Raw genomic sequence first — 72,089 nt, 5'->3', positions numbered from 1 at the left:
GGAACGGGCAAAGCTTTGCAAGCGATACAAGCATTTTGGAAGCATTTTATTCAAAAAAATAATTATACAGTACCATAACGATTCAGTAATAATGGAAATTGATTATATGAATGGAGTAATATTTGGGTAATAATGCAATAATGCAGTAATAAAAGTTCAATAGTAGGAGCCTTGTTCAATGTCATGGGCTGGTAGTGCAGTTGGACCACTATGAACCACTTTGATTGTTGGGGCATTATAGGTAGCCATACATTGGCTAATGCATCTGATCGGCAAGATCACTACGTAAATGACAAGCACAAATATGAAAAATCAGAGAAGTCCCTGAATGATAGAAATTCCTGTGCCACCCACCCATCCAGAGAACCATCCCCAAAGAGTGGTGTCAGAGGGTTGGTAAAGTTTTCTACCTTCTTCTTGCATATGTGCTGACAAGCTTTTGATTTCTTCTGAATAACTGGGATGTAGGTGCAACACTCTGCACCAATCAGGGCACAGGTTCCACCTTTTTCAGCTAGCAAATAGTCAAGTGCCATCCGATTCTGTAAAGCCACAGTTCGAATGGCGAGCATCTCGGCTGAAATGCTACTTCGGGCTCGGGCAGTGTCATTGGCTTTTTTCTCTAGGTCTCCGGCCAATTTAATGTATTCTCCGGTCAATACGATGACGCCATAGGCAGGGATGAGAGCAGAAAAGAATTTTGCAGCCCCTGTGATCTTGCGTTTAGACCTCGTGATGATAGTGGTAGGTTGATATTTCTCAAACTGTGGGATGAGAGGTCCATGTTTTGAGTCTGCGTTTATAGCATCGGCGAGGGAAAGGGAAAGGAATGGCGGATGAAGGGGACAATGAATCCTGAATAGCACGCTCCTCTCTAGCTCATTGGGAGCCAAGGTTATGCAGTATTACCGCAGATGTAATAGGTGCCATTATAGGTAGAGTATTGGGCAACCACTTGTGGGGACCAAAGTTCTGTACAATTTGTCCCATCGGTGTGATTAGGTAGCCCTTTAAAGTCGATGGGATTCACTTCATGTCCATAGACCACTACCTTTCTTGTGTCATGAGTGCACGGTGTTCTGGCACTCGCATCCAAATAATATTCACATTTACTGTATCCCGCATTCCATGCTCTATGATTATAGCCGATTAACCATATGGTCCCAGTGTGGTTATGACCAGTTGGGAAGGTTACTTGGGGTGGTTTCTGTTTCTGATCATAGACATGTTGATACCATCGCTTGAAAGTGTTTAATGGGCGGCCTGTAGATCGCCATCTCTTAACCTCATCGTTTATCGTTTCTTTGGTTCTGGTGTCTCCACATTGGGGAAGGGAAGAGTCGCGATTTTGGAAAATGTACCATTCTGTCATTTGGGATAAAGTAACAGGAACAGGTTGTCGTGGGATACCTGCTTGGGAATTGGTAGGGATAGAAGAACACACCCAGCATTTAGAGACGTTAAAGTCTCTAGCATAGGTATAGGACATGTAAAGGAACGTGTTAACATTGAACTCCTGGGTAAGGCCTGCTGGGCCAAACATGTAACTGAAAATCAATATTATGGCAAACATTTTTACAGATTCTGATTTTGGTACGCGCGCTTCACATGTGACGCGTGAATGCATGATTTCTTTCCTTGGAGTTTCACGGCTGACTGGGATGTGAGTAATATCTGGTAGGGGCCTTCCCACTTGGCTCCTAAAGGTTCGCACTGAATCTTTTTTTACGTAAACGGAATCGCCGGGCACCGAGTCGTGGCCCCCCTCAGGAGGAACGCCCCACGCCGCCGACACCTGACAGCATTTGTTAAGTTTTGACAATAACTAAGTAAAACATCACTAATCAGATGACAGTCTACCTTTCTTAAGTCAATAGTTCCTGGCAGTGACTTGAGTCTGCCAGTGATGACCTCAAAAGGGCTTAGGCCTGTGGTTCTGTTTGGGGTTGCTCTGATACTGCACAAACCTAGTGGCAAGGCTTGAATCCAATTCCTGCCTTCTTGGTTGTATTTGGACAATCGTTCTTTTAAAGTCCGGTTCATGCGTTCCACTTGTCCTGATGTTTCTGGATGATAAGGGCAGTGTAGATTCCAATCGATGTTCAGTAACCTGCACACCATCTGGCAAACAGCACCTGTAAAGTGGGTTCCATTGTCTGAGTCAATGCTAGCTGGTACTCCCCATCTGGGAATATAGTCTTTGCATAGGACTTTGGATGTATGGGTGGCTGTAGCCCTCCTGGCTGGAGCAGCCTCTATCCATCTAGAGAACTTATCCACTATTACAAGGAAGTTAGTGTATCTTTGACATGTAGGAAGGGCGATGTAATTGACCTGTATGTTCTGGAATGGTCCTGCAGGGGCAGGAGCTTTTAGCTGAGGCATTGATGTTATAGGTCCAAAGTTGTTCTTTTGACATGTTACACAGTGGTTTGATACCAATTGTGCATGTTTTTTGAATCCTTTGCCACACCAACTTTTCTGGAATCGAGCCATCATCTGTCCTGGGGCTAAACGTCCCCATGAATGGATCTGTTGGGCCAGAAATGGCATCAGTGCCTGTGGTGCAACTGTGTATCAGTCTGAACTTGTCTCCATCTATCATCATCATACAACTGGATACCTGAGTCTAACCATGACCATTTCTCTTCTTGTGTAGAGTCATGTTGCATTTCACGTAGATCTTGTAATAAATCGGTCACTCCCAATTTGTAGATGTGTCTTGGTTCTGCTGAAGAATCCCACTGGGAGGCAGCTTCCTTTGCTACTCGGTCTGCAAGGGTGTTTCCTTGTGCTTCTGTAGTGTTGTCTTGAATACGGACCTTACACTTTAGAATGGATACTTCTTTTGGCAAAGCTATGGCTTCTAGGAGGTCATCATTTCAGTGGTGGGAGTCCAGAACTCACTGTCTGATAGGGTCCTAGAAGCAGAAATCCTGATCTCTTAAAATAAATGTCTTGGATATCCAATTGAAGGACTGGGACATACAGGGCAATCGACTGAGATCTGCAAAATGGTGTTAAGCTGAAAGCTCCACTTCAGCCAGCACTCACACAATGGGCCAAATGGCCTCTATCTGGACCAGAACTTTCAGGTTTTTACTCTGATAGTTGGAGTTTGTTTCTGATGATAATAGCCTCAAAAGGACTGGAGTTTAACATTCTCGATATTGGTGAAATAAATCAGCTGTTTTAAACACGTTGTAGATTTTTGTCTTTCCTGCCTGAGTGTTTAACATCACCTGGCTGGAGCTCAGAAAGCACAATCTCACCTCATAGAATCAGGGAATTTACAGTGCAGGAGGCCATTCGGCCCATTGAGTCTGTGCCAGCCCTTGGAAAGAGCATCCTACTTAAGCCCACACCACCACCCTATCACTGTAACCCCATCTAACCTTTTGGACACAAAGGGCAATTTAGAATAGTCAATCCACCTAACCTGCACATCTTTGGAGTGTGGGAGGAAAGCGGAGCACCCGGAGGAAACCCTCGCAGACACGGGGAAAACGTGCAGACTCCGCACAGACAGTGACCCAAGCCGGGAACCGAACCCGGGTCCTTGGTGCTGTGAATCAACAGTGCTACCCACTGTGCTACCGTGCCACCCTTGCATCCAAGCTCCCGGATTGTCTGTCTTCTCTCCGAGTAAGATTCTGTTTGTCTCTTGTATTTCACTGTGACAGGGCAGAGACCTGTTTGAAGGATTCAAACATGGGAGTTCTGGGAAAAATGGGCAAGGATTTGGGAGGTGGCAACATGTTTAAAGAGTTTGGAGAGGAGAGGGAGGTTGAAGATGGGGCAGTAATTTGTAAGGATGGCAGGGTCAAGGGTTTGTTTTATTGAGGAGGGGGTGGTGATGGCAGATTTGAAGGACAGAAGGACAGTACCTGAAGAGAGAGAAATGTTGACAATATCCAGGGACACAGGGTAGTTGGCTGATGGTCGATGGAGCAGGAGCTGGATCACATGGACAAGATGAGCTCTGAGAGGGCATGAGAGGAGATGGGAGAGAAACAAGATAAAGATGTGGGTTCAGGGCTCGGGAAAGGATGAAATTTAGAGACAGTTTGGTCCGGTGGGCTCGTGGAAGGGAGGGAAGCAGCAGAGGCAGCTGATCGGATTTACTCAATCTCAGTCACAAAGAAGCTCCACAAGCTCCTCCCACTTCTTGTTGGAGGTGAGGATGGAAGAGACAGGGGAGAGCGAGAGTACTTCAAAAGGAACTAACTTGTGTCAGAGATATTAAAACTTTTCAGCACTCTGCGTATTTAACACAAATCTAATTTATTTGACTTTTAGCCAGAATATTAGCCCTTGTAAATGGGCTGGAGTTTGTTACCAGCAGAAAGAGACCCAAATGAGACCTGAATGTGAGGAACAGCAAAATCCAATCACTGTGGTTATTTGTGGCATCGTTGGTGCTGCTGCAGGTTGGATAACTGAGTGAATTCCTTCCCACACTCAGAGCAGGTGAATGGTCTCTCCCCAGTGTGAATTCGCTGGTGTGTCTGCAAGTTGAATAATCGAGTGAATCCCTTCCCACAATTGGCGCAGATGAACGGTCTCTCTCCAGTGTGAACACGCTGGTGCTTTTGCAGAGTGGATGAGTTTGTGAATCCCTTCCCACACTTGGAGCAGGCAAATGGCCTCTCCCCAGTGTGAATTCGCTGATGTGCAGTGAGGTGTGATGATCGTCTGAACCCAGTCCCACACTGAGAGCACCTGAACGGTCTCTCGTTGGTGTGAACACGTTGATGGCACTTCAGATCCCAAGAACTTTTATAGCACTTCCCGCAGTCTGCACATTGGAACGGTCTCTCCCCAGTGTGAAATCGCTGGTGAATCCGCAGGTGGGATGACTGAGTGAATCCCTTCCCACACTCGGAGCAGGTGAATGGTCTCTCCCCAGTGTGAATTAGTTGGTGTGTGGACAGAGTAGATGACTGAGTGAATCCCTTCCCACACTTGGCGCAGGTGAATAGTCTCTCCCCAGTGTGAATTCGCTGATGTAAAGTGAGCTGAGATGATCGTCTGAACCCAGTCCCGCAGTGAGAGCACCTGAACGGTTTCTCGTCAGTGTGAACACGTTGATGGCTCATCAGATCCCAAGAACTTTTAAAGCACTTCCCGCAGTCTGGACATTGGAAAGGTCTCTCATCAGTGTGAACTAGCTGGTGTCTCAGCAGGAGGGATGACTGAGTGAATCCTTTCCCACACTCTGAGCAGGTGAATGGTCTCTCCCCAGTGTGAATTCGCTGGTGCTTCTGCAGAGCGGATGCCTGAGTGAATACCTTCCCACACTTGGCGCAGGCAAATGGCCTCTCCCCACAGTGAATTCGCTGGTGCTTCTGCAGGTTGAATGACTGAGTGAATACCTTGCCACACTTGGCACAGACAAATGGCTTCTCCCCAGTGTGAATTCGGTGATGTGCAGTGAGGTGAGATGAGTTTCTGAACCCAGTCCCGCAGTAAGAGCACCTGAACAGTCTCTCGTCAGTGTGAACTTGCTGGTGTGCCTGCAGGCCGGATGACCGAGTGAATCCCTTCCCACACGTGGAGCAGGTGAATGGTCTCTCACCAGTGTGGCTGCGTTGATGAGTTTCCAGCTGGGATGGGGAAGTGAATCCTTTCCCACAGTCCCCACATTTCCACGGTTTCTCCTCAGTGCGACTGCATTTGTGGCTTGTGAGGCCTGATGACTGACTGAATCCTCGTCCACACAAACAAATCAGGTACGGTTTCTCCCCACTCTGAACGATGCTTTTTCCTTCCATGTTCAAAATCCACTGATATTCAGGATCTGATAAATTGAGGACTCTGTCAGATCCCGATGTGATGCTTGGTTTGATTTTTCGGACTTAGAATCCTCCACTTCGAACACCCTGTGAAACTGATTTAAAAACAGAAAATAGGGAGTGAGAGAGAACCCACAAAAACACACAGTCAGGTTGTGAAATTGAGCTGAATGAATCTGGTGATTTGTGGGGCCGGCACTGGGAAAAAGTGATCATGAAAACTGCTGGATTGTCATAAAAACCCAACTGGCCTCTTTGGGAGGAGAAAGAGGTGAAGAGGGATTTTGTATATCTACAAGACATGTTAAGGGAATAGTTGGCAAAAAAATTTCAATCTTGAGCTTCATAAGCAGAAATATTGATACCAAAACTATGCTTCTGGTGGCACAGTGATTAGCACTGCTGCCTCACAGTGCCAGGGAGCCGGGTTCAATTCCGGCCTTGGTGACTGTCTGTGTGGAGTTTGCACTTTCTCCCCGTGTCTGCGTGGGTTTCCACCCGGTGCTCAGGTTTTCTCCAACAGTCCAAAGAAGGGAAAGTTAGGTGGATTGGCCTTGATAAATTGCCCCTTAGTGTCCAGGGATGGGTAGGTTCAGTGGGGCTACAGGGACAGGGTAGGGGTGTGGGCCTGGCAGGGTGCACTTTCAGAGAATCAGTGCAGACTTGATGGGCCGAATGGCCTCCTTCTGCACTGTAGGAATTCTATGGTTCTAATTCTATTCTATGAATCTTTATAAAGCTCTGGTCACCACTCTCCAGGAAGGATGTGAAGGTTCTTGGAGAAGGTGCAGAGGAGATTTACCAGAATGGTTCCAGCAAAGGAGGTTGAGGGGAGATTTGATTCAGGGACACAAGATTATGCCAAGTTTCGATCAGGTGGACAAAGAAACTTTGTTTCCATTCACTGATCGTACAAGCAGTCGGAAACAGATTTAAAGTTTTGGGTAAAACCTGGATTGAACTATATAAGATGCTGAGGGGTCTTGACAGGGTGGATGTGGAGAGAATGTTTCCTCTTATGGGAGAATCTGGAACAAGGGGGTCACTTGCAAAGTGAGGCGTCACCCATTTCAGATGGGGATAAAGATTTGTTTTTTTCTTGAGGGTTGCAAGACAGGGGTGGCATAGTAGTTAGCACTGCTGCCTCACAGCACCAGGGACCAGAGTTCAATTCCCACCCTGACTGTGTGGAGTTTGCACTTTCTCCCCGTGTCTGTGTGGGTTTCCTCGGGGTGCTCCAGTTTCCTCCTACAGTTCAAAGATATGCAGGTTAGGTTGAATCGGTTAGGATTGTATTCCATAAGACCATAAGACATAGGAGCGGAAGTAAGGCCATTCGACCCATCGAGTCCACTCCACCATTCAATCATGGCTGATTTCAACTCCATTTACCCGCTCTATCTCCATAGCCCTTAATTCCTCAAGAAATCAAGAATTTATCAACTTCTGTCTTAAAGACACTCAACGTCCCGGCCTCCACCGCCCTCTGTGGCAATGAATTCCACAGACCCACCACTCTCTGGCTGAAGAAATTTCTCCTCATCTCTGTTCTCAAGTGACTCCCTTTTATTCTAAGGCTGTGCCCCCGGGTCCTAGTCTCCCCTGCTAATGGAAACAACTTCCCTACATCCACCCTATCTAAGCCATTCATTATCTTGGAAGTTTCTATTAGATCTCCCCTCAACCTCCTAAACTCCAATGAATATAATCCCAGGATCCTCAGACATTCATCGTATGTTAGGCCTACCATTCCTGGGATCATCCGTGTGAATCTCCGCTGGACCCGCTCCAGTGCCAGTATGTCCTTCCTGAGGTGTGGGGCCCAAAGTTGCTCACAGTATTCTAAATGGGGCCTAACTAATGCTTTATAAAGCTTCAGAAGTACATCCCTACTTTTATATTCCAAGCCTCTTGAGATGAATGACAACATTGCATTTGCTTTCTTAATTACGGACTCAACCTGCAAGTTTACCTTTAGAGAATCCTGGACTAGGACTCCCAAGTCCCTTTGCACTTCAGCATTATGAATTTTGTCACCGTTTAGAAAATAGTCCATGCCTCTATTCTTTTTTTCCAAAGTGCAAGACCTCGCACTTGCCCACGTTGAATTTCATCAGCCATTTCTTGGACCACTCTCCTAAACTGTCTAAATCTTTCTGCAGCCTCCCCACCTCCTCCATACTACCTGCCCCTCCACCTATCTTTGTATCATCGGCAAACTTAGCCAGAATGCCCCCAGTCCCGTCATCTAGATCGTTAATATATAAAGAGAACAGCTGTGGCCCCAACACTGAACCCTGCGGGACACCACTCGTCACCGGTTGCCATTCCGAAAAAGAACCTTTTATCCCAACTCTCTGCCTTCTGCCTGACAGCCAATCGTCAATCCATGTTAGTACCTTGCCTCGAATACCATGGGCCCTTATTTTACTCAGCAGTCTCCCGTGAGGCACCTTATCAAAGGCCTTTTGGAAGTCAAGATAGATAACATCCATTGGCTCTCCTTGGTCTAACCTATTTGTTATCTCTTCAAAGAACTCTAACAGGTTTGTCAGGCACGACCTCCCCTTACTAAATCCATGCTGACTTGTCCTAATCTGACCCTGCACTTCCAAGAATTTAGAAATCTCATCCTTAACAATGGATTCTAGAATCTTGCCAACAACCGAGGTTAGGCTAATTGGCCTATAATTTTCCATCTTTTTCCTTGTTCCCTTCTTGAACAGAGGGGTTACAACAGCGATTTTCCAATCCTCTGGTACTTTCCCGGACTCCAGTGACTTTTGAAAGATCATAACTAACGCCTCCACTATTTCTTCAGCTATCTCCTTTAGAACTCTAGGATGTAGTCCATCTGGGCCCGGAGATTTATCAATTTTTAGACCTCTTAGTTTCTCTAGCACTTTCTCCTTTGTGATGGCTACCATATTCAACTCTGCCCCCTGACTCTCCGGAATTGGTGGGATATTACTCATGTCTTCTACTGTGAAGACTGACGCAAAGTACTTATTTAGTTCCTCAGCTATTTCCTTGTCTCCCATCACAAAATTACCAGCGTCATTTTGGAGCGGCCCAATGTCAACTTTTGCCTCCCGTTTGTTTTTAATGTATTTAAAGAAACTTTTACTATCATTCCTAATGTTACTGTCTAGCCTACCTTCATATTTGATCCTCTCTTTCCTTATTTCTCTCTTTGTTATCCTCTGTTTGTTTTTGTAGCCTTCCCAATCTTCTGACTTCCCACTACTCTTTGCCACATTATAGGCTTTCTCTTTTGCTTTGATGCATTCCCCAACTTCCTTTGTCAGCCATGGCTGCCTAATCACCCCTCTGATAACCTTTCTTTTCTTTGGGATGAACCTCTGCACTGTGTCCTCAATTACTCCCAGAAACTCCTGCCATTGCTGTTCTACTGTCTTTCCCACTAGGCTCTGCTCCCAGTCGATTTTCGTCAGTTCCTCCCTCATGCCCCTGTAGTTACCTTTATTTAACTGTAACACCTTTACATCTGATTCTACCATCTTTCTTTCAAATTGGAGATTGAATTCTACCATATTATGATCACTCCCTCCTAAGTGCTCCCTTACTTTAAGATCTTTAATCAAGTCTGGCTCATTACATAACACTCAGTCCAGAATGGCCTGTTCCCTCGTGGGCTCCATCACAAGCTGTTCCAAAAAGCCCTCCTGTAAACATTCAATGAATTCCCTTTCCTTGGGTCCACTGGCAGCATTATTTACCCAGTCCACCTGCATATTGAAGTCCCCCATGATCACTGTGACCTTGCCTTTCTGACATGCACTTTCTATTTCGTGGTGCATTTTGTGCCCCTGGTCCTGACCACTGTTAGGAGGCCTGTACATAACTCCCATTATGTTTTTTTGCCTTTGTGGTTCCTCAACTCTACCCACACAGACTCCACATCATCTGACCCTATGTCATTTAGTGCTATTGATTTAATTTCATTCCTAATTAACATGGCAACCCCGCCCCCTCTGCCCACCTCCCTGTCTTTTCGATAGGTTGTGAATCCCTGGATGTTTAAATGCCAGTCCTGAACCCCCTGCAACCATGTCTCTGTGATGCCTACCACATCATACCTGCCAGTCACAATCTGGGCCACAAGCTCATCTACCTTGTTCCGTACACTGCACGCATTTAAATATAGCACCTTTAATTCTCTATTGACCGTCCCTTTTTGTTTTCTTAGTGTGGTGGACCTTGGTTTACTGAGCCTTTCATAGAACATAGAACAATACAGCGCAGTACAGGCCCTTCGGCCCACGATGTTGCACCGAAACAAAAGCCATCTAACCTACACTATGCCATTATCATCCACATGTTTATCCAATAAACTTTTAAATGCCCTCAATGTTGGCGAGTTCACTACTGTAGCAGGTAGGGCATTCCACGGCCTCACTACTCTTTGCGTAAAGAACCTACCTCTGACCTCTGTCCTATATCTATTACCCCTCAGTTTAAAGTTATGTCCCCTCGTGCCAGCCATATCCATCCGCGGGAGAAGGCTCTCACTGTCCACCCTATCCAACCCCCTTTCCATACACTGTGTCATATTTTGTGGGATGGGGACTATCGTAACCTCTCCTGAGTTTTGTCTTTTTGTGCTTTTTTGTATTCCTAAGCAGCTACGCTTCCCACTGATTACTTCACCTCTTGGTTCCCTGACTTTCCCTTCCCCCCCAATCTTTAGTTTAAAGTCCTATTGACCACCCTATTTATTCTTTTCGCCAGAACACTGGTCCCAGCTCGGTTCAGGTGGAGACCATCCCAACGGTATAGGTCCCCCCTGTCCCAAAACTGATGCCAGTGTCCCATGAAAAGGAACCCCTCTTTCCCACACCACTCTTTCAGCCACGTGTTAACTTCCCTTATTCTTGCCTCCCTATGCCAATTTGCACGTGCTCGTGCAGTAATCCGGAGATCATGACCCTTGAGGACCTGTTTTTTTATTTGAATCCTAGCTCTTTATAATCTCTAAACAGGTCCTCTTTCCTAGACTTGCCTATGTTGTTGGTACCGACATGGACCACAACAACTGGATCCTCCCCCTCCCTCTCCCGTATCCTATCAAGCCGGTCAGAGATGACCCGCACCCTCGCACCGGGCAGGCAAAATACCATGCAGGACTCTTTATCCGGCTCACAAAGGATACTATCTATCCCCCTGATAATAGAATCCCCTACAACTACAACTTGCCTATTTACTCCCTCCCCTTGAATGGCCTGCTGAACCATGGTGCCTTGGTCAGCTGACTCATCCTTCCTGCAGCCCTGTTCGCCATCCACAAAGGGAGCAAGTGCCTCATACCTGTTGGACAGAGTCAAGGGCTGAGTCTCCTGAGTTCCTGACTGCTGGTTCCCTTTACCTGCCTGACTTGCAGTCACACCCTGCTGTCCCTGGCCACTGGCAGGATTTAAACTACTTACTCTGACTGGTGTGACTGCCTCCTGAAACACAGTGTACAGGTAAGTCTCCCCCTCCCGGATGTGCCTCAGTGTTTGAAGCTCAGACTCCAGCTCATCAACTCTGAGCCGGAGCTCTTCGAGCAGCCAACACTTACTGCAGATGTGGTCGCTGAAGCTCGCAATGGGATCTGCCAGCTCCCACATCAAGCAGCTCAAGCACATCACCTGACCAGCCATCACTAATTAATTAATTAGTTTAATTTAAGTTTATGGGTTTAGCTGTGTTTTTTAAAAAATTTGGGGCAGATTTGCTATCAACCACTCAGATCACAGCTTCCCTCTGACGTCACTTTTGGGGAAAAAACTGGAAAACAGGAAGTTTCCGTTAGGATTTTATACTCACAGAGACTGCTCCTCCTCCTCCGAACGGCTCCCGAAATTAGGCCCGAAGAAAGAGAGAGAACAAAACAGTAGGGAAAAAGCACCTTCTCCCACTCTTCACCGAATTACCTCACTGCACCAAATTCTCACTCGGTCTGTATCTCTCTCACTCAGGCTGTGTGTCCTTGACCTGCGCAATGTATTCCAGTATTCGCTGGAACATAGAACATACAGTGCAGAAGGAGGCAATTTGGCCCATCGCGTCTGCAGCGACCCACTTAAGCCCTCACTTCCCCCTCATCCCCGTAACCCAATAACCTCTCCCAACCTTTTTGGTTACTAAGGGCAATTTAGCATGGCCAATCCACCTAACCTGCGCATCTTTGGACTGTGGGAGGAAACCGCAGCTCTCGGAGGAAACCCACGCAGACACGGGGAAAATGTGCAGACTCCGCACAGACAGCGGGGAATCGAACCTGGGACCCTGGCGCTGTGAAGCCACAGTGCGACCGTGCTGCCCCAAGTTCAAAAGAATGAGGGCGGATCTCATAGAAACCTAGAAACAGTGGGTGGCTCAGTGGTTAGCACTGCTGCCTCATGTCGCCAAGGACCCGAGTTCGATTCCGGCCCCGGGTCATTGTGTGTGTGGAGTTTGCATATTCTCTCTGTGTTTGTGTGGGTCTCACCCCCACAAATCCAAAGATGTGCAGGGTAGGTAGATTGGCCACTCTAAAATTGCCCTTAATTGCAAAAAAAGAATGGGGCACTCTAAATTTATGTTAAAAAAAAAACAGGGCGAGACAGAGTAGATTCAGGACGGATGTTCCTGATAGTGGGTGTGTCCAGAAATAGGGGTCACAGTCTGAGGATACGGGGTCGACCATTTAGGACAGAGATGAGGAGAAATTTCTTCACCCACAGAGTGGTGAGCCTGTGGAATGTTTTCAAGAAGTAGTTCGATACAGCACTTAGGGCGAAGGGGATCAAAGGATATGGGGGAAAGCGGGATTAGGCTATTGAGCCGAATCAGCTCTGATCATGATGAATGGTGGAGCAGGCTCGAAGGGCCAAATGGTCTCCTCCTGCTCCTATTTTCTACGTTGCTCCATATCTATGCATGTAAATGGTCCAGTAGGTATGAGGAAGAATGTTTTTACCCAGCCAGTGTCAATGCTGAAACTTGCTGCCTCTGATGGAGTTTGGAAATAGCCACAATAAATGATGTTTTGAAAAATTGGATCGAAACCCGAGAGAAATAAAGCTGTGAGGATACAGAGCAGGAGAATGACTCTGACTGGATTGCTCCAGATAATAATAATCCTTATTAGTGTCACAAGTAGGCTTACATTAACACTGCAATGAAGTTACTGTGAAAATTCCCTAGTCTCCATACTCAGGCTCCTATTCGGGTACAATTTAGTTCGGCAATTTATGACCTTCCAGACACATTCATTTCAGTAATTTCAGATTATAATCATCACTCCGATATTTTTAGACAGTTGGTGCTGGTAACGGTTCTGCTGTTGCCATTTATACCTCACCTGGACCTGTCTTTTATTTCTTCTCGTGTCCTATTAGTTTATTTACTTCTCTCATTGTCACCCAGTTTTGTCTTGCACCATTATCCCCCTTGTCATTTAATCACTTCAGCCTCACATCCTCCCAAACTGCCCCCTCTGAAATGGCCCAGCAAGCCACTCAGTTCAAGGGCAATTAGGGATGGGCAGCAAATGCCGGCTCAGCCAGCGACACCCACATCCCAAGGACAAATAAAGGAAAGTCGGCAGTTAGAAAGGCAAATGCAATGTTCGCATTCATTTCAAGAGAGCTACAATACAAGATGAATGGGGATGGGAAACATATCAGCCATGATCGAATGGCAGAGCAAACTCGAAAATTCAATGGGCTGAATGGCCTAATTCTGCTTCTCTATCATTTTTTTTATGAGGGGATCTCATAGAAACATTTGTAAAAAGATTGTTGTAATCCATCCCAGACCTGGATACAGATCAACTGATTCTTGGAGGAGACTTCAATTGTGTTCTGGATCCTAAATGGACTGGTCCAAGCTGATTCAACCACAACAAAAACATGAAAAAGGAATGAAACCAGACGGACCACCCGGCATCGACCCAGGCACCAGAAATTACAACGGCAAACCCAGCAAAAGATTTTTTTAAACTATTCCCATCAGTAGATTGTAAAAGGATTACAGGACACAGATTTAAGATTGTGAATAAGATCTACAGGGGAGATAGGAGGTAGTCATTTTATACAGTGAGTGATAATGATCTGGAACACCATCCTTCCACACAAAGGTCGATAATCTCCAGATCCAGATCGTCCCACTCATTGAAACATCGCCTGACAAAGATGACAAACGCGCATGCGCCCTGATGCACATCCAATAAAGATGGCGGCCGTTAACCCGAGCCGAACATGAGGAGCTGCAGCTCCGCTCGGTACAAATGGGGTCCCGGAAACTCTTTTCCAAGGATTGCAGCACCGAATGGTGCTGACAGAATTTGATGTGAGGATTGGTTGTGAGTTTCCTGTCTGCGAATCCCTTTCTCAGCCCCTGTGAAAGAAGTTTACAAAGCCATCACTGTCAGTCCAGAAATGAAATTCAGGAAAGATAAATATTTCTCCTGGTTTGAGTTTGCGTTGTGTAAATCCTCCCCTACTAATCCCCTGTAAAAGAAGTTTCCAAAATTAATCACTATCAGTCCAGGATAGAAATCCACAACATTCTCCCCTCCTGCTTCCTGGTCCATGATGACCCCTCATGCCCCCCCTGCACACTGACCCTCTTGTCATCAGCAGTCCCCTGATTTGAGGGTGACATCTACTCAGGGTTGTGAATTTCTTCCCTGGGTCTTCATGTGGCTGAACAGAGCCGCAGAGCTTTGGACACATGGGACAGAATGTCTAATAAGACAGTGAAATCCGGAGAGCAGGATTGGCTTCCTTTTCTTTCCATCTCTGCCACCGCTTTGCATCATCAATAAGATACCGGGACTCAAAGACTAATCCAGTTTGATGGACAAGTTGTCTCCATTCTGAACAATGGGGAACAAGCTCCTCCCACTCATTGAATCATCGCCCCGACAAAGACGACAAACGCGCATGCGCGCTGATGCACATCCAACAAAGATGGCGGCCATTAACCCGAGCCGAACATGAGGAGCTGCAGCTCCGCTCGGTACAAACTGGGTCCCGGAAACTCTTTTCCGAGGATTGCAGCTCACAACAGCTTTTCACAACGTTTCCGCCCATCCCCGCGATCTCTCGCTCCCTCCATATTGTTAAACGCCTCTTACCAATGTCAGAATTTATGAAGAGCGGAGAATTTGGCACTCATCCAGAACTCCATTCGCGGGAGCGATGTGAACGGAGAATTACGGCCGTTGTTTCTGTCAGGATATTGCTGGGGTAAAAGAAAATAAATTATTTGAATTGTATTTTTGTGTTTGTATTGAGATCTTTCCAACCTTCTTTCTCCAGTGTAATATAGTGAAGTTTTCTTTGCCCGACTCCCGGCTCCATTCCTCCCTCAGCCCCACTGCTGGAAACAGCCGCTCCAACACGCCCAGACCTCCGAGCAAAGTGATACTGCGCATGCTCGATACACCGAACAATGCGTCTGCGCACTGGGGTCCTGTGGAGTGCGCAGACGCAGAGTGGGCACATTCACAGGCGCAGTGAATATTGGGTAATAGCCGCACCATTGACACCACAAGCAGTAAATACAAAATAACTTCGTTACCAATTGATAAAAATAATCAAACAAATTATTGTCAATAGGTAATCTATTTTCCATTTCTCAAGATGATTAAATGCTGCTCTCCTGTGGAACAATGCAGAACTTAAGGTTTTTTTTTCCCCCAATGGGTCCTTCCTCTCTCCTCCCCAAAAGATGCAAACTCTTGCTGGATTCAATCCCAGAATCAGTAATTCCTCTATCTTCTTCCCTCGTGCTCGTGATACTGAATGTTCAGTGTTTTCTAGAATGATCCAGCACAGCTGTCACTCGGCACACCATGTCTATACTGACCCTGTACAAGAGCTGCCACTTTTCCTGGTTAAATTCCATTTGCTACTGTTCTGCCCATATAACCAGCCCATCTGTATCATGCTGTAATTTAAGGCTTTTCTCCTCGCTAGTTACCACACCAACAATTTTCCATCTGCAAACTTATCCATCATACCGTCACATATTTCAAGACCTCGATTTGATATATAATTACGCTTGGTGACTGAGGATGCAACAGGATCTCCATCAGCACCTGGACCTGTGCTTCCTTCCTTCGAGACCTTTAATAGCTCTGGAGAAACAATGCTGAAAAAGCTGGTGTTCTGGTCAAGGCTAATATGTGGGTGCTTCCTTGCCTGTCTCTGAATTTACTCCACTCCTGTTCACTCCCCACTTATGTAATACGCATTGACTGTAATGACTGGAAAGAGTTTAGAACATAGAACAGTACAGCACAGTTCAGGCCCTTCGGCCCATGATGTTGTGCCGACCATTTATCCTAATCTCAGATCAACCTAACCTACACCCTTTCAATTTACTGCTGTCCATATGCCAAAACTCCCTCATGTTTCTGACTCCACGCCCTCTGCTGGCAGTGCATTCCACGCACCCACCACTTTCGGTGTAAAGAACCTACCTCTGACATCTCCCCTATACCTTCCTCCAATCACCTTAAAATTATGTCCCCTTGTGACAGCCATTTCCGCCCTGGGGAAAAGTCTCTGGCTATCCACTCTATCCATCCTTCCCATTACCTTGTACACCTCTATCAAGTCACCTCTCTTCCTCCTTTGCTCCAGTGAGAAAAGCCCTTGCTCACTCAACCTTTCTTCATAAGACATGCCCTCCAGTCCAGGCAGCATCTTGGTAAATCTCCTCTGTACCCTCTCCAAAGCATCTACATCCTTCCTATAATGAGGCGACCAGAACTGGACACAATATTCCAAGTGTGGTCTAAGTAGGCTTTTATCAAGCTGCAGCAAAACCTCGCGGCTCTTAAACTCAACCCCCCTGTTAATGAAAGCTAACACACCATACGCCTTCTTAACAATCCTATCAACCTGCGTGGCAACTTTGAAGGATCTCTGTATGTGGACCCCAAGATCTCTCTGTTCTTCCACACTTCCAAGAATCCTGCCTTTTAATCCTGTATTCAGCATTCAAATTCGACCTTCCAAAATGAATCACTTCACATTTATCTAGGTTGAACTCCATCTGCCACTTCACAGCCCAGCTCTGCATTCTGTCAATGTCCTGTTGTAACCTGCATCAGCCCTCAACACTATCTACAACTCCCCCAATCTTTGTGTCATCGGCAAATGTACTAATCCACCCTTCCACTTCCTCATCCAAGTCATTTTTAAAAACTACAAAGAGCAGAGGTCCAAGAACAGATCCCTGCAGGACACTGGTCACCGACCACCAGGCGGAATACTTTCCATCCACTACTACCCACTGTCTTCTATTGGCCAGCGAATTCTGTATCCAGACAGCCAAATTTCCCTGTATCCCATGCCCCCTAACTTTCTGAATGAGCCTACCATGGGGAAACTTAGCAAATGTCTTACTGAAATCCATATACACCATATCCACTGCCCGACCTTCATCAATGTGTCTCGTCACATCCTCAAAGAATTCAATGAGGCTTGTGAGGCATGACCTGCCCCTCACAAAGCCATGCTGACTATCTTTAATCAAACTATGGTTTTCTTTTTTTTTTAATTAAATATTTTATTGAAAATTTTTGGTCAACCAACACAGTACATTGTGCATCCTTTGCACAATATTATAACAACACAAATAACAATGACCTATTTTATAAACAAAAAATGAATAAATAATAAATAACAAAAATGAAAACTAGCCCTAATTGGCAACTGCCTTATCACAAGTAACACTCTCCAAAAATATAATTTAACAGTCCAATATATAATTATCTGTAGCAACGACCTATACATACTATACAGTATATATTAACAACCCTGAGAGTCCTTCTGGTTCCTCCATCCCCCCCCCCCCACCCCTCTCTCCCCCCCCACCCCTCTCTCCCCCCCCCCCCCCCCCCCCCCGATCCTGGGCTGCTGCTGCTGCCTTCTTTTTCCCATTCCGTCTATCTTTCTGCGAGGTATTCGACGAACGGTTGCCACCGCCTGGTGAACCCTTGAGCCGACCCCCTTAGGACGAACTTAATCCGCTCTAGCTTTATAAACCCCGCCATGTCATTTATCCAGGTCTCCACCCCCGGGGGCTTGGCTTCTTTCCACATTAGCAATATCCTGCGCCGGGCTACTAGGGACGCAAAGGCCAAAACATCGGCCTCTCTCGCCTCCTGCACTCCCGGCTCTTGTGCAACCCCAAATATAGCCAACCCCCAGCTTGGTTCGACCCGGACTCCTACTACTTTTGAAAGCACCTTTGTCACCCCCTCCAAAACCCCTGTAGTGCCGGGCATGACCAAAACATATGGGTATGATTCGCTGGGCTTCTCGAGCACCTCGCACACCTATCCTCCACCCCAAAAAATTTACTGAGCCGTGCTCCAGTCATATGTGCCCTGTGTAATACCTTAAACTGAATCAGGCTTAGCCTGGCACACGAGGACGACGAGTTTACCCTGCTTAGAGCATCTGCCCACAGCCCCTCCTCGATCTCCTCCCCCAGCTCTTCTTCCCATTTCCCTTTTAGTTCATCTACCATAGTTTCCCCTTCGTCCCTCATTTCCCTATATATATCTGACACCTTACCATCCCCCACCCGTGTCTTTGAGATCACTCTGTCCTGCACCTCTTGTGTCGGGAGCTGCGGGAATTCCCTCACCTGTTGCCTCGCAAAAGCCCTCAGTTGCATATACCTGAATGCATTCCCTTGGGGCAACCCATATTTCTCGGTCAGCGCTCCCAGACTCGCAAACTTCCCATCCACAAACAGATCTTTCAGTTGCGTTATTCCTGCTCTTTGCCACATTCCATATCCCCCATCCATTCCCCCCGGGGCAAACCTATGGTTGTTTCTTATCGGGGACCCCCCCAAGGCTCCAGTCTTTCCCCTATGCCGTCTCCACTGTCCCCAAATCTTCAGTGTAGCCACCACCACCGGGCTTGTGGTGTAGTTCCTCGGTGAGAACGGCAATGGGGCTGTCACCATAGCCCGTAGGCTAGTCCCCCTACAGGACGCCCTCTCTAATCTCTTCCACGCCGCTCCCTCCTCCTCTCCCATCCACTTACTCACCATTGAAATATTAGCGGCCCAATAATACTCACTTAGGCTCGGTAGTGCCAGCCCCCCCCTATCCCTGCTACGCTGTAAGAATCCCTTCCTCACTCTCGGGGTCTTCCCGGCCCACACAAAACCCATGATGCTCTTTTCAATCCTTTTAAAAAAAGCCTTCGTGATCACCACCGGGAGGCACTGAAACACAAAGAGGAATCTCGGGAGGACCACCATCTTAACCGCCTGCACCCTCCCTGCCATTGACAGGGATACCATATCCCATCTCTTGAAATCCTCCTCCATCTGTTCCACCAACCGCGTTAAATTTAACCTATGCAATGTGCCCCAATTCTTAGCTATCTGGATCCCCAGGTAATGAAAGTCCCTTGTTACCTTCCTCAACGGTAGGTCCTCTATTTCTCTACCCTGCTCCCCTGGATGCACCACAAACAACTCACTTTTCCCCATGTTCAATTTATACCCTGAAAAATCCCCAAACTCCCCAAGTATCCGCATTATTTCTGGCATCCCCTCCGCCGGGTCCGCCACGTTTTAGTAGCAAATCGTCCGCATACAAAGATACCCGGTGCTCTTCTCCTCCCCTAAGTACTCCCCTCCACTTCTTGGAACCCCTCAACGCTATCGCCAGGGGCTCAATCGCCAGTGCAAACAATAATGGGGACAGAGGGCATCCCTGCCTTGTCCCTCTATGGAGCCGAAAATATGCAGATCCCCGTCCATTCGTGACCACGCTCGCCACTGGGGCCCTATACAACAGCTGCACCCATCTAACATACCCCTCTCCAAAACCAAATCTCCTCAACACCTCCCACAAATAATCCCACTCCACTCTATCAAATGCTTTCTCGGCATCCATCGCCACTACTATCTCCGTTTCTCCCTCTGGTGGGGCCATCATCATTGCCCCTAACAACCTCCGTATATTCGTGTTCAGCTGTCTCCCCTTCACAAACCCAGTTTGGTCCTCGTGGACCACCCCCGGAACACATTCCTCTATTCTCATTGCCATTACCTTGGCCAGGATCTTGGCATCTACATTTAGGAGGGAAATAGGTCTATAGGACCCGCATTGTAGCGGGTCCTTTTCCTTCTTTAAGAGAAGCGATATCGTTGCTTCAGACATAGTCGGGGGCAGTTGTCCCCTTTCCTTTGCCTCATTAAAGGTCCTCGTCAGTACCGGGGCGAGCAAGTCCACATATTTTCTATAGAATTCGACTGGGAATCCATCCGGTCCCGGGGCCTTTCCCGCCTGCATGCTCCTAATTCCTTTCACCACTTCTTCTACCTCGATCTGTGCTCCCAGTCCCACCCTTTCCTGCTCTTCCACCTTGGGAAATTCCAGCCGATCCAAGAAGCCCATCATTCTCTCCCTCCCATCCGGGGGTTGAGCTTCATATAATTTTTTATAAAATGTCTTGAACACTCCATTCACTCTCTCCGCTCCCCGCTCCATCTCTCCTTCCTCATCCCTCACTCCCCCTATTTCCCTCGCTGCTCCCCTTTTCCTCAATTGGTGTGCCAGCAACCTGCTCGCCTTCTCCCCATATTCGTACTGTACACCCTGTGCCTTCCTCCATTGTGCCTCTACAGTGCCTGTAGTCAGCAAGTCAAATTCTACATGTAGCCTTTGCCTTTCCCTGTACAGTCCCTCCTCCGGTGCTTCCACATATTGTCTGTCCACCCTCAAAAGTTCTTGCAGCAACCGCTCCCGTTCCTTACTCTCCTGCTTCCCTTTATGTGCCCTTATTGATATCAGCTCCCCTCTAACCACCGCCTTCAACGCCTCCCAGACCACTCCCACCTGGACCTCCCCATTATCATTGAGTTCCAAGTACTTTTCAATGCACCCCCTCACCCTTAGACACACCCCCTCATCTGCCATTAGTCCCATGTCCATTCTCCAGGGTGGGCGCCCTCCTGTTTCCTCCCCTATCTCCAAGTCCACCCAGTGTGGAGCGTGATCCGAAATGGCTATAGCCGTATACTCCATTCCCCTCACCTTCGGGATCAATGCCCTACCCAGCACAAAAAAGTCTATTCGCGAGTAGACTTTATGGACATAGGAGAAAAACGAGAACTCCTTACTCCTAGGTCTGCTAAATCTCCACGGGTCTACACCTCCCATCTGCTCCATAAAATCTTTAAGTACCTTGGCTGCTGCCGGCCTCCTTCCAGTCCTGGACTTCGACCTATCCAGCCCTGGTTCCAACACCGTATTAAAATCTCCCCCCATTATCAGCTTTCCCATCTCTAGGTCCGGAATGCGTCCTAGCATCCGCCTCATAAAATTGGCATCATCCCAGTTCGGGGCATATACGTTTACCAAAACCACCGTCTCCCCCTGTAGTTTGCCACTCACCATCACGTATCTGCCCCCGTTATCCGCCACTATAGTCTTTGCCTCGAACATTACCCGCTTCCCCACTAATATAGCCACCCCCCTGTTTTTCGCATCTAGCCCCGAATGGAACACCTGCCCCACCCATCCTTTGCGTAGCCTAACCTGGTCTATCAGTTTCAGGTGCGTTTCCTGTAACATAACCACATCTGCCTTAAGTTTCTTAAGGTGTGCGAGTACCCGTGCCCTCTTTATCGGCCCGTTCAGCCCTCTCACGTTCCACGTGATCAGCCGAGTTGGGGGGCTTCCTACCCCCCCCCCCCCCTTGTCGATTAGCCATCACCTTTTTCCAGCTCCTCACCCGGTTCCCACGCAGCTGTATCTCCCCCAGGCGGTGCCCCCCCGCCCATCCTCTCCCATACCAGCTCCCCCCTCTCCCCAGCAGCAGCAACCCAGTAATTCCCCCCTCCCACCCCCCCCGCTAGATCCCCCGCTAGCGTAATTACTCCCCCCATGTTGCTCCCAGAAGTCAGCAAACTCTGGCTGACCTCGGCTTCCCCCTGTGACCTCGGCTCGTACCGTGCGATGCCCCCTCCTTCCTGCTTCTCTATTCCTGCCATGATTATCATAGCGCGGGAACCAAGCCCACGCTTCTCCCTTGGCCCCGCCCCCAATGGCCAACACCCCATCTCCTCCACCTCCCCTTCTCCCCCCATCACCACCTGTGGGAGAGAGAAAAGTTACCACATCGCAGGATTAGTACATAAAACCCCTCTTTGCCCCCCACATTCACCCCACCACTTTGTTCGAACGTTCTTTTTAATAACCCGCTCATTCCAGTTTTTCTTCCACAATAAAAGTCCACGCTTCATCCGCCGTCTCAAAGTAGTGGTGCCTCCCTCGATATGTGACCCACAGTCTTGCCGGTTGCAGCATTCCAAATTTTATCTTCTTTTTATGAAGCACCGCCTTGGCCCGATTAAAGCTCGCCCTCCTTCTCGCCACCTCCGCACTCCAGTCTTGATAAACGCGGATCACCGCGTTCTCCCATTTACTGCTCCGAGTTTTCTTCGCCCATCTAAGGACCATTTCTCTATCCTTAAAATGGAGGAATCTCACCACTATGGCTCTGGGAATTTCTCCTGCTCTCGGTCCTCGCGCCATCACTCGGTATGCTCCCTCCACCTCCAACGGACCCGCCGGGGCCTCCGCTCCCATTAACGAGTGCAGCATCGTGCTCACATATGCCCCGACGTCCGCTCCCTCCACACCTTCAGGAAGACCAAGAATCCTCAGGTTGTTCCTCCTTGCGTTGTTTTCCAGTGCCTCCAACCTTTCCACACATCGTTTCTGATGTGCCTCCTGCGTCTCCGTCTTCACCACCAGGCCCTGTATATCGTCCTCATTCTCGGCTGCCTTTGCCTTCACGACCCGAAGCTCCCGCTCCTGGGTCTTTTGTTCCTCCTTTAGCCCTTCAATCTCCTGTAGTATCGGGGCCAACAGCTCTTTCTTCATTTCCTTTTTGATCTCTTCCACACAGCATTTCAAGAACTCTTGTTGTTCAGGGCCCCATGTTAAACTGCCACCTTCCGACGCCATCTTGGTTTTTGCTTGCCTTCCTTGCCGCTGTTCTAAAGGATCCACTGCAATCTGGCCACTCTCTCCTCCTTTTTCCATCCGTATCCAGGGGGGATTCCCTTCTGGTTTACCGCACAGTGTTTTTAGCCGTCAAAATTGCCGTTGGGGCTCCTATCAAGAGCCCAAAAGTCCGTTTCACAGGGAGCTGCCGAAACGTGCGACTCAGCTGGTCATCGCCGCACCCGGAAGTCAAAACTATGGTTTTCTAAATAATCATAAATCCTATCTCTCAGAATCCGTTGCAGTACTTTGCTCACCACAGACGTAAGACTGATGGGTCTGTAATTCCCAGGGATTTCCTTATTCCCTTTCTTGAACAGGGGAACAACATTTGCCTCCCTCCAATCATCTGGTACTACTCCAGTGTAGAGCGAGGACGCAAAGATCATCGCCAACAGTGCAGCAATCTCCTCCCTCGCTTCCCGTAGTAACCTTGGGTAAATCCCGTCAGGCACAGGGGACTTATCTATCTTGATGCTTTTCAAAATTTCCAGCACATCCTCCTTCTTAATGGCAACCTGTTTGAGTCTATTAACCTAGTTCACACTGCTCTTATGAGCAAGAAGGTCCCTCTCTCTCGTGAATACTGAAGCAAAATATTCATTTGGGGCCTCCCCATCTCCTCAGACTCGAGGCACAAGTTCCCTCCACTATCCCTGATCGGCCCTATTCTCACTCTGATCATCCTCTTATTTCTCACATAAGTGTAGAACGCCTTGGGGTTTTCCCGAATCCTTCCCGCCACGGCTTTTTCATGCCCCCTTCTAGCTCTCCTCAGTCCATTTATGAGTTGCTTCCTGGCTACCTTGTAACCCTCTAGAGCCGTGCAAGATCCTTGCTTCCTCAGCCTTGCATAAGCTTCGTCTTCCTCTTGACTAGCAGCTCCATTTCTCTTGTCATCCAAGATTCATTCACCTTACCATTCCTTCCTCGTCTCAGTGGGACAAAACTATTCAGCACTCGCAGCAAGTGCTCCTTAAATAACCACCACATTACTGTTGTGCATTTCCCCACGAACAATTGTTCCCACTTTATGCTCCTCAGCTCCTGACTAATACCTGCCAATCAGTCACTATCGTGACAACATGCCCAGCAAAGTGCATCATTAGGGCAGCATGGTAGCACAGTGGTTAGCACCATTGCTTCAGAGTCCCAGGGTCCCATGTTCGATTCCCACTTGGGTCACTGTCTGTGCGGAGTCTGCATATTCTCCCCGAAAGACGTGCTTGTTAGGTGAATTAGTCACCCGAACAGGCGCCAGAGTGTGGCGACTGGGGGATTTTCACAGTAACTTCATTACACTGATAATGCAAGCCTACGTGACAATAATAAAGATTATTATTATTATTACTTTTGAATTCCAACGCCTCAATGAAGAGGCAGAGAGTAGCAGAGAGGGATCTCTGCCAAAGATCTGCAGGTCAAGAAACACCTTCTCCCATCGCAAAAAGACCACAAGAGAAAACACGTGACTCTGAGTAGATGTCATCCTCGAAATGAGGAACAGCCAACAACAGAGGGGGAGCAGGCCATGAAGGTGTGACAGTCGATGAGACTTTGTGTTTGAACAGTTTAGTTGGAATGCCATCCTTGCTGGGTGCCTTTCTGCTTTCTCAACAATCAATGGCCTTTTCCAGTTCATGTGATGAGGATTGCTTGTCCAACTCAACCATGACAGGAAGCTGCAGGAGAGTCAAAGAGACCGGAAGGTGTCCGTCTCGCAGGGGTACAGCTCACAGTCTTGTTCAACCCAGCGGGACATGTTTACATCTGTTGGTGAGAACTTCACCCTAATCCATAATCAGGGCAGCACAGTGGCGCAGTGGTTTGCACTGCTGCCTCACGGCGCCGGTCCCTGGTTCAATCCTGGCTCCGGGTCAATCTGTGGAGTTTGCAGATTCTCCCCGTGTTTGCGTGGGTTTCGCTCCCACAACCCAAAAACGTGCAGGGTAGGTGGATTGGCTGTGGTAAATTGCCCCTTAATTGGATAAAATGACTTGGGTACTCTAAATTTTTTTTTAAAAATCCATAATCAAAGGCATTTCAGATTCCTTGATAAAAGCAAATTACTTCAGATGCTGGAATCTGAAACCAAAAGAAATATGAAACTATTTTTGGTTTCAGATTCCTTGACAGAGGCTGCTCCAGTGTTTATTTGCACAGCATCTCCATCTTTTACGCAATAGTCTTTGCAATGTTCAAGTCCCAAGTGATGCACTGTTCTAGCTCTTGGGTTTATGTTGGGCATCAGGTAGGCTTTGCCTTATGCTTCAATGACAGATGACATCTCTGCTGAGTGGGTCTCAAAACCGTCTTTGTTGTGGGTTCCACCTTTACCAAATGTTGCTGCTGCTGTGTCAGAAATGATTCAACTCAGCAACTTCCAAACTTCATCAATAATAATGTTGATTGATTAAGTTTCTATTGATGAACCTGTGAAATATTTTATGGTTTTATTTCATGTTGATAATTTAATTTCATAATGGTGGTGTCACAGTGAAGAATGTGTAAGTCAGAAAGAATTGTCAGCAAGGATTAATCAGCATTTTCCACTTGGGAGATCAAGTGGAATGTTTCAGAAACCAAAAACTATTTAGGATTAAAGTAAAAGTTCATAACACTACAGTAAGTGTGTTCCTGAGAGAGACCTCGGATAAAGAGGAAAGATGATTTTAAAAAGAGTCCCTGCAGCCCCACGTTCAGTGACAAATCCAGAATATTAAACTGCAGCCAGTTATAGGGGTTGTTGACATCAGCAGAAATAAACCAAATATTGTAAGACTATCAATCTTGTATGTGATTGACAGCAGCAATAACAGCAAAATCCAGTCTTTTCAGTCACTCATGTAGCTGTTGATGTGTCAAGAGGTTAAATGACTGAGTGAATCCTTTTCCACACACAGAGCAGATGAATGGCTTCTCCCCTGTGTGTGTACGTGTGTGTAACAAACAGCAGGCTGCTGCCTTGAGAGTATCTCTTCCCACATACAGAGCAGATGAAGTTTCCCCAGTGTAAATATGTTGGTGTGCAATGAGAGTGGATGACTGCCTGAAATTCTTCCCACACTGAGTACAAATAAGTGGATTCTCCTCGGTGTGTATTTGCTTGTGTATCAGAAGGCTGGATGAATGAATGAATCTCTTCCCACACACGGAGCAAGTGAACAGTCTTTCCCCAGTATGAACATGTTGGTATACATTGAGGTTAGATAACCGCCTGAACCTCTTTTTCACAGTGAGTGCAGCTGAATGGCCTCTCCTCAGTGGGAATTTGTTGGTGTGACATAAGACTGCCTGACCTACTGAATCCCTTCCCGCTCACAGAACAGATGATTGGCTTCTCCCCATTTTGACTGCGTCGATGATTTTCCAGCTGAGCTGAACATTTGAACCGTTTACCAGTCCTCATTTCCACATTTTCTCCATGATGCGGTGTCCTTGTGTCTCTCCAGGTTGGATGATCAGTTGAAGCCTCGTCCACACAGGACACGTGCACGGTGTCTCCCTGCTGTGAATGGTGTGATGTTTTTTTCAGGCTGTGTAACTGGTTAAAGTTATTTGCACGGTCTGTTCACTGGATCAGACAGGTGGGTGACCGCTAGAAAGGGAAGGCAGGCAGTGCAGGAATCCCCTATGGCTGTCCCCCTCTCTAACAGGTATACTGTTTTGGATACTGTTGGGGGGGGGGGGGGGGGGGGGGGATATAGTCCAGTGGGGAAAACAACAACAGCAGCCTGAACAGTGGCACCACAACTGGCTCCGTTGCTCAGCAGGGGAGGGCAAAGTGCGGGAGAACAATAGTTATAGGGGACTCTACAGGAAGGGGCACAGATAGGTGCTTATGTGGACGGGAAAGAGACTCCAGGATGGCATGTTGCCTCCCTGCTGCCAGGGTCCAGGATGTCTCTGAACGAACACAGGACATCCTGAAGGGGGAGGGTGAACAGCCACTGGGATCTTTTCCAAGGCAGGTGTGATCTGTACAGGAAGGACGTATTGCATCTAAACTGGAGGGACACCAATATCCTGGCTGGGAGGTTTGCTGGAGTCACTCGGGAGGATTTAAACTAGTACGGCAGGGGGATGGGAACCAGAGCGCTAGCGTAGAAGGTGTAATAATTGAAGGGGAATTGGAGAACAAAAATAAGAGAACAACGTCACCCTGTCTGCTCAAACACAGCAGTTTGAAGTGTATTTGTTTCAATGCCAGAAGTATAGTGGGGAGGCAGATGAACTTAGAGCACTTATTAGTACTTGGAATTACGATGTTGTGGCTATCACAGAAACATGTTTAAAGGAAGAGCAGGATTGGCAGCTGAACGTTGGAGGATATAGATGCTTCAGGAGTGATAGAGAGGGATGTAAAAGGGGTGGGGGAGTAGCATTACTGGTTAAGGAGAATATTGTTATATTATGAGGGGAAATATACCGTAAATGGCAAAACTCCTGGGAATATAGAAAGCCAGAGAGATCTGTGATGGCATGTGCACAGACCTTTGAAGTTGGCAGCACAAATGGACAAGGTACTCAAGAAAACATATGGAATGCTTGCCTTCATTGGACGGGGCATCAAGTATAAAAACTGGCAAGTCGTGCTATAGTTGTATAAAATCTTGTTAAGGCCACACTTGGAATATTGTCCACAATTCTGGTCGCCACAGTTCCAGAAGGATGTGGAGGCTTTGGAGAGGGTGCAGAGGAGGTTTACCAGGCTGTTGCCGAGTCTGGAGGGTGTTAGCGATGTGGAGAGGTTGAATAGACTCGGATTGTTTTCATTAGAAAGACAGAGGTTGAGGGTTAACCTGATAGAGGTCGACAAGATTATGAGGGGCATAGATAGAGTGGATGGGCAGGCACTCTTTTCTCGTGTGGAGGGGTCAGTCACCAGGGGACATAGGTTTAAGATCCGTGGTGCAAAGTTTAGAGGAGATGTGCGAGCAGGTTTTTTTACGCAGAGGGTGGTGAGTGCCTGGAACGCATTGCCAGGGTAGGTTGTGGAAGCAGATACATTAACGGTGTTCAAAAGGCATCTTGACAAAGACATGGATAGGATGGGTATAGAGGGATACGGCACAAGGATGTACTGAGGGTTTGGAAAAGGTTGGTATTATGACCGGTACAGGCTTGGAGGGCCGAAGGGCCTGTTCCTGTGCTGTATTGTTCTTTGTTCAAAGACCCTGTTCAATGTGGGAGAAACAGTTCCCGTGCTCGGAATGTGGATGACGTTTTAGCCGATGGTCTGAACTTTCGAACGATATGTAGTCACGCTGGAAGAAACCTTGAAAATCTGGGGACTGTGGAACAGATTTAATCAGACCTGGAGATTCATCGACCTGTTCACACTGAGGAGCGACCGTTAATGTTCTCCGTGTGTGGGAAGGGACTCACTCAGTTCACCAGCCTCACTTCATCATGGTCAATCTGTACTGGACAGTTACCAAGTGCAATGTATCTTTCCTGAGGTTTGGTGGCCAGTCCAGAACACAGTTCATGCAGCTAGTGAAGAAAAGACAACAGGAATTTCTCTAATCTGATTTACAAGGACACATTCTTGGTTCCCAGCAGTTACATTTCTTCAGTAATTTCCTCATTTTCCCTAAACTACCCTACCTATTAATTCTGTTATTTCTGATAATTCCATTACTGTAGCTACAAACATCACACATTAGAATTTAATCTGTTCCATTATTCACTCTGGTTTAAGTTGATGTTGAGGTTAATAACAGACAAACTCTGACCTCTCCCCAATCCGATTAGTTTCCAACGAGTCGATTCTGTGGAATGGAATGTCTTGTCAGCGTTTCCACGGTGACCTGGCTGCAGTGAAGCGCCTGCTTGAGTTTCTAACTGAGACTAAACTTCTCTCTCCCATAACACACATTATATCAGACATTGGATGTCAATGTATTTCAGCCATGTTAATATCTCCCAAACCCTAAAAGGATTCAGATACACAAACTTTTAAATGTGGGCGGACAAGTTGATAAAGTGTTTAAAAAACACATGGGATCCAAGGTTTTATAATTCTGGGTGTGAAGTACAAAAGGACTGAGGTCATGTAAATCTGTACAAATCATTGGTGAGGCTGCAGTTAGAATATAATTTCAGGTTTTGGGGATCTTACACCAGGAAGGATGTCAAGGCCATGGAGAGGGTGTAGAAGAGATTCACTGAGATGATCCCAGGGAAGAGAGGCTTTAGTTACCAGGAGAGATTAGAGAAACTGGGGCTCTTTTCATTCGAACAGAGGCTGACTGGAGATCAGAGGGAGGGGATTCGATTCCAGCCTTGGATGACTGTGTAGAGTTTGCAATTTCTCCCCGTAGCTGTGTGGGTTCCTTCCGGGTGCTCCGGTTTCCTCCCACAGTCCAAAGATGCACAGGTTAGGTGGATTGCCCATTCTAAAAGATTTCCCCCGACTGTCCAATGGTTAGGTGGGGTTACGGGGAGAGGGTGGAGGAGTGGTCCTCTACATTGGCCCATCAAACGCTCCCATGATAGGTTTTGCACAAGGTTGGATACAATGTAAATGTATCAGTGGTTAGCACTGCTGTCTCACGGCGCCGAGGTCCCAGGTTCGATCCCAGCTCTGGGTCACTGTCCGTGTAGAGTTTGCACATTTTCCACGTGTTTGCATGGGTTTCTCCCCCACAACCTAAAGATGTACAGGGTAGGTGGATTGGCCACACTAAATTGAATGGGGTACTCTAAATTTAAAAAAAAAATCAATTCTACTAGTTACATCCTCAAAATTCAATTTTCCCTTCATAAATCCATGCTGACTCATAGAATTTACAGTGCAGAAGGAGGCGATTCGGCCCATCGAGTCTGAACCGGCTCTTGGAAAGAGCACCCTACCCAAGCGCACACCTCCACCCTATCCCCATCACCCAGTAACCCCACCCAACACTAAGGGCAATTTTGGACACTATGGGCAATTTATCATGGCCAATCCACCTAACCTGCACATCTTTGGACTGTGGGAGGAAACCAGAGCACCCGGAGGAAACCCACGCACACACGGGGAGAACGTGCAGACTCCGCACAGTGACCCAAGCCGAGAATCGAACCTGGGACCCTGGAGCTGTGAAGCAATTGTGCTAACCACAATGCTACCGTGCTGCCCTCGGACTCTGTCCGATCCTGCCACTTTTTTCCCAAGAGCTCAGCTACAAAACCTTGATCATGGATTCAAGAAATTTCCCCACTTCCTGCATCTGGCTTATTGGTCTCATTCCCTGTTTCCTCTCTCCCTCCCTTTTTCAAATAGTGGAATTACATAATCCACCCTCCAATCTGCAGGAACTGTTCCAGAGTCTATAGAATCCTGGAAGATGACCACCAATGCACCCACTATTTCTAGAGCCACTTGTTTAAGTACTTTGGGATGCAGATTATCAGGCCCTGGGGATTTATGCCTTCAATCCCTCAATTTCCCCAACACCATTTCTCTACTAATATTGATCTCCCTCAGTTCCTCCCTCTCAGTTCTCACAATTAATTTTGGCCAATCCAGCTTTTTATAAGATATGAGCTTGTTTCCCTGATTTCTTGATTACATACCTGCGAAGACACACTGAGACTGGTAAAAGTAGCTAATTATATTTACTTGAATAAGCACGCCGCACGTCTCTCAATGATATGCCTTATCCTTAGCAGAGCTGCTAATTCTAAAATACTAGGATATAACTGGGGGCCGGTTGAGCTCAGTTGGCTAGACAGCTGGTTTGTGATGCAGAATAAAGTCAACAGCGCGGGTTCAATTCCTGAACCGGCTGAGGTTATTCATTAAGGCCCCGCCTTCTCAATCTTACTCCTCGCCTGAGGTGTGGTGATCCTCAGGTTAAATCACCACCAGTCAGCTCTCCCCCTCAAGGAGGAAAGCAGCCTCTGGTCATCTGGGGCGATGGCGACTTTAATTTACTAACAAATAAGACTATGTACAAATCATTAAAGTGACAGATCGCGCTTGGATTTGAAGATTCTCCAGCTCTCCCTTCGCCTGTATCCATCTTGTGGATCGTTCTAATTCAGTATTTCTTCCAAGCCTCCAATTGTCCAAACTCAATTCCCTTTTACTTTAATTTTATTCCTGTTGACCATAACCAGTGTTTTTCGTTCTGTCCTGATTGGAGTATGAGTCAATGCCTTGATGATTTAAAAATGTTTTCTACTTTTACGGTCACATTTTACATTTTTTTTACGGAATGTGGGTGTCATTGGCTCGGCCACCATTTATTGTTCATCTCTAGAAGACCTTGAGAAGGTGGTGGTGAGCTGCCGTCTTCATCTGCTGCAGTCCCTTAGGTGTGGGTACACCCACTGTGCTGTTATGGAGGGAGTGCAAGGATTTTGACCCAGTGACATAGAACATAGAACATTACAGTGCAGTACAGGCCCTGGCCCTCGATGTTGCCAGTAATATATATTTTCAAATATATATATTTCCAAATAGGAATGGTTAGTGATTTGGAGGGGAGCTTCCAGGTGGTGGTTCCCAGGTACCTGCTGCCATTCTGCTTCTAGATGGTAGAGATCCTGAGTTTGGAAGGTGCTGCCTAAGGAGCCTTGGTGAGTTACTGCAGTGCATCTTGGAGATGGTACACACAGCTGCCATTTTTCATACGTGGTGAAGGGAGTGAATGTTTGTGGATAGGGTGCCAATCAAGTGGGTTACTTTGTCCTTGTCTTGAGTGTTGTTGGTTCTGCACCCATCCAGACAAGTGGGGAGTATTCCATTATATTCCTGATTTGTGTCTTGTAGATGGTGCACAGGCTTTAGGGAGTCAGGAAGTGAGTTACTTGCCGTAGGATCCTCGCCTTTGATCTGCTCTTGCAGCCACAATATTTATGGCTAGTTCAGTTTGGTTTCTGGTCAATGGTAACCCCTAGGATGTTGACAGTGAGGGATTCAATGATGGTAATGCTATTTAATGTCATGGGGCAATAGTTAGATCCTCTCTTGTTGGAGGTGGTCAGAGTCTGGCACTTGTGGCACAAATGCAACTTATCACTTGTCTGTATAAACCTAGATATTATCTCGCTGCATTTGGCCATGGACGCTTCAGTAACTGAGGAGTCGCAAATGGTGAACATTGTGCAGTCATCAGCGAGCATCCCGTCTTTTGACCTTATCATGGGACTCCGGTCATTGATGAAGCATCAGCTGAAACTAGTTTGGCCTCAGACACAGTTTGAACATGTCTGGGATTCATTCTTCAGTGAATTTCACAAACCATTTCTGAATAAGTTATTTTACATTTGACAAATCACAGCTGCACACTCACACCGATATCCTCACATGAGGCTACAAGGGTTCCATCCAATGCAGACAATTCATCGACTTTCAGGTGATCTCATATTAAAACATAGAATTGTTTAAGTCTAATTGCAATCAACCAATCCACCAGTGTTTATAAACAGTTCACTCGATTGTTTTAGTTTGAACAAGACTTGACGTTAGGAAATCAGGAATTTCAGATGGTAAATTGAAACTAATGTATTTTAAAAAAAAAGATACATAGTGATACAGAAGGAAAAGGGTAAACTGATCGATACAGAAGGAAAAGGGGAAACTGATCGATACAGAAGGAAAAGGGGAAACTGATCGATACAGAAGGAAAAGGGGAAACTTATTAACACAAAACAGACTTTTACCATTTCTCTTGGTTGATCAGGCTGTAAAAACATAATCCCTCTGGTACCCCTTCTTTGACAACAATTCTGATGGGAACCTTGCTTTGGGGATTCCAGTACTTGGCTGGCAACAGACCTTCTCCTCGGGTATTAAGTACCTAAGTAGATCCTCCCTCAGTTTGAATAAACTAATTAGAACTCAATGGTTGGTCAATTTTATACCTGAATCAGTTTGATTGGGTTTTAACCATTTGGGTAAATGTTGCAGATCGGGATACAGTGGGAATGTTTAATGTATCCCTCCCATCATTGTGTGACTTTCCAGTTACAAATAAGGTTACCAAGGGAATGAAGACTTGTTGCTAACCATCAGATCAGATCATACATTCCTTCTCACAGAAGCTGTAATATAGAATTTAAAACAGGCTTACACAGTTTTAGGTACAACCAAGTCTTTTAACACAACCACTAACAGATTATTAAATCGTCAATTAAAATCAACTGAGGCACACTACTTAATTAATAATTTGTTTCTGACTAGTGAATAATTAATACACATCATTGATTAATATAACCGATCAATTGCTGAATACAAAATGCCCTTTTCATTTAAATGTTAGTTTCAAAATGGCTTCCTTGATCTTATTAGCTTACTTCAGTAAATATAAAATGTAGCTCACCTGAAAATGAATCATTTACTGCCTAGTCCCACTTATATGTGTCTGTAAATATTTTTGCTCATCTCCCCCTGAATGCTTCAATGTCTTTGGCATTGGCCATTTTATCAAATGCAATTCTCTTTGAAAGTTCATCCACAACGATACAAACATCTCCAAGAGAGCCATCAATTTATTAGTCTCATCTACACTTTCCTTTTATTAAAATATACATCAATACCACATTGATATATTCCACTGAACTACACCCACAGTGAGGTATTCCAATTCTCATTTAGTGGGGTTATTTTTCCTTAACTTTATTCCTGTGCTCAATCGCTTGCTCTTATATAATTTTACACATCCCATTAGATATCTCATTCATGAGGCTTAGAGAAATGTTACTGTCCAGTATTCCTTCTACCTTTAAAACAGGAATCAGACATTGTAATTTGATTCCAGGTATCAATAGTTTAGATGTTTTTATTTTCAAAATTAGTTCAAATTCAATTTGCCGTATTGTGGGGCTGGCGGGTTTTCTTAATCTTCAATTTATTTCCCGAAAGGAAACTTTCTTTTCCGATTCCCGGGAACCACCCAGACTGTTTGTCATCAGGTTTTGTTCTGAATATTTAATAATCCCTCTCAGCTTCAGGTAAATCTCCCTTTCGAAGTTTGAAATAGAAAAGCTATAATTTTACTTTAGCAATTTTGGCAACAATTATGCCGACTTGCTGGTTTTAAATGGTATTTTTACATCAGAATCAAGAGTCTTGGCAATTGGTTTGGAGGCAAGTTCCAGCTCAAGCTCTTTCTCTCAAAAAGTAACAAATGGCCTGAATGGTTAAGGCCAAAGTCTTTGAAAGGCAAAGCCTTGAGTTCAAATTGTCACCATGTTGTGATACTTGATGCCAGTTCTTGAATTCAGAAATAAAAACCTTCTCGATCTCTTGCTGTAGCATCAGCACGAACCCTGGAAACCTGTTGAATCCACTTGGATTTGTCCGAGAGCCCAATGGATTAATGTGTTCAGGAGAGCAACCAAGGATGAGAGAGCGGAAATAATCTCGAGTTAACGATGAGGTGTTATTGTTCAGTAGTTACGTTCCCATCTGAGTCAGGATGATGTGGGTTCAACTTCAGCTCCAGAAACCTGACCATAAAATCCGGCTGGTATTCCGATGCTGTACTGAGGGAATACAGCACTGTACTGAGGGAATACAGCACAGTACTGAGGGAATACAGCACTGTACAGAGGGAATACAGCACTGTACTGAGGGAATACAGCACTGTACTGAGGGAATACAGCACAGTACTGAGGGAATACTGCAATGACTTTCAGAGGAAACCTTCCAATATAACCCCATCTGCTCTTGCAGCTGGACGTAAAAGTTCCCTTGGTGATATTTCGAAGGAAGTTCTCTCGGGTGAACTGCTCAATATAAAGCCCTCGGTGATGAGCACTGAACAGATAATCTGGTCATAATCATAGTTCTGTTTTGAACTCACTTTCTTGCTTCACAGATGCTGCCCGACCTGCTGAGTATTTCCAGCATCTTATTTGTGTTTGTAGGAGCCTGTTGTACACAATCTGGCTGCTGCATTTCCTACATTACAACAGTGACTACACTTCAAAAGAACCTCATTGTCTGGAAAGCACTTTGGGACATCCTGAATTTGTGAGAGGCGCTATATAAATCCAAGTGTTCCATTAACAAAGGAGAAAAGACCCAACAATGGAACAGTCGGTAACAGGACATCAATTTGTCTCCTCTTATCTTACAGAAATCAAGGACTCCAACACTGTGTTTAATGCAATTCATGTCCATTCTGTTAATCCCATGAACTGGGCTGGAGTTTAACATCAAGGAAAATAAATCTGTACTGTCAGAATGAACATGGTTCATTCCTGAGTGGAGGAATCCAATCCCTGTAATCACATGTGAACTCTCTGGTGACTCAGACGAGTGGATGGCTGAGTGAATCCTCTATCGCACACGGGGCAGGTGAACGGCTTCGCCCCGGAATGGATTCGCTGGTGGTTCATCAACTCCCTTCTGCTTTTAAAGCTCTTCTCACAGTCAGAACAATGAAATGGTCTCTCATCAGTGTGAACAAGTGTATGTGTCCTAAGCTGCGATTTTGCAGCGAATCCCTTCCCACACTCAGCGCAGGTAAAGGGTTTCTCTCCATTGTGAATTCGCTGGTGATTCAGAAAATTAGGTAAATTAGTGAAACTCTTCTCACACTCCGTGCAGGTGAATGCCTTCTCTTCAGTGTGAACACGCTGGTGTCTAAGAAGATGTGATGATCTAATAAATCCCTTCCCACACACAGAGCAGACGTACGGCCTCTCACCAGTGTGGACACGCTTGTGTAGAATGAGGTGGGAAGAACAAGTGAACCTCTGCCCGCACTCAGAGCAGTGGAATGGTCTCTCCCCAGTGTGAACCCGTAGATGTTCAGTGAGGTGGGATGAACACCGGACGGTCTTCCCACACTGAGAGCAATCGTAGGGTTTCTCTCCAGTGTGAACTCGCTGGTGTGTCATTAGGCTGGATGACTGAGTGAATTCCTTTCCACAGGTGGAGCAAGTGAACAACTTCTCTATAGTGTGACTGCGTTTATGAGTTTCTAGTGCAGATGGGGAGCTGAAACCCTTCCCACATTTCCACGGTTTCACCATGGTGTCACTGGATTGGATAATCAGTTAAAGCCTCGTTGACACAAGGAATAATTGTACGGTGTCTCCCCGCTGTGAATGATATGATTTTTTTTCAGGTTGTGTAATAGTTGAAGCCCTTTCCATAGTCAGGTCACTGGAACTCTCTCACTTGGGTGTGTGTCAGTGTGGCTCTCGGTGTTTTTCCAGTCACACTGATAATTCAGATCCTTTCCGACATCAAAGGCTGGTGATATTCAACTCATCGTGAATGTGTGAAATCCTCTCCTTCCAATCCCCTTTAAAAGGAGTTGACTATGGAATTTCTATGGAATATTCTTCTCTCTCTTATTTCCCCAAATATGTTGCCCAATCAAAGTAAAAGAAGGCAAAATCACAACAAAAACAAGGAAAACTTTTTAACCAAACCAGAATGTTGTTTTCAGTGTCTCAGAAGCACTCTGCACCCTGAGGTACCAACAGTTGTGGAAGGTGTCAAGTGTACTGGAGGACACCTCATGTTTCCGTTCCAGGGCCACCTGAACATGGACAAGACCACAGAAGAGAGGCGAGCAGCCAGAGGAAGCCCTACATTCTCCCCCCATAGGGATCTACAAATTGGTGTTTTAAACAGATCAGGAGCAGACCAGCCGCTCCGGCTAGCCCAGACCCCTCTGTGCAGCAAAGATGATCTTCTCAAAGAACATCCTGCCTAAGCCCACTCCCCTACCCTATCCCCATAACCCCACCTAACCTGCAGATCTTTGGGTTGTGGGAGGACATCAGAGCACCGGAAGAAACCCAGGCAGACACAGAGAATGTGCAAACTTCACAACGACAGCCACCCAAGTTCGGATTCGAATCTGGGTCTCAGTCGCTGTGAGGCAGTTCCAATTAACAATTTTAAACTATTCTGAGGTGTATTCGTTCCGGGCACTAGGACCCAGTTGAAAAAGAGACCCTGAAAGTTCTGCCCATTCTCTCTTGCGTCACCCAGACGCCATCGCATGCGCTCTTCCTTTCTCTGAACCATCATGGCGGCTGTTCACCTGGCCCTGATCCTAGGGTCAGGAACCGGACCAACAAACTCGCTCCGGCAGCGTCTTATTTAGGGTTTGCGGCGTTCACTGAGGAGTTGAGAAACTCTCCCCGTCCAGAGCTGGCTCCATCGCTCCCCCTGGGATTCCATATCCTGACCAGTTTACTGCAGCCCATCTACACCACCGCTTCCCGGTCCTCTCCGACGCGGAACAGAGGAGCCATCCATAATGCCCCGCGGCTGGCTGGGCCTGGAGCATGCGGAATGAGCCAGTTGCATCGAGCGGTCTCTGGGCCGCGGGGGATTGTGGGAACTATGGCCACCATTCATCAGCTCCAGTAGGAAAATTTAATTTAATTTAAATTTTAAAAAAAATAATCTTTACTGTCGCAAGTAGGCGTATATTAAAACTGCAATAAATTTACTATGAAAAGCCCCTAGTCCCCACATTCCGGCGCCTGTTCAGGTACACAGAGGGAGAATTCAGAATAGAACAAAGGAAAGCACAGGAACAGGCCCTTCGGCCCTCCAAGTTCGTGCTGACCATGCTACCTGTCTAAACTAAAATCTTCTACACTTCCTGGGTCCATATCCCTCTATTCCCATCCAATTCACCTAACAAGCACGTCTTTCGGGACTTATGGGAGGAAACTTTAGCACCCGAAGAAACCGGGACCGGGTTTGAATCTGGCCTTGGATGACTGTCAGTATGGAGTTTGTGCGTTCTCCCCAAATCTGTGTGGGTTTCCTGCGGGTGCTGCCACAGTCCAAAGATGTGCAGGTTAGGTGGTGTTATGGGGATAGGGTGAGGTTATGGGCCTAGCTAGCGCACTTTTTCAGGCATATAGTGTAATCCTGAGCGACCGAATGGCCTCCTTCTGCACTTTAGGGATTCTATGGATTCTAGTGCCATCATGTCGATGGGAAATAGGAGGGGCCAAGGATAGATCCTTGGGGGACACCATGTTGGTGAGGAAAGGGAGTTTGGAGATGGGGTGGTACTTTGCAGGAAGTTGGGGTCAAAGGTTGTTTTCTCAGGAAAGGTGAAGATCGTGTATTTAAAAGTGAGAGGGGCAAAGCCAGAAGCGAGAGAGAACTGTTAACGATATCAATTAATGTGGGGAAGTTGGATGGTCAGCGGTTTAGTGAGAATTGGGTCAAGGGAGCAGAAGGCAGGTCTTGTAATCAAGATGAGATTGAACAGGACATGACAGGAGATCGGAGAGCAACCGGAGATAGATCCGAGTTCACACTCAGACAAGGGGGATTTTTAGAGACAGTTTGGCCCGGTGGAGCTAGTGGAAGGGAGGGGAGCAGCTGATCAGCATGTCCACTCACTGTAATTACTTGTGAATTCGCTGGTGTCTCATCAGGTTGGATGACTGTGTGAATCTCTTCCCACACTTGGGGCAGGTGTACGGCCTCTCCCTCGTGTGAACTCGCTGATGTGCCAGCAGGCTGGATGACTGAGTGAATGTCTTCCCACACTGGGAGCAGGTGAACGGTCTCTCCCCAGTGTGAGTTCGCTGGTGTACAGTGAGGTCAGATGATGTCTTGAACCCAGTTCCGCAGTAAGAGCACTGGAACGGTTTCTCATCAGTCTGAATACGCTGATGACGCATCAGTTCCCCGGAACTTTTAAAGCACTTCTCACAGTCTGGGCATTTAAAAGGTTTCTCATCAATGTGAACACGTTTATGGTGGAGCAGTTCCCGGGAACTTTTGCAGCACTTCCTGCAGTCTGTGCATTTAAATGGTCTCTTGTCATTGTGAACACTCTGATGATTCAGCAGAGTGGATAACTGAGTGAATCCCTTCCCACACTCAGAGCAAGTGAAAGGTCTCTCCCCAGTGTGACTGCGCTGGTGTGTCCACAGGTTTGATGACCTACTGAACCCACTGCCACACAGGGAGCAGGTGAAAGGCCTCTCCCCAGTGTGAGTGCGTTGGTGTTCACGGAGTTGAGATGACTGCTTGAACCCAGTCCCACGGTGAGTGCACCTAAACGGTCGCTCGTTGGTGTGAGCTCGTTGATGGAGTATCAGGTCCCGGGAACATTTATAGCACTTCCCACAATCTGGACATTTAAATGGTCTCTTGTCCGTATGAACTCGCTGGTGCGGCATTAAGTCAGATGACCAAGTGAATCCCTTCCCATACTCTCAGCAAATAAATGGTCTCTTCCCAGTGTGAACTAGCTGGTGTCTCAGCAGGTTGGACGACTGAGCAAATCCCTTCCCACAGAGGGAGCAGTTGAATGGTTTCTCCCCGGTATGAACCTGCTGGTGTTGCAGCAGGCTGGATGATCGAGAGAATCTCTTCGCACAATCAAAGCAAGTGAATGACCTCTCCACAGAGTGTCTTGGATGATGAATTTCCAGTTGAGATGTGGATCTGAATCCCTCCTCACATTCCCATGGTTTCTCCTCACTGAGAACCGTGCTTTTTCCTTCTATGTTCAAAATTCACCGATGTTCAGGTTGCAACAAATTGGGCGATCCTCAGATCCTGATGCAATGTTTGGTTTGAGTTTCCTGACTGCAAATCTTCCCCTTGTAACACTCTGTCAAACTGATTTAAAACAAAAAAAAGGGAGTGAGAGCGAACCCACAAAAACACAAAGGCAGATTGTAAAATTGACCTCAATTAATCTGGTCATTTGTGGGGGCGGCACTGGGAAAAAGTGACCATGAAAACCTGCTGGATTGTCATAAAAACCGAACTGGCTCACTATTGTCCTTCAGGAAAGGCAACCTGCCACATGACCTATACCCACCTTTGCAAGAACACAAGAAATAGGAGCAGAAGTAGACCATTCGGCCCGTTGAACCTGCTCTGCCATTGAACACGATTGTGGCTGATCTTGGTCTTCCATTCCCCTTTCCCGCCAGCTCCCCATCTCCTTGACTTCCGGAGAGACCAAAAATCTCACCATCTTAACCTTAAATATATTCAGTGATGGAATATCCACAATCCTCTGTGCTAGGGAATACATGTGACAAGAAAGACAGAGAGGGAGAGAAAAAGAGTGAGTCGTGGTGCAGAGACAGAAATGATGAGGGAAAGGGAGAGAGAGAAGGGAATGGGAGTGACAGGGGCAATGGAGAGGTATTTTCTCAACTTACAACAGAATCACAATTTGACAGAATCTCCGAAACCTCCGCCACCTGGATGGACCAGGACAGCAGATGTGTGTGAACATCACGACCTGCAAGTTCCCTTCCAAGACATGTCTGAACTTGTCTGACATCCAGTACTGGAGGAGCAGAAATTTCCTCCATTTAAATATTGAGAAGTTTAAACCCATTCACTTCCGTCCCCTCGACAAACTCCATCCCTGTCTGTCCCTGCCAAATGTCTGAGGCTGAAGCAAACTGTTCACAACAATGGTGAAATATTGCACCCCAGATGAGCTCCCAAACACATATCCACATCATCATCAAGATCACCTATTTTGTAATGTTTCTCTGAAAAGTCTTAATATTTTATTCTGTTCAAGGCACAATATAAATACGAATTATTGTCACAGCTCTGGATACGTATCATTGTTCTTTCCCATAAATAACAATTTGTAACTCAGAGTGAAACAGTTTGATGACATTCTGACATGAAGAACCATTTTTAAAATGTTGCCCCCAACAATGATGGCGACTGAACCTGCAGTCTGCTCCAATAAAGATATGTTGGGCGCGCGTGTACGCAATTAAAAAGGTGTGCGCATGCGCATTGTTGCCAGTTCGGAACAAAGATGGCGGCCGCTTCGATCTATCTGTGAGAAAGCTGCAGCCTCCGCTCAGGTCACCTGGTATTGGTAGGTTATTTTTCCGGGTTTCCTGTTTCTATAATATGTTTACGAACTGTGCCTAACGACCGGGCTGATCCCACTGACCTGCCATTCCCACCTTTACGGATTGTGAATCGGAGAAAGAACCTTCTTCTCATCGCCATTAATCAAACTGCGCATGCTTCATTCAGCCCCCCCCCCCCCCCCATTCACTGTGATTGGTTGGAGGACCAGCTGCTCCAGTTCGGGCCTGCTGCTTCCATTGGTCCGGACATGCCGTCAATCATTCCCCGGGCATTGTGAGGTATCAGGTGAGGGGTCCATCAGAGTCAGCATGGTTTTGCGAAGGGTAAATCGTGTTTGAATCATTTGTTGAAGTTCTTCGAAGATGTAACAAGCCAAATGGATATTGGGGGTAATGTAGATGTATTTGGACTTCCAGAATACATTTGATAAGGTGCCTCACAAAAGGTTATAAACAAGGGGGTTGACAGGTAATGTAATATATAATCTTTTTTAGTGTCATAAGTGGGCTGACATGAACACTGCAATCAAGTTACTGTGAAAATCCCCTAGTCACCACATTCTGGCGTCAGTTCGGGTACACAGAGAGAGAATTCAGAATGTCCAAATAACCTCACAGCACGTCTTTTAGGATTTGTGGGAGGAAACCGGAGCAGCCGGAGGAAACCCACGCAGACAAGGTGAGAACGTACGGCCTCCGCACAGACAGTGACCCAAGCCGGGAATCAAATCCGGGTCAATGCTAACCACTGTGCTACTGTGCCGTCCTTAAAATAAAGAATAGACACCACTGGATTTCGAACCCAGGATTTCCTGTTTCGAGTCAGGCGCTTTAACCAATAATGATATCGCTTGGATAGAGGATTGGCTAACCAACCGACAGCAGAGTGAGGATTAATCTGTCTTTTTCTGGTCGGCAAGCTGTAACCAGTGGTGTGCCTCAGGGTTTGGTTCTCAGGCCCCAGTTATTTACAACCTATATTAATGATTATGGGACAGATAGAATAGACAGTATCCAAATTTGTAGATGACACTGAAATGGGTGGGGAAACAAGTTGCAGGAGGAAATATGAAATAAACTAATGGATATGCATAGGTTGGGTGAGTGGGCCAAATTTGAATAAAAAGGCAACATATTATCTAAATGAAGAGAAACTTCAAAATGCTTTTGTACAGCGGGATCTTGGTGTCCTCCCATCCATTCTTCTCACCCACTTCCCAACCCTCTTCCATCCACTGACTCTTTCGACACCTCCTGCTGCCTTGGGAAAGAGGGCAGAATAAACAAAGCCCCCTCCCACCTGAGTTATCAGGTGGCACAGTAACACAATGGTTAGCACTGTTGTTTCACGGCGCCAGGGACCTGGGTTCGATTCCCAGCTTGGGTCACTGTGCGGAGTCTGCACGTTCTCCCCGTGTCTTGGTGGGTTTCCTTCGGGTGCTCCGGTTTTCCTCCCACAAGCTCTGAAAGACGTGCTCGTTAGGTGAATTGAACATTCTGAATTCTCCCTCAGTGTAACCGAACAGGTGCCGGAGTGTGGCAACTAGGGGATTGTCACAGTAACTTCAGTGAAGTGTTAAGCCTACTTGTCCCACTAATAAAGATTATTATTGTTTATTTCAAGGAAGATGGAGTCTAATAGCAAAGTGCTGTTGCTGCAACTGCACAAGCAGCCAGTGAGGCCACGTTTAGAACACGGTACAGTCTTGATCACCTTCTTTAAGGAAAGATGAGGGACTGCCAAATGAGGAAAGAATTCTCTCAAACTGCTGAATCTTGGAATTATTTACCCCGGGTAACGTGGAGGCCGAGTCCTTGATCAGTTGCAAGGCTAAGATTGAGATGTTTTTAATCGGTTGGGGAATTAAGGGGAATAGAGAGAAGGTAGGAAAGTGGACTTAGTGAGTGTGAGAAAAGCTCTGATCTCATTAAATTGTGGAGCAGCTCAAAGGCTGAATGGCTAACGCCTGTCCCTATTTCTTCTGGTCTATTCTGTTTGTCGGTAAAGATTTCCAGTATCTGTGTGACTGGAGAAGCACTGAGATATATAAAATCCTGGTTAGACACCACCTGGACTGCTATCATTTAAATTTTAAAAAAATGCTGGAAACCTTCAGCATATCGGGCAGCGTCTGTGGAGAGAAACATAGTTAATGTTTCAGGTCAGCATGATCTTTCATTAGATCAAGAATAGTGTTCCCATTAGGGACAAAGGGGCAATCTGTGGGTGGAGCCAGAGGACATTGGTTGGGAGTTGAACAAGTACTTCACATCTGTCTTCACCCAAGAGAATGAGGAGGTAGATATGGAACTCGGACAGCGAGACTGAGGTTCCTGAGCAAATTGACGTGGGGAGTGACATAGTGTTGGCAGGCTTAAAAGTGGACGAATCTCCAAGTCTGGATGAACTGTGTCCCAGGATGCTGTGAGAGATGAGGGAGGAGTTTGCAGGAGCTCTGATCCAAATTTTTAATTCCTCTCTGGCCACAGTGGGGTGCCAGAGGACTGGAGAACAGCTATTTAAGAAAGGTTGTCGAGATAAGCCAGGGAACTACAGACCAGTTAGTCTTACGTCAGTGGTAGGGAAAATATTGGAGAAAATTCAGAAGGAGAGAGACTTGTCTTCACTTGGAGGGCAAGATTTGATCAGGAATAGTCAGCGTGGCATTGTCAGAGAGAAGTTATGCTGAACAAATTTTGAATTTATTTTTTATGTGACCGGCTGTGTTGATGCAGTTTGCTGGATTTCAGCAAAGCCTTTGACAAGATCCCAAACAAGAGACTTTATAAAGAAGGCAAAAGCTCATGGGATAGAGGTAACATGATAAGGTGGATTCAAAATTGACTTAGCTGTCGCAGCCAGAGGGTGATGACAGATGGCTGCTTTAGTGACTGGAAGCCAGTGTCGAGTGGCACACCACCGGGATCCAGCAGAGTAAGAATGGAGGGAGCATGTGTGGGATGGAGATTTGCAGCTTTCGGGGAATAAGAGAGGAAAGAATGTTCCATAGGAACTAGAATTATCTGTTCTGAGTTTCTACCCTGTACTGACAGCGATGAATTTTCTAAATTGTTTTTACAGGATATTAGATGAGGAAGAATTACAAACAGAAGTCTCAAACGTCACGTCTCGATCTGACAGTCACTCGATTCCCTGGAACCTGAATATCATCGGTCTTTGAGTCTAGAAGGAGAAATATTCGTCCGAACTGTCAGCTTCTAAAGGTTTCAAACATCAGTGCGACTGGAAAAGCAACGAGATACGTGCAACATACACCCGAGTGAGAGTGTTCCAGTGAACTGACTGTGGAAACATCAGTGTGACTGGAAAAGCACCGAGACCCACACAACACACACCCGAGTGCGAGAGTTCCAGTGAACTGACTGTGGAAGGATCAGTGTGGCTGGAAAAGCAATGAGATACACACAGCACACACCTGAGAGAGTGTGCCTGACTGTGGAAAGATCTTTCACCAGTTACACATCCTGACAAAACATCACACCATTCACAGCGGGGAGAGACTGCACCCGTGCTCTGTGTGTGGACGAGGCTTCAACTGATCATCGAACCTGGAGAGATACAAGTTGACCAGCACTATGGAGAAACCGTGGAAATGTGGGGACTGTGGGAAGGGATTCAAAGCTCCGTCTGAGGTGGAAATACATAGGCGCAGTCACACTGGAGAGAGGCCGTTCACCTGCTCTGACTGTGGGAAGGGGTTCAGTGATTCATCCAACCTGCTGATGCACCAGCGAGTTTACACCGGGGTGAGGCCATACACCTGCTGTGATTGTGGGAAGAGATTCAGTCGATCATCCAACCTGCAGTCACACCAGCGAGTCCACACTGGTGAGAGGCCGTTCACCTGCTCTGAATGTGGGAAGGCGTTCACTCTGTTATCCCATTTGCAGACACACCAGAGAGTTCACAGCGGGGAGAAGCCATTCACCTGCTCCCAGTGTGACAAAGGATTTACTAATTCATCCAATCTACAGAAACACCAACGGGTTCACACGGGGGAGAGGGCATTCACCTGCTCTCAGTGTGGGAAGGGATTCACTCAGTTAACCCACTTACTGACACACCAGCCGGTTCACACTGGAGAGAGGCCGTTCACCTGCTCAGAATGTGGGAAGGGATTCATTCAGTTGTCCAAGCTGCTGATAACACCAGCGAGTTCACACTGGGGAGAGGCCATTCACTTGCTCCGAATGTGGGAAGGGATTCACTCAGTCCTCCACCCTGCTCTCTCACCAGCGAATTCACACTGGGGAGAGGCCATTCACCTGCACTGTGTGGGGAAAGGGATTCAGAGATTCATCCACCCTGTTGAAACACCAGCGAGTTCACACTGGGGAGAGGCCATTCCTCTGCTCTCAGTGTGGGAAGGGATTCACTCAGTCATCTAGCCTGTTGACACATCAGAGAGTTCACACCGGGGAGAGACCATTCACCTGTTCTGTTTGTGGGAAGGGATTCACACAGTCAGCCAACCTGCAGACACATCAGCGAGTTCACATGCGATTACAGGGGTTGGATTCTGCTGTTATTGCTGCTGTTAATCACATCCAGGACTGACATGCTCACAGTTGGTGAAGCGGGAGGGTTTCTTTCTGCTGGTCGGTCTCCCGACTTTGCTTCCAGTGGGCTGATGTTGAGTCTTAAGAGCACATTCCCACTGAAATATCCACAAAAGCTGGTGAAGGACACTTATTTCATCCCATGTAGGGTTCAATTCTGGCCTTGGGTGATTGCCTGAGTGGAGTTTGCACTTTATGGGTTTTCTCCAAGTGATCCAGTTCCTTCCCATAGTCCACATGTGCAGGTTAGGTGGATTGGCCACTCTTTTGAGGTCCACCAACCATGCTAAATTGCCTCTTAAGTGTCCAAGGATGTGCAGGTTGGGTGAGTGGCCATGCTAAATTGCCCATTTGTGTCTAAAGATGTGTAGGTTTGGTTATTGGGATAGGGTGGGTGAGTCGATTCGGGTGGAGTGCTCTTTCAGAGGGTCGGTGCAGACTTGATGGGCCAAATGGCTTCTGAGGGTGAGCTGTGAGGAGCATGCAGAGATGCTTCAGCAGGATTTTGACAAGCTGAGTGTGTGATGCATTCATGGCAGATGCAGTATAATGTGGATGGCCGCTTCAGTAGCAAAAATAGGAAGGCAGATTATTATTTGAATGGGTGTAATTTGAGAGAGGTGGATCCTCAGCGAACCCTTGGTGTCCTCGTGCATCAGTCGCTGAAAGTAGGCACACAGGTACAGCAGGCAGGAAAGAAGGCAAATGGTATGTTGGCCTTCATAACGGGAGGAATCGAGGTATTTTACTGCAGTTTTATAGGGCATTGGTGAGGCCACACCTGGAGTATTTTGTTCAGTTTTGGTATCCTTATCTGAGGAAGCATGTTCTTGCTTTGGAGGGAGTGCAGTGAAGTTTCACCAGGCTGATTCCTGGGATGGTGGGACTCATATGAGGAGAGACTAAGTCGGTTAGGATTATATTTATTGGGGTTTAGAAGAGTGAGAGGGGATCTCATCGAAACTTACAAAATTCTAAAAGGATTAGACAGGGTAGATTCAGAAAGAATGGTCCCGATGGTGGTGGAGCCCAGACCTAGGGGTCATAGTTTGAGGATAAGGGGTAAACGTTTTCGGACTGAGGCGAGGAAAGATTTCTTCACCCAGAGTTGTGAATCTGGAATTCGCTGTCACAAAAGTTGTTGAGGCCAAAACATTGTGTAATTTCAAGAAGGAATTCGATATAGCTCTTGGGGCTAAGTGGATCAAGGCATATAGGGGGAAAATGGGATCAGGGTATTGAACTTGATGATCAGCCATGATCAGAATGAATGATGGAGCTGGCTCAAAGGGCCTGTTTTACTGCAATTGTGTAGGGCCTCCTGCTGCTTCTATTTTCTATGTCAATAGAACGGTATGTTGGCCTTCACAGTGGGAGGAATAGAGATGTTTCCCACCAGTACAGGTAGTTCTAAAATAAATACATTTGTCTCTGTTCCATAGAGTCTGCAGCCAGTTGGCTCAATTAGTCTGTGTCAGTATTTATGCTCCACATGAGCCTCCACCCACCCCTCTTCATCTCCCCCCATCAGCATCTCCTTTTAGTCCTTTCTCCCTCATGTATGTATCCAGCTTCCCCCTCAATGTATTAATGCTGTTCACCTCAACCACTCGCTGTGGTGGTGAGCTCCACATTATCACCATTCACTGGGGAAAGAGGTTTCTCCTGAAATTTTGATTGGATTGTTGAACCCCTGCATAATCGTGTTACATCAAGTCACCCTTCAGTCTTCTCCTTTCTAGAGAAAAGCAGTCCCAGTCTTTCCTGAGGATTAAAATGCTCTGTTCTGGTATATTCTTGGAATCTTTCATAGAATCAAAGAAGTTTACAGCATGGAAACAGGCCCTTCGGCCCAACCAGTCCATGCCGCCCAGTTTTTACCATTAAGCTAGTGCCAGTTGCCCGCACTTGGCCCATAACCCTCTATACCCATCTTACCCATGTAACTATCTAAATGCTTTTTGAAAGACACAATTGTACCCGCCTCTACTACTACCTCTGGCAGCCCATTCCAGACACTCACTACCCTCTGAGTGAAGAAATTGCCCCTCTGGGCCCTTCTGAATCTCTCCCCTCTCACCTTAAACCTATGCCCTCTAGTTTTAGACTCCCCTACCTTTGGGAAAAGATGTTGACTATCTACCTTATCTATGCCCCTCATTATTTTATAGACCTCTATAAGATCACCCCTAAGCCTCCTACGCTCCAGGGAAAAAAGTCCCAGTCTATCCAGCCTCTCCTTATAACTCAAACCATCAAGTCCCGGCAACATCCTAGTAAATCTTTTCTGCACTCTTTCTAGTTTAATAATATCCTTTCTATAATAGGGTGACCAGAACTGCACACAGTATTCCAAGTGTGGCCGTACCAATGTCTTGTACAACTTCAACAAGACGTCCCAACTCCTATATTCAATGTTCTGACCAATGAAACCAAGCATGCCGAATGCCTTCTTCACCACCCTGTCCACCTGCGACTCCACCTTCAAGGAGCTATGAACCTGTACTCCTAGATCTCTTTGTTCTATAACTCTCCCCAACGCCATACCATTAACTGAGTAGGTCCTGGCCTGATTCGATCTGCCAAAATGCATCACCTCACATTTATCTAAATTAAACTCCATCTGCCATTCGTCGGCCCACTGGCCTAATTGATCAAGATCCCGTTGCAATCCTAGATAACCTTCTTCACTATCCACTGTGCCACCAATCTTGGTGTCATCTGCAAACTTACTAACCATGCCTCCTAAATTCTCATCCAAATCATTAATATAAATCACAAATAACAGTGGACCCAGCACCGATCCCTGAGGCACACCACTGGTCACAGGCCTCCAGTTTGAAAAACAACCCTCTACAACCACTTCTGTCGTCCAGCCAATTTTGAATCCAATTGGCAACCTCACCCTGGATCCCGTGAGCTTTAACCTTCTGCAACAACCTACCATGCGGTACCTTGTCAAAGGCTTTGCTAAAGTCCATGTAGACAACGTCTACTGCACTGCCCTCATCTACCTTCTTGGTCACCCCCTCAAAAAACTCAATCAAATTTGTGAGACATGATTTTCCACGCACAAAGCCATGCTGACTGCCCCAAATCAGTCCTTGCCTCTCTAAATGCTTGTAGATCCTGTCTCTCAGAATACCTTCTAGCAACTTACCTACTACAGACGTTAGGCTCACCGGTCTGTAGTTCCCAGGCTTTTCCCTGCTGCCCTTCTTAAATAAGGGCACAACATTCGCCACTCTCCAATCTTCAGGCACCTCACCTGTGGCTGCCGATGATTCAAATATCTCGGTTAGGGGACCCGCAATTTCCTCCCTAGCCTCCCACAACATCCTGGGATACATTTCATCAGGTCCCGGGGATTTATCTACCTTGATGCGCTTTAAGACTTCCAGCACCTCCTCCTCTGTAATATGCACACTTCTCAAGACATCACTATTTATTTCCCTTAGTTTCCTAACATCCATGCCTTTCTCCACCGTGAATACCGATGAGAAATATTCATTCAGGATCTCACCCAACTCTTGTGGCTCTGCACATAGATGTCCTTGTTGATCCTTAAGAGGCCCGACTCCGTCCCGAGTTACTCTTTTCCCCTTTATGTATCTGTAGAATCTCTTTGGATTCTCCCTTGCATTATTTGCCAAAGCAATTTCATGTCCCCTTTTTGCCCTCCTGGTTTCCCTCTTAACTCTATTTCGACAATCTCTATACTCTTCAAGGGATCTACTTGATCCCAGTTGCTTATGTACGTCATATGCCTCCTTCTTCTTTTTGACCAGAGTCTCAATATCTCGAGTCATCCAGGGTTCCCTACTTCTACCAGCCTTGCCCTTCACTCTAAAGGGAATGTGCTTACCCTGCACCCTGGTTAACACATTTTTAAAAGCCTCCCATTTACCAGCCGTCCCTTTGTCTGCCAATAGTCTCCCCCAATCTACCTCTGCAAGTTCCTGTCTGATACCATCAAAATTGGCCTTGCCCCAATTAAGAATTTTAACTCTTGGGCCAGACCTATCATTCTCCATAGCTATCTTAAAACTAATGGAATTATGGTCACTTGTCCCAAAGTGATCCCTCACTAGCACTTCTGTCACTTGCCCTTCCTTATTTCCCAAGACGAGGTCAGGTTTTGCCCCCTCTCTAGTCGGTCCATCCACATACTGAATGAGAAATTCCTCCTGAATACACTCAACAAATTTCCCTCCATCCAAGCCCCTAATGGTATGGCTGTCCCAGTCAATGTTGGGAAAGTTAAAGTCCCCTACTGCTACCACCCTATTATTCTTGCAGCTATCTGTAATCTCCTTACATATTTGCTCCTCAATTTCCCGCTGACTATTTGGGGGCCTGTGGTACAGTCCTACCAAGGTGATCTCTCCCTTCTTATTTTTCAGTTCCACCCATATAGACTCAGTGGGCGAACCCTCGGATATATCCCCTCTAAGTACTGCCGTGATGTTCTCCCTAATCAAAAACGTCACTCCCCCTCCTCTCTTACCTCCTGTTCTATCCTTTCTATAGCATCTGTACCCCGGAACATTGAGCTGCCAGTCCTGCCCCTCCCTTAGCCATGTTTCAGTCATAGCTATAATATCCCAGTCCCATGTGCCCGTCCATGCCCTGAGTTCATCCGCTTTGCCCGTCAGGCCCCTTGCATTGAAATAAATGCAGTTTAATGTAGACCTTCCTTGCTCTCTGCCCTGCTTTCTCTGGTCATGCTTTACACACTCTCCCTTCCTGCCTTTTGTTTCTGTCCCCACTGACTTCCTACATCGGTTCCCATCCCCCTGGCACATTAGTTTAAACCCTCCCCAACTGCACTAGCAAACACCCCCCCGAGAACATTGGTTCCAGTCCCACCCAGATGCAGACCGTCCGATTTGTACAGGTCCCACCTCCCCCAGAATCGGTCCCAATGTCCCACGAATTTGAAACCCTCCCTCTTGCACCATCTCTCAAGCCACGTATTCATCCAAGCTATCCTGTCATTCCTACTCTGACTATCACGTGGCACTGGTAGCAATCCTGAGATTACTACCTTTGAGGTCCTACTTTTTAGTTTAACTCCTAACTCCCTAAATTCAGCTTGTAGGACCTCATCCCGTTTTTTACCTATATCGTTGGTGCCTATATGCACCACGACAGCTGGCTGTTCACCCTCCCCCTCCAGAATGCCCTGCAGCCGCTCCGAGACATCCTTGACCTTTGCACCAGGGAGGCAACATACCAACCTGGATTCTCGTTTGCGTCCGCAGAAACGCCTGCCTATTCCCCTTACAATTGAATCCCCTATCACTATAGCTCTGCCACTCTTTTTCCCGCCCTTCTGTGCAGCAGAGCTCCTTTTCCAGAGCCTCTATTTCCTTTCCTAAATGGAGATCATCAATATTGACAATAGTGTTCCCAGTGTTGTCTAGCCCTGGATCTAAACAAGTTGAATATAACTCCCTGCTTTTCAATTCGATCCCTCTAGAATGGAACCCTATATATGGGCCCCACACTTTAGGAAAGATGTGAAGTTCTCGGAGAGGGTGCAGAGGAGATTTACGAGAATGGGACCAGGGATGAGGGACTTCAGTGAGCTGGGGAGACTGGAGCAGCTGCAATTGTTATTTTGAGATCAGTCATGAGATCAGAGGAGGTTATTCAGCCTATTGATTCCCTGTTGGCTCCCTGGAGCAAACTAGTCAGTTCCATCTATCCCTGTAGCCCTGCAAGTTTAGATCCCCAGATGCCCATTTGGTTTCCATTTGAAATCTTCTATTGTCTTCATGTCCACCCTCCTCACAGGCAGTTCCAGGTCATTACCATTCGCTGCATTAAAATATTCTCCCTCACATTCCCTCTGCATCTTTTACCCAAAACCTGTTGCTCTTTCCAAGAGCCGGTGCAGACTCGATGGGCCGAATGGCTTCCTTCTGCACTGTAAATTCTATGAAATCTGTATCCCCCTCATTTTTGGCCCTTCAGCGAATGGGAACAGCTTTTCTTTATCCACCTTATCTGAACCTGTCATAATCTTGTCCACCTCTATCAACTCTCCCCTCAACCTCCTTTGCTCCAATGTGAACATCCCCAGCCTGACATCAACTATAAAGAACAAACAGAATAAGTTAATGTCTGAAATCACATAGGAACGTTCAATTTCTGTTTTAAAGATATTGTGAATATATTGTCCTGGACAATAAATGAATTGGAATACTTTCCCTCGGGTGTGTCTGAATGAGATATATCAATCTGGTATTCACCTAAATTCCAGTGAATGTCTGGAATGTGTAGATGGGATGAATGAGTTGATCACTTTCTCTTGGAAATGTTTACATCCTTGTCCATGAACTTTGTTATAAAGAAATCCAGACGCAACATAAAATATCAGCACCGTAACAGGGGGAGATAAGAATGACAGACTCACTTTGGTCTTTTCATCAGCACATCTGAGAGTTCAGAATGTGTGACATGATTTTGGGATAGCAGTGTGAGCGTGCAGATGTGATTTGTTACTTGTGAAAAACAGCAAGTTTAAATTCATGGTGAAATGAATTTAATTAATTTCATTTCATGGCAGCTGAAATGGTGGGTAGCACGGTAGCATTGTGGATAGCACAATTGCGTCACAGCTCCAGGGTCCCAGGTTCGATTCCAGCTTGGGTCACTGTCTGTGTGGACTCTGCACATCCTCCCCGTGTGTGCGTGGGTTTCCTCCGGGTGCTCCGGTTTCCTCCCACAGTCCAAAGATGTGCAGGTTAGGTGGATTGGCCGTGATAAATTGCCCTTAGTGTCCAAAATTGCCCTAAGTGTTGGGCGGGGTTACTGGGTTATGGGGATAGAGTGGAGGTGTTGACCTTGGGTAGGATGCTCTTTCCAAGAACCTTGCAGACTCGATGGGCCGAATGGCCTCCTTCTGCACTGTAAATTCTATGATATGAAATGGTTAATGTGTCCAAGGGATTGAGACAACATTGTGACATCATCAAGGCATTGACACACACTCCAGAGAGAAACTGACTTTAATACAATCAATGGAGATGGTGCTTCTACCCAGAGTGTAATGGTAATGCTGCTGCACTTTGATACTACTGCTCAGACATTAGACTGTGTCAGCTCTTATTTATACTGAATAAAATCTAACCACTGCCACCAATAAGGGTTATCACTGTGAATCGTTTCAGAGTTTGGGAAAGCGGGGGTGTTGAGCATCAATACAAATTAGGAGCATGAGTCAGCCATTCGGCCCCTCGAGCCTGCTCCACCATTCAATGAAATCAGGGCTAATCTGATTGTGGTCTCAACTCCACTTTCCTTCTCCACCCTTTCACTCCCTTGTCAGTCAAGAATCAAACAAATTCAGCCTTGAAGGATTCAGTGACCCTGCCTCCACCACCCTCTGGGGAACAGACCCACAGTCATCAGGGAGCAAAATTATCATCAGCATCTTAAATGGGAGACCCCTGATTTGTAAACGGTATCCCCTTGTCTCTGCCACAAGGGGAAACATCCTCTCAGCATTCTCTCTGTCAATTCGCTCAGTGTCTCGTGTTCAAATAAGATCATCTCTCATTCTTCTAAACTGCAATGGATACAGGCCCAACCTGTCAAACCTTTCCTCAGAGGATAACCCCTTCATTCCAGGATTCTGGTGAGTCAACCTTCTCACTACTGCTTCTAATGCACTTATCTCATTTCAGAAATACGGAGACCCAAACTTACACCGTGCTTTAGATATGGGGGGGGGGGGGGGGGGGGGGGTACTCTCAGCCTATGCTGGGCTGGAGAATCGTCAGGCAGGGCTCAAATCGTGCGTCGCCGGTCTGCCGATTCTCCGAAGAGATTTTCTGCCCAGGATGGGCCGAGGGGCCGTTAAAAAAAAAAAAATTCAAATCCCACCGGCAACATGTGTGCGTTGGGGCCGGTGCGGAGAAGGAAGCCGTGTGAATGCACGCGTTCGTGTTGGTCACACTGCGCATGCACACATTCGCGCCGGTTGCACTGCACATGCACACATTCGCGCCGGTCGCACTGCGCATGCGCAGACCCGCGGCTCCCATTTGACGCCGGCATTGGCAGCTGGAGCAGCGTGAGTCGCTCCAGTGCTGTGCTGGCCTACTGAGGGACTCGGTATCACTGCTCCTGAGGGCCTGTTGACGCCATCGTGAAACGCGACGGTGTTTACAACGGTGTCAACATGTAGCCTCCGGATCAGAGAATCCCGCCCATGGTCTCACTAAGGCCCTGGAAAACTGCAGCAAAACATCCTGACTTTTATATTCCAGGACCTTTGCAATAAACAATATTCCATTGATCTTCCTGATAACTTGCTGTACCTGCAGACTAACTTGCGATTCCAGGGCACCAGATCCCTCTATTCCTCAGAGTTCTGCAATTTCTCTCCATTTAAATAATAGACAAAAGTGGACAATTCACATTTTCCCAAGTTTGCTCCATCTGTCAAGGTTTTTGCCCACGCACTTAACCTGTTTGCAGAGTCCTTGTATCCACTTCACAAATTACTTTCCTGCCTATCCTTGAGCCATCAGCAAATGTAGCCGCCATACATTCTATCCCGTCATCCATCACATTCATATAGATTGTAAATGGTTGCGGGCCCAGCACTGATCCTGGTGACTTCCACTTGTCACATCTTACCCACCCAGAAATGACCCATTTATACCTAGTGGCTGCTTCCTGTTCGCTAACCAATCCTCTATCCATGCTGATATGTCGACCCCAAACCACAAATTCTTATTTTGTGTAATAACCTTTGATGTGGCACCTTGGGAAATACCTTCTGGAAATCCAGATAAAGCACATCCACAGGTTCCCCTTTATTGACATCCCTTGTTACTTCCTCAGAGAACCTTGATAAATTAGTCAGTCACAATTGACTTCCTGAACCCATTTTGAAACAGTGTCAAAGAAAATTCAAATCTTCTCTCCCCCTCTGGCTCCTTTGCCAATTGCCTCAGAGGGACTCAGTTTCTGTTAAAGAGCCTGTCAACCCCTCTCACCCACTCTCCTGAAAGTGAACAAATTTAATCAGGAAAAGTCCAACTAATTCAAATATTTTCCTGTTAAAAGTTTATTGATGAAAGAGAACATGGTTAAAAAAAACTAACTGAAAATTACTTGTGGATCAAAGACAACCTGAGTAATAGGATGTTCACAATGTTCTGATCCCAAATAGTTTCCATTCGGCTCCTCTGTACCCTGTTCCCATGACTCCCCGCTTTGGACACGGGGCCACTGAACCCTGGGGGTCACATCACCATCAGCCCCGGTCACCTCCCCACCCCCCGAACCCTGACTGGTTGGAGGTCCAGTTCCCAGTCAGTCCTCCAGAACCTTCCTGTCTCTATTAGCGACGCCCATGGCAGTTTCCCAACTGGGAAACAGTCCCCGTTATTCTCAGCTAAATTCAGCCCTCAGCTCCATCACCTGGCTGTCAGTGACATGAGCAATAGAGACAGAAAGGTACCCGAGGTTCAAATAGGAAGACAAAACTTGTGGATAAGGACCCCCATAAAGGTCAGCAACTTCTTATAAAATTCCCAGTCAACAAATTAAAGGATCACACGACGGGACTTCAAGTTTTATGACTTTTAATACAACAAACTAGAAGCTACTGTAACTTGGAAACCTACACAGTTAACTATAAACTAGGACTTTGCCCTTTTACACAATCTAAAATCACACTCCACGATTATAGTTATTCTGTCCTGGAAGTCGAAACTTAATTGTCTCAGAACCTGTCCAAAGTGATGATTCATTCCTGAGGATTTATTCCGTTCTTCAAACAAGACACAGAGGAAAAAAAGGAGAATAGAATAGAATGTGAACTCGCAAAATACATAAAAATGGAGTTAAAGCTTCTGTGGCTACGTAAAAAGGAAACGTTTGGCTCAGACAAAGGTTTGTCCATTCCAGGTAGAGTCAAGAGAATTTAGAATGAGATGTAGATCATCAGCTTTTGGAGTTTTATTCACTTTCAACCCCATTAATAATTATAGTATGACTTTTTACCAATACTAATCTCTGCCAGTCCCTTGGTTCTCTGGTGTTTTGGGGACAATTTCTGTATCTTCCTGTGAAGACAGACACACATTGTTTAGTTTCTCTGCATTTCTTTACTCTCCATTATAAACTCACATGTCTCTGCCTGGAATGGACCCATATTGGTCTTTGCTGATCTTTTCCTTTTCACATTCCTCTAGAAGCTTTTCCAGTCAGTTTTTATGTTTCTCACCAGTTTGCTCTCATCAGTTTCTTGGTCCTCCTTTGCTGAATTCGAATGCATTTAATGGAATCTTTTAACTTTTCTTGTTAGCTGAGGTTGCATCACTTTTCCTGTTGGATTTTTGTTCCTTAAAGGAATCTATATTTGTTGTATATATGCAAAATAAAAGTCACAAAAATCCCAGTGGACCATAGGCTGCTCTCCCCTTTGACAGAGAGAGAGCTGACTGGGGGTGATTTAACCCAAGGGTCAGCACACCTCAGGCGAGGGACCAAGTTGAGAAGGCGGGGCCTTCATGTATAAACTCAGCCAGTACGGGAGTCGAATCCTCACTGTTGGCCTTGCTCTGCATCACGAACCAGCCATCCAGCCAACTGAGCTAACCGACCCCCTGATAAACATGTAATAATTCCTTAAATATTAGGTATTCCCTGTACAAATCAGTTTCCCAGTCCACCTCAGACAACTTGCCCCTCATAACCTGATACTTTCCTCTGTGAGGGACATCCAGATAACTTAAACAAAGGAACCATGTAACCACCAGGACCCATCTCCATGGCCACGTGGCACGCTTTGGGGGGTTTGAAACAGAAATGGAAACTAAATAGCTTCAAACTTCCAAACATCCTTTCACTGTTTGATCCTTGTGCAATTTGAAGCCAGGTATTAGCAACAAGGCTCAAAGAGCATCAGCCCCACTGGAGGCGAAGTGGCGAGACTGGCCAGTCCAGCAGAAAGAAACCCTCTGTAGAGATCTCCTATGCGATTTAGTGAGGAGCTTGCGACACTAAAACTCAGTAGAAATTTGAGTCAAAACTTCTCGGACGCAAACAAGAATCTTTTATTGCCTCTATTTGATTATAATTAGGAGTCACTTAAATCTTATTCTCTGATAAGTCCGGCTAGCAAAAGGACTTAAAGAGGAGCAACTTGTACACAATTTAACTTTCAAAATAATACAGAAATGGTTTCTTGCTTACGGCAAAACAGCTTGCATTTACTTTAAGAGTTAGAGTGGAAAGGTGAAAGTATTAAAAATAGAGACAGCGAATAGTTTAGATCAAAGTATAGGTGATTCATGAATAAAGATGGCCGCACGGACCATCATGGTTATAGGAAATCATATCAGTCTTTAGCCATCTATCTACACCTCTATGTCATTCTAATTGGTTTGGATTAAAATCAAATGTATTTGATTCGACGGTTAGCTGTCAATCCTCAATGTGCAACATTAGTTCTAAATGTTTCATGTCTGAATATTTGCGTATGTTATGGAATGTGATTCTGTTTTATTATCCAGTCCAGTTCAAACTGCTGACTTTGTTAATATCCACATGGTGGACAATAGAGCCTTAATGGTGCCTGCCCTGTCCTTGGAGTGATAACTGGTACAGCTTGTGTTTTAATATCACACTGTCTTGAACATGTATTTGTTAGAACAATGGCTTTCTCATCTCAGCTCAGTAAAAGTGCTGTTTTAATCGACAATGAAATTATGCATAAGTCAGCCTGTTTTGTGTCTCTGTTGTAGCTATGTGTTTTGAGATGACCTGAGGTTATGAGTGCTGAAATCCTTAATTTAAAATGGGTATTAAAACTGGGGCTTAATATTTATACTAAATAGCCTTATTTTACCTATCTGGTATATTAGAAAATAGGTGAAAATGAATGAAATGAAAATCGCTTATTGTCACAAGTAGGCTTCAATGAAGTTACTGTGAAAAGCCCTGAGTCACCACATTCCGGCACCTGTTCGGGAAGGCTGGTACGGGAATTGAACCATGTTGCTGGCCTGCCTTGGTCGTCTTTAAAAGCCAGCGATTTAGCCCAGTGTGCTAAACCAGCCCCAGATTCTATCACCCTGTGACCATCCCCACTGACCACCTGTCAGAATGAACAAAATGCAGTCCTGGATGCAGAGCAGAAACAATAACAGTAGAATCCAACCCCTGGAATCGATTGTGAAATTGTTGGTGTCACAGCAGGTCCGATGAAACATGCAATCCCGTCTCACATTGAGAGGTGGACGGCCTCTTCCCAGTGTGAACTCGCTGGTGTGTCCGCAGGTGAGATAACTGAGTGAATTCCTTCCCACACTGAGAGCAGGTGAACGGCCTCTCCCCAGTGTGAACTCGCTGGTGTGTCTGCAGGTGAGATAACTGAGTAAATCCTTTCCCACACTGAGAGCAGGTGAACGGCCTCTCCCCAGTGTGAACTCGCTGGTGCCTCCGCAGGGTAGATACTTCAGCAAATCCTTTCCCACACAGAGAGCAGGTGAACGGCCTCTCTCCGGTGTGAAATCGCTGGTGTGTCTGCAGCTGGGATCCTTGAGCAAATCCTTTCCCACATTGAGAGCAGGTGAACGGCCTCTCCCCAGTGTGAACTCGCTGGTGTCTCCGCAGGGTGGATAAATGTGCAAATCCTTTCCCACACTGAGAGCAGGTGAATGGCCTCTCCCCAGTGTGAGCTCGCTGGTGTCTCTGCAGGGTGGATAACTGAGTAAATCCTTTCCCACACTGAGAGCAGGTGAACGGCCTCTCCCCTGTGTGAACTCGCTGGTGTGTCCGCAGGTGAGATAACTGAGTAAATCCCTTCCCACACACAGAGCAGGTGAACGGCCTCTCCCCAGTGTGACTGCGTCGATGAATCTCCAGCTGCGATGGGACTCTGAATCCCTTTCCACAGTCCCCACATTTCCACGGTTTCTCCATGTTTTGGGTCTCCTCCTGTCTCTCCAGGTTTGACAATCAGTTCAGAATACGGGTAGGGTCTCTCCGCACTGTGAATGGCGTGATGGTTTTTCAGGCTGTGTAACTGGTTGAAGCTCTTTCCACAGTCAGTTCACTGAAACACTCTCACTCGGGTATGTGTTGTGTGGGTCTCGGTGCTTTTTCCAGTCACACTGATGTCTGAAATCTCTAGCTGACAGTTTGGGTAAACATTTTTCCTTCTAGATTCAAAGCCCGATGATATTGAGGTTCCAAGGAAAGAAGTGATTGTCAGATCGAGACGTGACGTTTGAGATTTCTGTCTGTAATTCCTCTTTGTCTAATATCCTGTAAAAACAATTTACAAAATTCAGCACTGTCAGTACAGGATAGAAACTCAAAATAAACAATTCTAGTTTCTATGTCACATTTTTTCCTCTCTCTTATTCCCCAAAAGCTGTAAATCTCCATCCCAGATACTTTCCCTCCATTCTCACTCTGCTCTATCTAATATTCACCCTCCCTATTCTCCTGAAGGTGCTGATTCAGGCTGATTGACAGATCCAAGCTCACAGCTTCCTGTCCAGGAGATCACAACAAATATGAGCTGCAGTCGGCCATTCGGTCCATCAAACCTGAACCATTCAATGGGATCATTGGCTGATCTACCTCAGCAGCATTTTCCCACACTATCCCCATATCCCTTGACCTCTTCAATACCTAGAAACCTATTATTCTGTGTCTTGAAAATATTTGATGACTATTTGAATCTCCAGAATCCTCGGGAATACCAAAGCTTCACCACATCCTCGAGTAAAGAAATCCCTTCTCAACTCCGCTTTCTCTCCATTTACCTGCCTGTACCCCATAACGCTCGACACCCTCAATCAAAAATCTGTCTGTGGTTGGGGGGGGTGGGTATCAGGCATGTGATAAGGGTGCGGGAGTAGTTGCTTTTCCGCAGGTTCTGGTGCCACTAACTTATAATCTGACACTTATCCTGATAGCCCGCCACTCATCTATCTAATTCTTGAATTCATTATTTGTTATCGTGTCCCTGGAAGACTTCAGGGTTCGGATTGGTAAGATTATGCCAGTAAAAGTGAAGAAATGCCTTGATAAAACAGCGCAGGTGGATTCAGCGGGAATGGAGCCGCCTTTTCAACATGGCGGCCTGACCCTCAGGAGATCTCTCGACCCCGCGGTTTCCGGGGCTCTGGGAGGCAGTGAAAATGATGACTGCCGACATTATCCGTGTTATTGACCAGAGGCTGAGTGTGCTGGCTCAATATCTGTGTCCTCATGAGGCCCAGCTGCAAAACGCCATGAAGAGGTTCGATGATCCGGAGGAGAGAATTTTGAACATTCAGCAAGATGCCTCCTCGATGGAGGCAAGAATTCAATCCTTTGACAACCAGCCGAGTGGCATGGCGGAGGTCCTGGAGGACTGAGGGTCGGAGAAAGGACATCCGAGTTGTCGGCCTGTCAGATGGTCATCATAGAATTTACAGTGCAGAAAGAGGCCACTCGGCCCATCGAGTCTGTGCCTTGGAAACAGCACCCCACCCAAGCCCATACCTCCACCCCATCCCCGTAACCCAATAAGCCCACCTAACCTTTTATTTGGGCACTAAGGGCAATTTATCGTGGCCAATCCACTTAACCTGCACATCTTTGGACTGTGGGAGGAAACCGGAACACCCGGAGGAAACCCACGCAGACACGGGGAGAACGTGCAGACTCCGCATAGACCCAAGCTGGGAATCGAACCTGAAACCCTGGAGCTGTGAAGCAACTGTGCTAACCACTGTGCTACCTTACCGCCCATAAATTACATTTTTTTCTGTCCATTTAGTGTGGAGGGTAAGGCTCCCGTGAGGTTCTTCGAGGACCGACTGCCACGTTTTCTCAAGCTGGATGTGAAGCCTGGGCGTTTCAAATTAGAAAGGGTGCATCGGTCTTTGAGGCCGAGGGATAGTTTTCATCCCAGGCCTGTAATCATTCGCTTCCACAACTTGAGAGAATGTCCTGGAGAGGGAATGGCGAGGTGGCACCTGGCTCCAGGAAGGAGTGAGGAGTTACTTCTTCCAGGACTTTTCGGCAGCAACACAAACGAAGCATCGAGGCTTCAATGAAGTTCAATGGCAGGTCAAACATGTGGGGAGTGAATTATGTCAGGCTTTATCCTGCAACCCGAAAAATGGTATCCAACAACTCCGTCAAGTCTTTCAATAATCCAACTATTGCCTTGGCCTTCATTAAATCCATGAAGGGCAAGGATCTGGAGGGATGGTTTGCAGCTCGGACGAACTCAGGTTCTAATCCGGACTCTTTCCCTGTCACGGTGTTCCCTGAATTTCAGAATCACTGAAATACCCATAGGGACAGGAGTAGGCCATTCAACCCCTCGAGTCTGTCCTGCCATTTAGTGAGATCAGGCTGATCTGTGACCTAACTATCCATTAATATCTTTGCTGAACAAAACTCTACCTCAGATTTAATCTTAACAACTGATCCAGCTTCACCTGCTGTTTGTGGGAGAGAGTTCCAAACCTCTCCAACCTTGTGTGTGAAGAAGTTCTTCCTAACATCTCTCCTGAACGGTCTAGCCCTGATTGTTAGACAATGATCACTGGTTTTAGCATCTCCAACCAGTGGAAATAGTTTATCTTTATCTACCCTGTCTTTCCCTGTTAATATTTTAAATACTTCAATCAGATCACACCTTAACCTTCTAAATTCTAGCAAAAACAGGTCTAAATTGTATAATCTCCCCTCGTAACCTAACCCCCTTAGACCAGGTATTGTGGGGTATCGTCTTAGTAAACCTGTGTTGCACTCCCTCCAAGGCCAAATTATCCTCCCGAAGGTGTGGTGCCCAGACCTGCTCTCAGTTCTCCAAGTGGGGTCTTGTACAGCTGCAGCATAACCTCCGAGTCTTTATACTCCAATTCTCCAGATGGGCAGCATGGGTGCGCAGTGGTTAGCACTGCTGCCTCACAGCTCCAAGGTCCCAGGTTCAATTCCGGCCTTGGGTGACTGTCTTGTGTCGAGATTTTACTTTCTCCCCGTGTCTGCGTGGGTTTCCTCTGGGTGCTCCGGTTTCCTCCCACTGTCCAAAGATGGGCAGGTTAGCTGGATTGGCCATGCTAAATTGCCCCTTAGTATCCAAAAGGTTAGGTGGGGATAGGATGGAGGTGTGGGCTTAGGCAGGGTGCTCTTTCCAAGGGCCGGTGCAGACTCGATGGTCCGAATGGCCTCCTCCTGCTCTGTATGTTCTCTGATTCTATGTAAATGCCAGCATTCCATTCACCTTTTTGATTATTTTCTGCACTTGTTCCTGGCAGTTTCGGGGTCTATGCACCTGAACCCTCCAGACTCTTTGCCATCCACTGAACTTAACCTCTTTCCATTCAGAAAGTCCTCTGTTCTATTCTTTTTTGGTTCAAAACAGATAACCTCACACTCAATTACATTGAGTTCCATTTGCCACAAATTTGCCCATTCAGCTAGTCTGTCAATATCTCCTTGCAATTTTATGCCATCATCTAGGCTGTCCATTATGCCATCTAACTTTGTATCATCAACAACAGTGAAGAGACCCTTCCGCCCATTGAGTCTGCACCGACACTCGCAAAACACCTGACCGACCTGATTCCATTTGCCAGCACTTGGCCCATAGCCTTGAATGTTATGACCTGCCAAGTGTTCACCCAGGTACTTTTTAACCCGCCTCTACCACCCTCCCAGGCAGTGCGTTCCAAACCGTCACCACCCTCTGGGTAAAAAGGTTTTTCCTCAAAACCCCCCTAAACCCCCTGCTCCTCACCATGAGCTTGTGTCCCCTCGTGACTGACCTTCAACTGAGGGGAACAGCTGCTCCCGATCCACCCTATTCAAACCCCTAATAATCTTGTACACCTCAATCAGCCCCCCCACCACAGTCTTCCTGGCTCCAAGCCTATGGGATAGCCCAGAAAATTGAAAGGAAAATACAGGATAATCCAGGAAACTACAAGCGATGACCTTTACGTCAGTAGTAGGGAAATTATTGGAGAGGATTCTTCGAGACAGGATTTTCTCCCATTTCAAAGCAAGTGGACATATTAGCGAGAGGCAGCACGGTTTGTGAAAGAGATCACAATCACTAACTTGATTGGGTTTTTCGAGAAAGTGACGGAGATGATTGATGAAGGTAGTAAGCCCCTTGGCAGACTGGTACAGAAGGTGAAGTCACACAGGGTCCGAGGTGAGCTGATAAGATAGATACAGAACTGGCTCGGTCATAGAAGACTGAGGTTAGCAGTAGAAGGGTGCTTTTCTGAATGGATTGCTATGACTAGTGGTGTTCCGTAGGGATCAGTGCTGCGACCTGTGTAGTTTGCAGTATATATAAATGATTTGGAGGAAAACATAATTGGTTTGATTAGTAAGTTTGCAGACGACACAAAGTTGGTGGAATTGCGGATTGTGATGTGGACTGTCAGAGGATTCTGAAGGATATAGATCGGTTGGAGACTTGGGCAGAGAGATGGCAGATGGAGCTCAATCTGGACAAATGTGAGGTAATGCATTTGGAAGATCGAATACAGATGGGAAATATACAGTAAATGACAGAACCCTTAAGAGTATTGACAGGCTGAGGGATCTAGGTGTACAGGTCCACAGGTCACTGTAAGTGGCATCGCAGGTGGAGAAGGTAGCCAAGAAGACATACGGCATGCTTGCCTTCATTGGCCGGGGAATTGAGTTTCAAAATTGGCAAGTCATTTTGCAGCTTTATAGAACTTTTACTGGGCCACACTTGGAATATAGTGTTCAATTCTGGTCGCCACACAACCAGAAAGATGTGGAGACTTTGGAGAGGATACAGAAAAGATTTACCAGGATGTTGCCTTGTATGGAGGGCATTAGCTATAAGGATAGGTTGGAGACACTTGGTTTGTTCTCACTGGAACGACGGAGGTTGAGGGGCGACCTGATAGAAGTCTACAAAATTATCAGGGGCATGGACAGAGAAGATAGTCAGAAACGTTTTTCCAGGGTGGAAGAGTCAATTACTGGGAGACACAGGTACATAGAACATAGAACAATACAGCGCAGTACAGGCCCTTCGGCCCACGATGTTGCACCGAAACAAAAGCCATCCAACCTACACTATGCCATTATCATCCATATGTTTATCCAATAAACTTTTAAATGCCCTCAATGTTGGCGAGTTCACCACTGTAGCAGGTAGGGCATTCCACGGCCTCACTACTCTTTGCGTAAAGAACCTACCTCTGACCTCTGTCCTATATCTATTACCCCTCAGTTTAAAGTTATGTCCCCTCGTGCCAGCCATATCCATCCGCGGGAGAAGGCTCTCACTGTCCACCCTATCCAACCCCCTGATCATTTTGTATGCCTCTATTAAGTCTCCTCTTAACCTTCTTCTCTCCAACGAAAACAACCTCAAGTCCATCAGCCTTTCCTCATAAGATTTTCCCTCCATACCAGGCAACATCCTGGTAAATCTCCTCTGCACCCGCTCCAAAGCCTCCACGTCCTTCCTATAATGCGGTGACCAGAACTGTACGCAATACTCCAAATGCGGCCGTACCAGAGTTCTGTACAGCTGCAACATGACCTCCCGACTCCGGAACTCAATCCCTCTACCAATAAAGGCCAACACTCCATAGGCCTTCTTCACAACCCTATCAACCTGGGTGGCAACTTTCAGGGATCTATGTACATGGACACCTAGATCCCTCTGCTCATCCACACTTTCAAGAACTTTACCATTAGCCAAATATTCCGCATTCCTGTTATTCCTTCCAAAGTGAATCACCTCACACTTCTCTACGTTAAACTCCATTTGCTTCCTCTCGGCCCAGCTCTGCAGCTTATCTATATCCCTCTGTAATCTGCTACATCCTTCCACACTATCGACAACACCACCGAGACCACACGAGGTTTAAGGTGTGAGGGGCAAAGTTTGGAGGAGATGTATGAGGGAAGTTTTTTTTCATAGAGTATTGCATAGAACTTACAGTGCAGAAGGAGGCCATTCAGCCCATAGAGGCTGCACCAGCTCTTGGAAAGAGCACCCTACCCAAGCCCACACCTCCACCCTATCCCCATAACCCAGTAACCCTACCCAACACTAAGGGCAATTTTGGACATTAAGAGCAATTTAGCATGGCCAATCCACCTAACCTGCACATCTTTGGACTGCGGGACGGAACCGGAACACCCGGACAAATCCCACGCACACACGGGGAGAACGTGCAGACTCCGCACAGACAGTGATCCAAGCCGGAAATCGAACCTGGGACCTTGGAGCTGTGAAGCAATTGTGCTAAGCACTATGCTACCGTTTTACACAGAGGGTAGTGAGTGCCTGGATCTCACTGCCAGAGGTGCTGGTGGAGGCAGGTACAATCGTGACATTTAAGGGACATGTTGACAAAACGTGAATAGGTTGGGAATAGAGGGATGTGGACCCTCGAAGATTAGAAGGTTTTAGGTTAGGTGGGCAGCATGGTAGGTGCAGGCTTGGGAAGGCCGAAGGGCCTGTTCCTGTGCTGTTCTTTGTTTGTTCTATCCAAACTCTCTTCATAACTTAAATGTTCCATCCCATGCAACCTCCTCTGCACTGTCTGCAATCACATCCTTCCTATAATGTGGGGAGCAATAATGCTCACAGTAATGTCCCATATGCCTTTTTCACCACCCTATTAACCTGTCCTTCCACATTCAGAGATCTCTGGACGAACACGCCAAGGTCCCTTTGTTGCTCAGAACTTCCCAGTGCCATGCTGTTTATTGAATACTTCCTGGTCACATTACCCCTTCCAAAGTGTGTCACCTCACTTTTTAGGGTTCAATTCTATTTTGCCACTTTTCTGCCCATTTGACCATCCCGTCTCTATCTTCCTGTTACCCAAGACACTCAACTTTACTGTAAACCACACGGCCAATCTTTGAGTCATTCGCAAGTCTCCCATGTGGGATCTTGTCAAAGGCTTTATTGAAATACATGTAAACTACATCAACTGCACCACCCCCATGTACACACCTGGTCACGTGCTCAAAAAAGTCAATCAAATTTGTTAGGCATGACCTCCCTCTGACAGTGTCATGCTGACTATTCCTGATCAAACCTCTCCAAATGGAGAGAAGAGTGCATCAGAATTTTCTCCAATAGTTTCCCTGCCACTGACATGAGACTCACTAGTCTGCAGTTCCCTGGCGTATCTCTGCAACCTTTCTTCTTTTTTTTTTTAAATTGAGAGTACCCAATTATTTATTTTTTTCAATTAAGGGGCAATTTAGCATGGCCAATCCAGCTAACGTGCACATCTTTGTTTTGTGGGGAGAATGTGCAAACTTGACACAGACAGTGACCCAGGGCCGGGATTCGAACCTGGGTCCTCAGCGCTGCAGTCCCAATGCTATCGACTGCACCACATGCCGCCCCTTCTACCATCTTTCTTAAATAGTAGGATCACATTAGCTATTCTCACGTCCCCTAGCAACTCTTCCCGTGGCCAGGGAGGAACTAAAACTTTGGGCCAGAGCCGCTGCAATCCCTCCCTCACCTCCCACAGCATCCTGGGACACAATTCGTCCAGAGCTAGTAATCTAATAATCTTATGGGCGGCACAGTAGCACAGTGGTTAGCACTGTTGCTTCACAGCACCAGGGATCAGGGTTTGATTTCCAGCTTGGGTCACTGTCTGTGGGGAGTCTGCACATTCTCCCGTGCCTGCGTGGGTTTCCTCCAGGTGCACCGGTTTCTTCCCATAATTCCCGAAAGACATGCTTGTTAGGTGAATCGAACATTCTGAATTCTTCCTCAGTGTACCCGAACAGGCGCCGGAATGTGGCGACTAGGGGCTTTTCACAGTAACTTAATTGTAGTGATAATGTAAGCCTACTTGTGACAATAATATTAAAGATTATTATGAATGGGCCAAATGGCCTCTATCCGTGCTGTAAAGAGGGGGAATGAATGAGAAGGACTTTATAGAGAAAGTGCCAAAGCCACAACATTCACCAGCTCGAAGGACACACCTTAACTCCCTTTCCAATCTGAAAGCAGCCTGAGCTGGATTTACATTCCCCTTAATTGATCATTGCTGGGTGATAATCCTGTACTTCCTCACCTCACACCACTGTGACAGCACCTTCACTACACAGACTGCAGCAACTGACCAAACATCACCTTCCCAGTTATTCCTGAAGGCACCGCCTTCCCAACCTGGCCCCTTGCCTGAGGTGCGGTGATCCTCAGGTCACATCACCGCCGGTCAGCTCTCTCCCGGGACCAGGCCCTGGTTCACAGCCGCCATCGTGCTTCACCGGGGAAGCAGAGCGCATGCGCTGGCGTCTTGGTGACGCAACAGCTAGTGGGCGGGGCCTGAAGGTTTCTATTCCCAGCCAGGTCCTAGTGCCCGTTGGAAAACATAATATCAGGTTTTTAAAGAGTTTCACCCACGCCCAGGCTGAAGCTGATGTTTGTAGCCTGGAGGCGCCTCTGGATCACGTAGACATTCAGTGTGAGAGTCTGCAGCCTCTGTATAGCGACCTGAAGGGGTTTTTCCAAAGGTTGATTACATTTCGTGGTCCTTTCCAATCCATTTTCACGATGATTGTGTGATATTTTCTTACCTTCAGAGTGATTTTTCTTTATTTTAAATACATTTCAGCAGCAGGCGTACTGGTGATTTTTTAAAGGAAAGGAGTTTATTTATTGTCACACTATTTCCCTGGATGTTTGAACTTCTCAGTCTCTCGTCTCTTTCACACTCACTGACACGTACACAGGAATTAGGTACAGATCAAGTTGAAGATGTAGATTGCAATCTTTATATCACTGTCTTCTTGTTTAACTGATCCTTCAAGAACATAAGAACTAGGAGCAGGAGTAGGCCATATGGCCCCTCGAGCCTGCTCCATCATTCAATGAGATCATGGCTGATCTTTTGTGGACTCAGCTCCACTTTCCGGCCCAAACACCATAACCCTTAATCCCTTTATTCTTCAAAAAACTATCTATCCTTATCTTAAAAACATTTAATGAAGGAGCCTCAACTGCTTCACTGGGCAACTTTCGTTGGAGTGAAGCGCTTTTAGAAGCAAGTAATTCTCATGAGGCTCTGAAACTTCTTGTAGATGAATAGCCTGGAGGTTGGTTCTCAGGTGGACTTGGAAGCTGGAATAAGTTCAGTACTGTGGCTGCACTGGGAGACATTCAGCTCTGCTGGTTCAGCTGGTTCCTGGTGCTTCAGATGCTTCTCACACACATATTTGCTTTGTTCAGGGTTTATTATGCTGCATCCCTGACAATTAACTGCAGAGTTAAAACTCTTAGACCCAGAACACCCCACTACAATAGCAGTTTACGATACTCACTCACGCTTATCTCTGTCCCAATTCGAGCTCATTCTCCTGTGTTCAATACGGCACTTGGAGACCAACAATCCAGAGATTTCATATTCCTCAAATGCTGGTTCATCCTGACACAACGAGACATTTAAACTTCACAGGTGGCTGCAAAGTTTCCTTATTCAGGTCCGTGTTTAACTAAATATTTGTTGCAGAGTCGAATATCGCCCACAGTTTAATGTCCATAATAACCTGTTAAATTGCAGTCAACTTGGCAGAGTTTGTGGATCTTACAGTCTATAATATCTAGTATACTTGTGCTGAGAGTGACATCCTGAATCTACTCTTGGGTCTTATTAAAACAGTGCATTGTAGCTGGGTGGGGTGTATGGCACGGTAGCATATATATAAATGATTTGGAGGAAATGTAACTGGTCTGATTAGTAAGTTTGCAGACAACACAAAGGTTGGTGGAATTGCGGATAGTGATGAGGACTCTCAGAGGATACAGCAGGATTTAGATTGTTTGGAGACTTGGGCAGAGAGATACCAGATGGAGTTTAATCCGGACAAATGTGAGGTAATGTATTTTGGAAGATCTGATGCAGATAGGAAATATACAGTGAATGGTAGAACCCTCAGAGTAATGAAAGTCAGAGAGATCTAGGTGTACAGGTCCACAGGTCACTGAAAGGGGCAACAGAGGTGGAGAAGGTAGTCAAGAAGGCATACGGCATGCTTGCATTCATTGGCCGGGGCATTGAGTACAAGAATTGACAAGTGATGTTGCAGCTGTATAGAACCTTATTTAGGCTACACTTGGAGTATAGTGTTCAATTCTGATTGCCACACTACCAGAAGGATGTTGAGGCTTTAGAGAGGGTGCAGAAGAGATTTACCAGGATGTTGGCTGGTATGGAGGGCATTAGCTATGAGGAGCGGTTGAATAAACTCGGTTTGTTCTCACTGGAACGACAGAGGTTGAGGGGCGACCTGATAGAGGTCTACAAAATTATGAGGGGCATAGACAGAGTGGATAGTCAGAGGCTTTTCCCCGGGGTAGAGGGGTCAATTACTAGGGGGCATAGGTTTAAGGTGCGAGGGGCAAGGTTTGGAGGAGATGTACGAGGCAAGTTTATTACCCAGAGGGTAGTGGGTGCCTGGAATTCGCTGCCGGAGGAGGTAGTGGAAGCAGGGACAATAGTGACATTTAAGGGGCATCTTGACAAATACATGAATAGGGTGGGAATAGAGGGATACGGACCCAGAAAGTTTAGAAGATTTCAGTTCAGACAGGCAGCATGGTCGGCACAGGCTTTGAGGGCCGAAGGGCCTGTTCCTGTGCTGTACTTTTCTTTGTTCTTTGTTCTTCGTGGTTAGCACCGTTGCTTCACAGTTCGAGGGTTCCAGATTCGATGCCCAGCTAGGGTCACTGTCTGTGCGGATTCTGCATGTTCTCCTTTTGGGTTTCCTCCGGGTGCTCCGGTTTCCTCCCACAAGTCCCGAAAGACGTGCTGTTTGGTGAATTGGGCATTCTGAATTCTCCCTCTATGTACCCAAACATGCGCCGGAATGTGCTAACTAGGGGCTTTTCATAGTGACTTAATTGCAGTGTTAATGTAAGCCTACTTGTGAGAATAAAAATTATTATTATTATGGAGGGGGTGGGTGGTTACTCTGGCTGCCGACTTCTGTTCCGTGGTCTTGTCTGTTCCCAGTGGCCCTGCAGAGGGAGCATGCGGTACCCGCCGGAATGCTTGACACCTTCCACACCCAGTGGATACCTCAGCGGACAGAGTGTTTCAGAGACACTGGGAACAATATTCTGGTTCAGTTAGGAAGGTTCCCGACACTTTTGTTGGGGCTTCTAGATGATTTTGGTATTTTATTTTGACTGGACCCATGCTTGGGGAAAGCAAGAGAGGAAAGAAGGTTCGATAGAAACTCGAATGGTCTGTTGTGAATTTCTATCCTATTCTTACAGTGATCATTTTTGTAAACTTCTTTTTCAGACATTAGAACGGGAGGATTGGCAGCTGGGCAACTCGAGCCAAATATAACATCAAGATCTGACAGTCACTCAATTCATTAGGATCTAAATATCACAAACTGTCAATGTGCTTGTCTGTTCTAACTGTGGGAAGAGATTTCAAACATCAGTGTGACTGGAAAAGCCCCGAGACACACACACACCTGAGTGGGAGTGTTCCAGTGAACTGACTGTGGAAAGAGCTTTAACCAGTTACACAGCCTGAAAAATCATCTTGTTTCCTCTTGTGGGAGAGTCTAGCACGACAGGGCATAATCTAAGAGGAAGGGGTCTCAAATTTAGGACAGAGGTGAGGAGACATTCTTCCATCAGAGGGCAGTGAATCTGTGGAATTCTTCAGCTGTGAAATATGTCTCTGGAGTTTACCATAAAAAGGCAAAGGTGAAGATGGCTTTACCCGGATGGGCCGCTTGGTGGCGCAGTGGCTCTTTCAATGAGGGGCCTTGTGTTCAGACACATCCCAGACAGGACTGGTGAGAAATATCTGTCTGGGAAAGGGGAGACAACTATAATCGGGGAAATGGAGCGGTGCCGATGGACCTGAGAGAAAGGAGTTCAGCAAAGTCTTATTTTCTTCATTTTTCATTCAATGATTATTAACATTTCAGAGAAAATATTACACAAAAGTTTATTTTGAAGTTAACAAAAGGGAACATAACGATTGAGGGTCACAGTGAGAACAGAACACACGCCCTCTGAACTGCCAAATGTATGTACAACTGTAACAGACACCAGAAAGAGAGAACAAGAGCTCAGCATAAAGGGAAGGCAACAATTGTAAATAAGGAACGAGAGAAGTTACTTATTTAGACATAACATTGAGAGAAATTACTGGCTACAATTACATTACAGCCAAAATTATCTCGTACATTTCAAACTGAAAACAGAAATACTGTCCAAGATTGTCTCAGTTACAGATGCAGAATAATAAACTGAGAGAATTTTACTGTTCGAGTCACCAAAAGGCGATATTGTATTTGTGTCACACACAGATCATAATAAACAGCTGAGGAAAATCTACAGCGTCCGAAAGTTAACCGATCACTTGATCTGTAAAAGAGAGAGAAAATAATGAAGCAGATGTTTATGATCTGGGACATTGATGTCAGAGTTTTTAATCAATCAAACATTTAGCGATTTTTGAAACGGCTTCTGTCAGTTTGAAGTGTGAGTGGATTGAATCTTCTCACCTTCACCAGAGTGACTGCAGCGCTGTAGGAAATGCTCAGGAAGAACAGGGTGATGAATGTGGAAGCGGTTGTCCAGATGTTCCCGTTATCATCCTCATCGTCTTCAGTCCAGGTGTGGTCTGTGGTATCTATGAGGATAGAGCCGAATAAATATAATCAGATTGTTTATTCATCCAGGATATGTTTTTAATATTCTCATTTCATTTTATCCCGCTGCTAATTCATTCTTTAATATATTTGTCATTGCATATCTACTGTTGAGTTCATGACACTCAGAAATCGATCTCTGTAACCTTTTTCTTCCAATTAAGGGGCAAGATAGATTGGCCAATCCACCTACCCTGCACATCTTTGGGTTGTGGGGGTGAGACCCACGGGTCACGGAGAGACTCAACTGGGACTGAGACCCAGGAGCGGGATCAACCCCAGGTCCATCGTGGCGTGAGGCAGCAGTGTTAATCAAAGAACAAAACAGCACAGGAACAGGCCCTTCGGCCCTCCAAGCCCGTGTCGACCATGCTGCCCAAAGATTGAAAGGCAAGTGGTACATAGAACATACAGGCCCATCGAGTCTGCACCGACCCACGTCCACCCATTCCCCGTAACCCAATAACCCCTCCTAACCTTTTTGGTCACTATGGGCAATTTATCATGGCCAATCCACGTAACCTGCACGTCTTTGGACTGTGGGAGGAAACCGGAGCACCCGGAGGAACCCACACAGACACGGGGAGAACGTGCAGACTCCGCACAAACAGCGACCCAGCGGGGAATTGAACCTGGGACCCTAGCGCTGTGAAACCACAATCCTATCCACTTGTGCTACCGTGCTGGTGAGAAACCACTTTTACACCGTGCCGCCATTGCCTGACATTTGTCTTTGTTCTTTATCTTTTGCGTCTGTGTAGATGCGAAATTCGTGTTTCTTTACTCTTCTTTTGTGTCCCGATGTCTTTATAAGTGTCATTGTGTGTGTTCATGTGTCAATGAGTATTGATCTGTGTATTTGTGTGTCAGCGCCTGTCTGTGAACTTTGTTTATCTTCTGTTAATGTGTATATATGAGTGTTTATTGTGTGTGTTTGTGTGTTGAAGTCTCTGTTGATATATTAATGCCTGTGTTAATATAAGTTTATACTTCACTGCTCAGTAATAAAAGTGTTAATGTGTCTTTATACGTTCAACATGTATGTCAGTGTCTTAATATTTGTGTCTGGATAAGTGCGTTTGTGTGTGTGTGTCTGTGTTGATGCGTGTATTTCATCATAGAATCATCATCATATAATCTACTGTGCCGAACGAGGC

The 72,089-nt window shown here is 46.4% G+C and overlaps 2 protein-coding genes and 2 long non-coding RNA genes across 7 annotated transcripts in view; 1 reads left to right on the top strand and 3 right to left on the bottom strand.

The window, feature by feature from the left end:
* The window catches only part of LOC140419295 (uncharacterized), a 16,174-nt gene extending 958 nt beyond the window's left edge, over positions 1-15,216 (bottom strand). Inside the window, exons 1-2 of one of the 2 annotated variants that reach the window (XM_072503125.1) lie at positions 14,923-15,216; positions 1-5,890 (exon numbers count right to left, since the gene is read on the bottom strand). The exon at positions 1-5,890 is cut by the window's left edge and continues 958 nt beyond it. In XM_072503125.1, coding sequence (XP_072359226.1) covers positions 4,401-5,774 — 1,374 coding nt within the window. In that variant the 5' untranslated portion in view covers positions 5,775-5,890; positions 14,923-15,216 and the 3' untranslated portion in view covers positions 1-4,400. The remainder of the gene's footprint in view (positions 5,891-14,922) is intronic. The other variant, XM_072503126.1, reaches the window with a different exon arrangement.
* A 17,110-nt stretch (positions 15,217-32,326) lies between these two features.
* On the bottom strand, positions 32,327-40,788 carry LOC140419292 (uncharacterized). Its single transcript, XR_011945677.1, has 2 exons — positions 40,725-40,788; positions 32,327-39,406 (listed from the first exon to the last, which is right to left on the bottom strand). It is a non-coding gene; the product is annotated as an uncharacterized lncRNA (long non-coding RNA).
* LOC140419291 (uncharacterized) lies at positions 40,571-52,378 on the top strand. The gene is made up of 2 exons (XR_011945676.1): positions 40,571-40,646; positions 43,727-52,378. It is a non-coding gene; the product is annotated as an uncharacterized lncRNA (long non-coding RNA).
* A 3,910-nt stretch (positions 52,379-56,288) lies between these two features.
* Positions 56,289-66,502, bottom strand: LOC140419290 (uncharacterized). 3 transcript variants are annotated; one of them, XM_072503121.1, is made up of 2 exons: positions 66,324-66,502; positions 56,289-58,521 (listed from the first exon to the last, which is right to left on the bottom strand). In XM_072503121.1, exon 2 carries the CDS (start codon positions 58,174-58,176, stop codon positions 57,442-57,444), a length of 735 nt encoding a protein of 244 aa, XP_072359222.1. In that variant the 5' UTR covers positions 58,177-58,521; positions 66,324-66,502; the 3' UTR covers positions 56,289-57,441. The 3 variants fall into 3 exon arrangements, with proteins under 3 accessions (XP_072359222.1, XP_072359223.1, XP_072359224.1); XM_072503122.1 differs by having other exon boundaries at positions 66,383-66,497; XM_072503123.1 differs by having other exon boundaries at positions 66,431-66,494.
* Positions 66,503-72,089: the final 5,587 nt, after the last annotated feature.

The sequence above is a fragment of the Scyliorhinus torazame genome, chromosome 5 (genome assembly GCF_047496885.1).
Source record: "Scyliorhinus torazame isolate Kashiwa2021f chromosome 5, sScyTor2.1, whole genome shotgun sequence".
NCBI lineage: Eukaryota > Metazoa > Chordata > Chondrichthyes > Carcharhiniformes > Scyliorhinidae > Scyliorhinus > Scyliorhinus torazame.
This window is presented reverse-complemented; position numbering and strand designations above follow the sequence as displayed.

Bases quoted from the DNA above. Each gene is read 5' to 3' on its own strand.
- LOC140419290 (XM_072503121.1), bottom strand. From the start codon at position 58,176: ATGGAGAAACCGTGGAAATGTGGGGACTGTGGAAAGGGATTCAGAGTC.